The sequence below is a fragment of the Medicago truncatula genome, chromosome 1 (genome assembly GCF_003473485.1).
Source record: "Medicago truncatula cultivar Jemalong A17 chromosome 1, MtrunA17r5.0-ANR, whole genome shotgun sequence".
NCBI classification, from domain to species: Eukaryota; Viridiplantae; Streptophyta; class Magnoliopsida; order Fabales; family Fabaceae; genus Medicago; species Medicago truncatula.
Window position 1 is genome coordinate 16,821,192 of NC_053042.1, and position 72,089 is coordinate 16,893,280.

The following is a 72,089-nucleotide window of genomic DNA, read 5'->3' on the forward strand; positions in this document are numbered from 1 at the left end:
AACACCTTGTAGATGTCAACAAATCTAGAATGAGCTAGAGATCAAAGGCAAGATGCAACCACCAACACACGGTGGCATCGACAGCATGACAAACCCACCTTCTATACGACGAGGCCGAACTAGAGAAAAATCGATACCGAACTCGCGACACTGGACTTGCTCAGTAACAAAGTAGTCCAATGGCAAAAAGCCCACCGATGGATACTTACACGAACGATCAAATACAAAACGTGGTTGCAATGACTCGAAACAAAAATGATATTTTTTCCTCAATGTGTTAAAATGACATCTCCATAGCACTCCTCTTTTATTAAACCAAAAGACTAAAGATAATTAGTCAAGGAAAATTCTAAGGTGAAGTCATGAGAATGACTTTTCTGGTGAAGTTAACACTATAGCATCAAAAGTGTAGTGAGTAACACCCTAAATGTTTGTACAGTGGCATCAAAAGTTCAGCCATCATAGTATCATCAATTCATTAGATTAACAAGACTACACTTAATCTAATTTTATCCTACCTTGTTTTAAGTGTAATACCCCACATATTGTAATACTTAAGACTATCACATAATATCATCAACTCTGTTTGCATGTTAAAGATGCCAACGATAAAATAGTACATGTAAGTCCAAGATGTTGCAAGCATTATTAGATGAATTACTATTGATCATTAATCAGTAATCAACAATTTAAAAATGAATCAAACATTAAGATCAAAATTAATTTTTCTAAAAAAGTTAGTTATTTGACTGCGCCGTAGAAGCTCCCAATTATCAATCATATGATTTTGTCCAAATAATCAACTAGCTCATTGCTAAATTAAGGATTCATTGCATGAAAGACAAAGTAACATTAATTAGCTAAAAATTACCTGCATACAACTGGCAGGTCTTCTGGTTTAGGGGGAATAGGAGCCATGTTGCAAAGGAAAGAATCTTTCCAAGTAGCAGCTGGTGCGGTATATAGAGCAATATTACTATAATGCATAAAAGGTTTATGTTCACGTGTATAAAATTCCTTCTTGACCTCACTATCTTGCTCAAAAAAACTTTTCACCCCATCTTTCATTTCCTCCAAAGTACTCACTGGAATGCCATGATTTACAATCTGAAAAAACCCAAATGTCTCTGATGCATCTCTAATACTTTCAACAACCCTTTTTCGTGCGAATGGATCTTTTTCAATGTTAGCGAGATCTATCACAGGAACGATTGTTGTATGCCCTAACTCTGATGCCTTCTTGGTGCTATCACGGGGTTGATAGAAAATACGAGGGATCTTTGTAATCCCTGCATCGACAAGTCCTTTAACACCAAGTTTTGTTTCATCAAAAGCTTTTAGTTCTTTTACTCTTTCTAAATCTTCCATGCGTAGTGACCCTATAATTTCCTTTTCTTCTAGATTACCTTTTGAAGTTTTCTACACAGAATAGTTTTCTGCAATCTAAAAACAAAACATAGAATATTTTTCGGAAAGTGCATTACCAAGCAATGAAGAAATAGATACAGAGGGAAGAAGAGTTATATTTTAATATTCCGTGTTTTCTATATTCAAAATTTTATGCGAGGTTCTCGTGGGCTCATTAAAGATAAAAAAGAACTCTGCTTAAATAATGCGTACAGAAACATGATTTGAATACTTAATTCTTATAATAACTTGGTCAATTTTGTCGGGTATTTTAAAAATATTGTTGACACAAGAATCGAGCTACATAACAATGAAAGAGAAGCATATTAGTTAAGTTGGTGATTTTATGTTTTACACTTGCTGATTTGTAGTTAAGTTGGTGTATCACTTTGTGAAATTAAACCGCGGGATATCATTAACTTTTTAGTAAAACAAACATTTATTAACTAACATAACTCAAGAACATTTGGTGGGGGAGATAGGGTTCTGGGATAATACTTGGTGGAGATGGAATTTAACGTGAAGGCGAGCGCTTTTTTGTCTAGGAGTTGGAGCTTTTACATGAGCTCCTCAAGGTGCTTCCTTAAATAGGGTTTGAATGCATTGTTGTCAAAATCGCGACTTAAATCCTAATATCCATGATCTTGCAACTTTACTTGCGTTCAACTATTCAAATTCATTTCAAAATCCCAAAACAGACAAAGTTCTAGTAAAATCGCATCAAAATCGTGAAATTTGTGCAAAATCGCGTGATTTTACAGGATTTTGAAGGATTATGTGCAATTTCTAGTTGCAGGTCAATTTTGATCCGGTTTGTCAATTGACTCGGGTTGGACTCACGGGTTCTATAAATACATATAGATTAAAATTACTATTATACAGAAAAGGTCTATGTTCACGAGTGTAAAATTTCTTTTTTACCTCACTATCTTGCTCAAAGAAACTTTTTACCCCATCTTTAATTTTCTCCAAAGTACTCAGTGGGATGCCATGATTTACAATCTGAAAAAACCCAAATGTCTCTGATGCATCTCTAACACTTTCAACAACCCTTTTCCGTGCACATGGATCTTCAAGAATGTGAAACGAAAAAACTACTTTAAACTGCAACGTTTTTAGTAATAATATTCTATTTTTATCATGGATGCCACCATATGAATTTATATAAAATATCGGTTGTAATTTACACGCAAGAATTTATATAAAATATCAGTTGTTATTTACACCAAATTTCTATAAAATGTTGATAATCTACACACGCTAGCGCAATAAAAAGAGTAGATGTGCCCATGTTTTCGCTAGTTTTATGTTTTTGTCTTTGAAGGAGACTTTTCGCTAGTTCCTATAATTTTAATCAAAATCAAAATTTCATAAAAACTATGTTTGTAATGTATTAGGATCATCGTAACAAAAAGATAGGACAAACGGGCACGTAGTCAGTCTAAACGTTAGTAATAAGGCTAGTTCAACAATAAATCTGAAGTAACTCATGTATAATTCAATCCATATCCTTATTCTACTGACAAAGCCGCCACATTAGTTTTTTTTCGCACATATTATTTCTCAATCTGTCTGTAGTAATTTGGCCAGTAAGACTTCCTGAATTTGAGCAATTTCACATCGAAAATAAAAGGTTACATAGTCACTTTCACTTGCAATGTGCTAACTAGTTCATCAAATTCGGCCTAGGAGAAGTACTATTAATGCTTGTTATACAGCTGACTATAAATTCTTGAATTGATGTTTCTTTATATCTTGCAGAGTCGTCTACACATAATAGTTCTTCGATGGGACCAAAGGTATTACCTGGAAACCTAAAGCCTTGGCAAAACCCGCAGGAAACTGGTTTCCTGCGGTAAATTTAACAAAATCCGCAGGAAAATCGAGAGGTTCTAGTAGTGAGTGTGCCAAAAAAGCTTGCAATAGAGACTCTTGGACCTACAAGATTTGATGGTACTCTATGATGAACACTCTTTAATTCATCATTAGTGATTTGCTGAGTTTCAAAAATATATAAATTAGCCATATTATTTTAGACCAAGCTTATTGCAAGTTCTTGTTAAAATAAAAATTCGGTTAACCGACTCTGCATCAGCTAGAATGTGTATCTGATGCAGAGTAGCTTGATTTGAACGTAGTGTTTGATCCATCTAAATCAAACAGCTATGCAGTGCTACAAAATATCAAGGTAATGAACAAAAACTACGTGCAATAAGGAAAATAGTTATCGTTTGTAGAAAACGAAAGACCAAAACATGCCTGCAGAAGGTCACCAATGTTAACAATTAGAGCCGCGGATAGAGGAGGTACATCAATCCACATGTCCTTATGAAGAACCTGGAGGCCACCTATATGATCTTGTAGAAGCACACTGATGAAATTTACATCAGCATGCTTTATGGTTCCCAAAGTTAATTCTGTCTCAGAACAGGCTGGATAGTAATGCGCGAAAGCAGATAGGCGCTCGGAACAACCAATATCTATTAAATAGCTTGGATTTAGACCAAAAGCTTCAGATAGTAACTCGAGCAATATTGTCCCCAGTTTCATTACTTGGTTCATGTATTCCACCAGTATGTTTCTACAAACAAATGAAATAAGCAAGAAAAGGTCATCACAAGTATATATATTATTTTGTTTTTTCTAACACTATATGTGCTTCAAATTATAAATCTGAATTAGGTTCAGAAAATCTGAATTGTAAGGCTAATTGTTTGCTTCAGATAATTAAAAAATAGATTTTATTTGTAAATTCCTACTACATAGTTTTCTTTTACACATGTATTCAATCAAATCATGTCATGTCACGTAGACATTTATTTAATATTTTATAAACTAAGCTACAAAAGTAACACTTTATGTGATTTGATGCATTCGTAAAAAAGGTCTTACACCGTCTGGTACATTGAATGAATATCTTTCAGAAATTAAACCAAATATTCAACGGGGCATAAGAAAGACTCAACATGTTCATTAAAAAGTACCTGCATACAGCTGGCTGTAGATCTTCTTGGTGTGATCAGGTGGATGATAGAACATATGAGGGATCTTGGTAATCCCTGCATCAACAAGTCCTTTTACACCAAATTTTGTTTCATCAAAAGCTTTCAGTATTTTCACTCTCTCTGAATCTTCCATAGCTTTCTCTACTTCCTTTTTCCTTGTAGTGTACCAGTGACCCTATAATTTCCTTTTCTACACTGTATGTTTCTTTTTGAAATTTTACACACAGTAATGCAAATATGTACAATACATTACAACGAGGACTTGCAGTTTTAATTTTAATTATACATTATTAATTTTGACACAAAGGTCGAGCAATAAAACAAATAATATCAACTTACCCTAGAAAAAAAAAAAACAAATAATATCAACTTGACTATTGGTCGACTATCTTGTATATATAAATGAGTAAATAGTCAATTACCCCCTGAAATTGTAACTTTCGTTAAAAATCCCCCTGAATTTTGCAAAATATCAAAAACCCCCCTGAAATTGTAAAGCGTCTATCAATTACCCCCCTCCGTTAATTTCCTCCATCCAACATGCTGATGTGGCCGTTAACTGCCACGTGGCATTGGCACATGGTCAGAAAAGTCATGCCACGTGCGTCATAGGGGGGTAATTGACTATATTTTATTTTTTTTTGAAAAAAATCTGTTTTTTATTTTTTGAAATTACCCCCTGAAATTAAACATTTATGTGCAAATACCATCCTCAAATTTAAAATTTATGTAGCAAATATCCCCTCAAATTTATAACTTATATGCAAACATCCTCTCCAAATGTAAAACTTATATGCAAATTACACCTTGAATCATAAAACTTTAATGGTTAAGTAAAACTTATTCTTAATCTATAATTTACCATATCTCTAATAACAATAAAAAAGAAAAAAAATCACATCTTTAAAATAAAACAAAGGGGAAGAGGTTATTGGTGCATGAATTGATGGTTGTGTGTAGGTTCAGGTAGAATTGTTTTTTGGCCAAGAGCTTGGGAATATTTCTAGCTATGCTCCTTCAGGGGTTCCCACGGAACACACCACTAGTTCTCTATCTATTAATGCCTAAGGGTGTTGCTCGAAATGGTTCTCCCCCCGGTGAGATGATGACAAATTATTGTCATTACACTTTAACTTCCCGCTGTAATTACACTTTGCCATAACTACCAAATTTACCTTCATATATTATATAGGGTTAATAGTGTTTTACACCCTTGTAATATAGGTCATTTTCGGTTTTCCACCCTGTAAAATTTTTTGTTTGGTTTTCATCCTTGTAATTTGAAGATTTCTAGTTTTGGACCTTTATGAATTTTGACAGTACAAAATCGACGATATGGCAGGGGGCTAAACCAAAATTTGCTCAAATTAACAGGGGGTGAACCAAAATTTGCTCAAATGACAAGGGGGAAAATTTGCCATGAAGGTTCAAAACCAAAAAATCTTCAAATTACAAGGACGAAAACCAAACAAAAAATTTTACAGGGTGGAAAACCAGAAATGACCTATATTACAAGGGGGTAAAACACTATTAACCCTATTATATATATATGTCTTGGTCAGATCCTTGTTAATTTTTTTTCTGGAGGATCTGCAATTATTTTCTCTCAAAACACAACATTTTGATGCATATGCATCTCTGTTTCCATGTTAGTTTTAAGTTGTTAAATGCAGACTTAAGTTTATGTATTTAAATACATTAACTATGATGTATGAATATCATCATTGATGACCATTTTCATTTTAAACTTTTGTTGTAGACTTGTTTTCAGCATCATGTAATCAATGCATAATTTTTATGGTGTGATTGAAATTGTGATTTTTATAATTGTTTTATTTTAAAGATGTGATTTTTTTTTTCTTTTTTATTGTTATAGATTAAGAATAAGTTTCATTAAAGTTTTATGATTCAAGGTTTAATTTGCATATAAGTTTTACATTTGGAGAGGATGTTTGCATATAAGTTATAAATTTGAGGGGATATTTGCTACATAAATTTTAAATTTGAGGGTGGTATTTGCACATAAATGTTTAATTTCATGGGGTATTTGCATGTTCAGTGGGTGGCACAAATGTTAATTATGAAAAGAAAAAAAAAATCAGATTTTTTTCAAAAAATAAAATAAAATATAGTCAATTACCCCCCTATAACGTGGCATGACTTTTCTAACCATGTGTCAGTGCCACGTGGCAGTTAACGGCCACATCAGCATGTTGGATGGAGGAAATTAACGGAGGGGGGTAATTGACAGACGCTTGACAATTTCAGGGGAGTTTTTGACATTTTTCATAATTCAGGGGGGGGGGGTTTTGACGAAAGTTACAACTTCAGGGGGGTAATTGACTATTTACTCATATATAAATGATAGAAGCAACAGAGTAGCAAGTAAATGGCAATGATATGAGCAAGGTATTAAGAAACGGCCTGTTACTGCGAAACAGCCACGACAAACAGGTATAGTTGGTGGTCAGTACCATTTTTCTCCGTTTTAGTATAGTGAAAAAAAATCATGAATAAAGCCGCGACTAAACAATGTTATGCCATGAAGAAACTCCGTTGCAGTCTTTGAAAAAGGCAAAGAACAAATTTATTGCCTCGTTTGATTTTTTTTTATGCCCGTCTCTTCTTAAAACAGTAAACCGTAAATTTATTGTTAGAAGAAACCAATTCATTACGTTATATGATAGTATAAATAATTTTAATAAGATTCGTGCAATATTATATTTAATTCGCACTGTGAGGACCACAATCTGTAGTACAATATCCTTAATAACCAGAATTGCAAAACCCTTACCACAACCGCGACCTCAACCATTATTCGCAACCTCAATCTAAAAGTTAGAAAAACACAAGGAAAATTTTCTAAGTGTTTGTAAAACCAGTTTTGAAGCAAAACACAGTCCTTTTCATAGTCTGAAACAGAGTTATGCAGCCGATTAAAATCAAATAGAGAGAGATTCTATTTCCTCCCACAAACCGGGAGTTGTCCCGTCCCCTTACACTTCCAAAGTATTTTCACTACAATCTCACATATTACAATTTGCTCAAACACACAAGTAAGATAATTCATTTTCTTAATCAAACAGAAAAGAGACTTCTAGTGCTCAAATATTTTTTTGAAAAAAAATTGCAAATATTGTTTTGTGGAGGTGTTCCTATTTTAACTGAATTTAACATATTTTTATTTAATAATTTAAATAATAAATTAAAAGGGATAATTTTTTTTTGAAGGAAAGTGAATGGGATAAAATTGTAAATGTAATAGTTTAAATGAAAAATAAAATTGGAAGTGAAAAAACTACTCCAAAATCATGTATCTCTTTTATACAAAGATATTGAATATATTTATTTTTGGAGTTTTTTTTTTTTTAACAAATCAAAATAGGATATATTGCTCAAAATCAAAGCGATTCACCCCGCACAAGGTGTTTTAAACTGATGAAACACGTAATATCTGTTACAACACCACATCACCTAATAAAGATGCCACCGCCTAAAAATAAAGCACCAAACAAATTACATGACACCCATACAAAAAAGTGGATGTCTCCACCGATCGTGAAAATCAAAAGCAATAGGCTCAAAGTTCGAAGATAGCCGTAGGAAAGAATTTAACTTTACTTTTTCAACAATATGGAAATGATCAATAACCGTATCAGTGAAAACTCGGTTGTTTCGCACCTTCCATATTGCCCAAACACAAGCAAGCCAAATAACCTTAAGATACAAGTGAGTAGATCGTGGCAAACCCGCCAAATGAATAAACTGATAGTAATGATCCTTATTGGAACCTGGAGGAACAAAGGAAAACCCAAGCCTGTGACAAAGTAAAACCCAGACACTTCCAACAGATTCGCATCCTATGAAGAGATGACTCATCGTTTCTATTAGACCACATCCTCCAACACATAAATTTTCGTTTGGTTGAAGAGTTTGATGACGCACCAGGTTGACTCTTGTAGGAATTCTGTCTTGTAGGAGCCGCCAAACAAAAAGCGAAACTTTTGGCGGAACCAATTTGTGCCATACATCAATAAAAGCATTGTTACATATTAAAATTATCTTAATTATATTTTATAACATTGAGAAAATAAAAAATATGTATAAATTACAAACGATAAAAATAAGATTTTTTCTAATTACACCCCAAAAAAATTTAGTTGCATTGAAATTTTATTCAAATTTATTATCAACGCCAAAATTCCTATCATTTGTCAAAAAACCCTTTTTTATTAAAATTTACGTGAATCGAGTTTATAGTTGCACATGTAAACTGAGTTTATGGTAATGCACATAAATTAAGTTTGCAAACATATAAGAATTTCAATCATTTCACGTGGTGTTTGAACTCAATTTATGTAGCCTAAATATAACAAAACTCATTTCACATAGAACTTTAAAATTATCTATATTATGTATAACGAAAACAGCTCCTTTCAGCTCTTTTAGAATGACTTTTTCTTTTTTCAAAAATGCCCTCAATTTTAAATACAAATAACACATGTAACAAATATATAAGAATAAATTGAAATATTAAAAAAAAATGTAACAAGCACAATATGACTATATACATTTATGTTTTTTTCTTCCCATTTATCATTTAAAAGTGTAAGAAACTAGATGAGTATACTTATACTTACTTGTTCGTTATCACAATTATACCCTTAAACAACTTTTTCTATAATAAGGATTGTTGTTGGTGTCATTAAAAAAAAAGAATTTAAATAATAGATTTTTGTTATATTATTGTTGTCATTGAAATAGATAATCATGGTTAGTTTTGTTTGTTATAACTTGAAAAAAAATCATTAATATTTTTTAGTTTTAATGAAAATCAAAGTTTCATAAAAAAAACATTGTTCATAATTTTCAAACGTTAGCGCAATAAAAATAGCTGAAAGACGAACACGTGAGGCACGTCTTTTCGCTAGTAAACATAAACAACAAACATACGTGAATTCGTGAGAAAACACAAATGATAAAATGAAATCAAATAAAAATCAAGAAAACTCATAAAATTATCATTCAGTGATATAAGTTGTAGTCGAGGTCGTAGTTGCGTTAAGGATTTCTCATAATTTCATAATGAAATTATTTTCTTAATTTTGTAATGAATTTGTTTCTTCTAAGAACCAATTTAACCACTAATAAATTTATGCTTTAATGTATTTGGAAAAGATAAGAGAATGAAAAAACAAATGAGAATGAATTTGTTCTCTAATGTTTTCCGCACGTGGCCGTAAAGTTGTTTTATCGTGACATAACTATGTTTTGTCGCGGCCGTTTCAATGATTTTTGTTCACTATGTTAAATCAGAGAAAACAGTATTGGTTGTTACCTATACCATTTTGTCGCGACCGTTTTCACGATAACATATCATTGTTTAAACATTGAGTTCAGCAATAGAACATAATTAACTAAAGCTTGGAAATGTTTGAACTCAACCAAACCACCAAATTACCTTTTTCAACAAAAATTATTTTCCTTAAGCAAATAAAAGTTCAACGATTGGAGACATTGTACACCGAAAGCATAAGGTCACATGTTCATTTTCACTTGTATTGTGCTAGTCAAATCCTGATATGTAGCAGAGAAGAAGTACCACTCGAACATTTTTGTGTGTAGTGGACATGTAAATCTGAAATTGAAGTTTCTCTATATTTTGCAGGATTGTCTTCGGATAATAGTTCCTTGATGGGACCATAAATCCTTGTAGTTGGATGATGACGAGTGCTAAAAAAACATGCAATAGAGACTCTTGGACCTACGAGATTTGACAGTACTCTGTGTTGAGCACTCTTGAATTTGTCATTTGAGATAAACTGAGATTCAAGAATATTGCAAATTAGTCATATCATTAAAGGCCAAGAATATTATAAATTCTTGTTAAAATAGAAAATAGTTTCCTCTACAACGCTACAGAGCCGTTTGATTTGAATGTGGTGTTAGATCCATCCAGATCTAAGGCTCTGCAGCGTTGTAAAAGATTTGATTCTTGAAAATGAACAGAAAATGCTGCAATAAGAATAAATGGCCAATATTTGTAGAAAAAGAAAGACAAAAACATGCCTGCAAAAAATCACCGATGTTAACCACCAAAGCCTCTGGTATAGGAGGTACATCAACCCACATATCCTTATGAAGAACTTGGAGGCCACCTATATGATCTTGTAGAAGCACTGTGATGAAATCAATATCGGCGTGTTTTACTGTTCCTATAGTTAATTCTGGTTCAGGACATGATGGATAATAGTGGCCAAAAGCAGATAAGCCCTCAGCACAACCAATATCTATTAAATAGGTTGGGTTTAGACCAAGAGCTTCTGATAGTAACTCAAACACTAAAGTACCCACTTTCATTACATGGTTCAAGTATTCCAGCAGTATGTTCCTATAAATAAATGAAATGAAAAAAAAAAAAACATCACACATTTAGGTCATAATGAAGGTCATAATCAAGCTAGGAAGCACGGACTTTGACACGGACATCTGACACAACACTGACACGGACACGTCAACACCGTTAATGTAAAAAGCATAGGACACTGACACCGCTACCTATATATTAATTTATTTATAAAAGATATAAATTAAGAATCAAAATACATACATATGCATCTAACTTGAGCAATTTACTTCATTAAAACAAGTTCTATAACAAATTACAATAGTATTTGGCCTTTATTTATCTATCTATTATTGAAAAATTTAAATGCACTGTAATCAACTTTAATGTCTATAACTCCTCGTTGATCAACATTTCTCACACATCTTTAACCCCTTGAATCTACTATGTGTAGAAGCAAAGAAAAAAAATCCGTATATTTGTTTGAGTTGTCCAACACGCCTCATATAAGTGTTATATAAGGTGTCGAACACGGTCCAAAGAGTGTCAAAGTAAAGAAAAAAAAAACTTATTTATGACACTTGTTCGACACATGTCGTACGAGTTCATAGGAGTGTCGGACACCAACGCCTGTCAGACACCGCGACACGCCTAAATAGGAATCAAGTATATATATGAAAGATAAACCATCACAGTAGTAAAAAGTGTAGAATAACGTTAACAAGTACTCCCTCCGTTTCTAAATATAAGCAAAATTGACTTTTTAGATTCATTCATTTAATGATGTATGTGATTAATAATATGGACCACATTCATCATTAAATGAATGAATCTAAAAAATCAATTTTGCTTATATTTAAAAACGGAGGGAGTATACATTAGGGATTCATTACATTGTTGAAAAGTACCTGCATACAGCTGGAAGGTCTTCTGGTTTGGGGGGATTAGGAGCCCTGTTACAAAGGAAGGTATCTTTCCAAGTAATTGGATCAGATGTATATAGAAGATTATAATTACTATTATACACAAAGGGTTTTCTTTCACGAGTGTAATATTTCTTTTTGACCTCACTATCTTGCTCAAAAAAACTTACCACCCCATCTTTCATTTCATTCAACGTACTCACTGGGATGCCATGATTTACAATCTGGAAAAATCCAAATATCTCTGATGCATCTCTAACACTTTCGACGACCCTTTTGCGTGCACACGGATCTTCAAGAATGTTAGCAAGATCTATCACAGGAATAGTTGTTGTGTCCCCTGACTCTGATGCCTTCTTGGTGCTATCAGGTGGTTGATAGAAAATACGAGGGACCTTTGTAATCCCTGCATCAACAAGTCCTCTAACACCAAGTTTTGTTTCATCAAAAGCTTTTAGTTCTTTTACTCTTTCTAAATCTTCCATGCGTAGTGACCCTATAATTTCCTTTTCTTCTAGATTACCTTTTGAAGTTTTCTACACAGAATAGTTTTCTGCAATCTAAAAACAAAACATAGAATATTTTTCTGAAAGTGCGTTAGCAAGCAATGAAGAAAGAGATATAAAGGGAAGAAGAGTTACATTTTAATAATATATTCCCTACGTTTTTTATATTTAAAAATTTATGCAAGGTTCTCGAGGGCTCATTAAAGATAAAATAGAAAAACTCTATGCTTAAATATTGAGTACAGAAACATTAAAATAACATGATTTGAAAGCTCAGTTATACCGGGTATTTTAATAATATTTTTTATACAAGAGTCGAGGTAATCTTTATCTTTATCGTTATCTTTATCTTCGAATTCTCTAATGTGTTTGGGTATTGGCTGGCTCTGTTTTGTTGTTTATCATTGGATTGATTGGACTTTTATTAGTCTCTTTGACACATCTTGTGTTGAAGGGATTGTTGTGGTTTTGTTAATATAATTCATTTTCGCTTGTTCAAAAAAAATCTTTATCTTTATCCATATATAATACAAATGCCTTCCTTAAAATTGATAGTACATATGTGACATCTTTATATTCTCCATTTCATTTAATGTTTTTCTATGAATCAATTAAAATAGATTTTGAATCATTTATTTTTATATCAACACTAACGGAAAATTTTGTAGGGACTAAAAAGTGTGATTTATTTTTATAGGGACTAAAAACAAAACTGCAGATATTTATAGGGACCAAAAACTTAATTAACCCAAAATTTTATATTAAACAAAAATTTAAAACCATCTTGATATCTAAACAGTTTGATTTTGATCAAACGGTTTTAAGATGTTGATTGCAGCATACGGTTGTGGTAAACCTAATTTAATTTGTTATTTTTTATTGTTGTGAAAGTGACTCAAAATTGAAAAAATCGGTGGCTGAATTGTCGTGACAGCAAAAAAGGGAAAACGTATTTTCGAGCCAGATTTGTTCGAATTTTATAAGGGATACTTTTACTATAAATATAGGTTTTATATCAGAGCAAACCATTAGATAGAGGGGGCTGAAACAAGGGTTTAGAAAGGCAACAACAAAACTAGGGTTTGTATAGAGTTTGTCTCTTGACAACAAACACTAAGGTTTGAGGGTTGATTCACCTTGGAAAACACTATTAGGATTGAGTCTCTTGGTTACGGGAAGAGATTGGGACTTTGGGTAGAATTAGGTGGGAGACTTATTCTTGTAACCCATTGATATCTCTTTTGTAAGGTTACTCATCATTTTAGTGAAACGGAGGGCTGCTCTCTCCCCCAAACTAGGTCAATTTGGACCGAACTGAGTCAACAAATTCTTTTGTGTTCTCTCTTCTTTTCTCTCGATGTTTTCTACTTTTGGTTTGTGTTTATAACTTCTATACACTTTGTTTTGGTTGCCTGATTATCACTTGCTCCACACATTCAACTTGGGAAACACTATTAGGATTGAGTCTTTTGGTTACGGGAAGAGATTGGGAATTTGGGTAGAATTAGGCGGAAGACTTATTCTTGTAACCCATTGATATCTCTTTTGTAAGGTTACTCATCATTATAGCGAAACGGAGGGCTGCTCTCTCCCCCAGACTAGGTCAATTTGGACCGAATTGGGTCAACAAATTCTTTTGTGTTCTCTCTTCTTTTCTCTCGCTGTTTTCACTTTTGGTTTGTGTTTATAACTTCCATACACTTTGTTTTGGTTGCCTGATTATCACTTGCTCCACACATCAAGTTTGTTATTGGTGTGATTTTTCATCGAATTCACAACAATTGGCGCCCACCGTGGGGCAAGGGTCAAAGGATAATCAAGTATCATGGGTTCTAAGTGGGAGATTGAGAAGTTTACCGAAGATAACGATTTTGGATTATGGAAGGTAAAGATGGAAGTGGTGTTAATACAGCAAAAGTTTCAGAATGCTTTGAAGGGTGAAGGTGTGTTACTGGTCACCATGTCGTGAGAGGAGACGACCGAGATAGTGAACAAGGCCAGGAGTGCCATTGTCTTGTGCCTCGGGAACAATGTTTTGAGAGAAATAGCGAAGGAATCTACCGCGGCGTCGATGTGGTTAAAGTTCAAGTGTTTGTATATGACAAAGTCTTTGGCTCATCAGAAATTCCTAAAGTAACAACTTTACTCATTCAAGATGGTAGAGTCAAAGGCCATCATGGAGCAACTTGTGGAGTTCAACAAAACCCTTGATGATTTGGAGATTATTGAGGTGCATCTTGAGGATGCGGTGCTCTGGTGGTGTGGTGTTGTTTGGAGGATGAAAAAGGTGATGTGTCTCACCTTGGGAGTGATGCCTAGTGGAACGGTGGTCTTCTGGAGAGAAGTTAAACACTCAACATCAGCTTGGAGAGGCGGTGGTAAGAATACTCATGGTCAGTCTGGAGAGGCGGATGTAACAATACTCATGATCTACCTGTTGAGGTGGAGTTTCAAGGTTGAAGACATAGTGGTATGTACGCTTTTCTAGTTGAGAGGATGGAAGCTCAGCTTAAGGTGGAGTTGAACACACCAGTAATGGTACGGCTATGGAGGACCTTGGATGTTATGCTCTAGTGGTGAGCAAGGGATTTCTTCATGAAGACGGAAGGCATTCCGAAGGTTGGAGAATGTATAGCACGGCTTGCGGGATTACCCTAAAAAAAGGCCAAGGGTGATTGGATGCAAGGAGATCTTCAAGGAAGCGGGAGATGTCCTGTGTTGAAGAGGTTATGGTGAATGCTTGTGGAACTACCTAAAATTCCTAGCGTAGTTAGACTGCAAGGACCTTCGAGAAGGCGGAACACATTCTGATGGCTGAAGGGGTTAAGGTGTGTACTTGTGAATTACCCTAAAAGCCTAGGGTGATTGGGAACAAATAGATCTTCAAGGAAGAGGGAGATGTTCCGTATTAAAGAGGTTATGGTATAGTCTTGTAGAACTACCTGAAATTCCTAGTGTAATTTGGATACAAGGATCTTCGAGAAGGCGGAAGACATTCTGATGGCTGAAGAGGTTAAGGTGTGTACTTGTGGAGCTACCTAAAATTCCTAGCATAGTGGGAAGCAAGAATCTTCAAAGGGCGGAAGGAATTCCAATGGTTTAAGACGTAAGGAGTAAACTTGTGGAGCTACTTGGTGTAGTGGGAACCAAGGGAAAGAGCAGCAAGGTGTTGATGTTAAATTGGCATCATCACTAATTAGAGTCAAAGTGGAGATTGTTGTGAAAGTGACTCAAAATTGAATAAATTGGAGTTTCTGGAGGTGCCAATTCGATGGCTGAAAAGGAGGGCTGGATGGCCGATTTTTCAGTGTTTTTGCAGCCTGTGGTCACGTAAAAAATCGATGGCCAATTTATGCAATTTGGTGGCCGAATTGTCGTGACAGCAAAAAGGGAAAACGTGTTTTCGGGCCAGATTTGTTCCAATTTTATGAGGGATACTTTTACTATAAATATAGGTTTTGTATCAGAGCAAACCTTGAGATAGAGGGGTGATGAGTCAATAATTAGTTATTTTAATATAATATTAAAGTCCGTTTATTTATATTTGAGTTTATTTTATTTAAGTTTATTTCCTTTTTAGAACTCCTTTACTACAATTGCAAGTTATTATATTTCAGGAACAAATATTCTAAAGATTGGGTCTTGGAGCAAAAGAAAGGAGAATTGGAGCTGATTCGTGCCAAAAATATAAAAGATCTTATACAAAAATATATGGTGCAAGGATTGAGGACAAAAATATGAATATTTCATACAAAAATATCATGTGCAAAGAATTTGAAGATCTTGTACAAATATATACAAGAGGCGCGCCCTACTTTAGTCTTTTTGCTGCTTTTGCTTTCCAGACAAGCTACCTATTAGTTTATTTCTGACCTAAAAGCCATTGGTTTCTTGTGGAACATTCTAGTGATGTATTGCTTAGGTTTTAAGTCGATATAGACTATAAATAGAGTAGCTAGCTATCACAACATTTCATATTTTGTTCTTGGAATAAAAGTTCACCTTTATTTTATTGTTATTTACTTTCTTCTTCTTCTTCTTCTTCTCTTCTATGTCTACAATGAACGTTAGTGAGTAGACTCTTCTTGTCTTGGAATCGTTGGATAAGTCTAATGACATAATCCTAATCAAATCAAGCTTTAAACCCTAATTTTATGTAACCCTAATTTCTAATCTAAATTCACCGTTTTAACATGAATTAACCATTATCAAACTGTAGAAGCGAAAATGGAGGGTTTAATAATTGTTAATCCATCATCTCAAATATCAATTCATAAAACGAAAGTGGAGTTTTGATATTCGAACAAGTGAATTTAGACAAGGATTGCAAAGGCAGCGAAATAGTCTTTGCAATCCTTGAGACATATAAGTTTCGAACTTCAAGGATTCTAATAGTAATCAAGTCAGCGAAATAGGCTTGGTTGGTAGAGGAACCAAAATCTAATAGTGATCAAGTCAGCGAAATAGGCTTGATTGCTAGAGAAACATAAGAGAAACTTGTCTTTAGAAGTTAGGTCTAACATAAGGTTCTAGGTTTAATAGTTTGCTTTGTGAAGGGTTTGTGAAGGTTCTAGGTCTAACATAAGGTTCTAAGGTTCTAGGTCTAACATAAGGTTCTAGGGTTTAATAGAAACTTGCCTTTTTATTATTGTTATTTTCATTTAGTTAAAAATCAAAACTTTTTAACCTCAAATTCTCATCTAATCATTATTTAAAGTTAATTGAATTCATAACTCCTTGTCGGAACGATACACATCTTTTTACTACTTCGGTAGAACTATCTCATCAAGGGGGCAGAAACAAGGGTTTAGAAAGGCAACAACAAAACTAGGGTTTGTCTCTTGGCGACAAACACTAGGGTTTGAGGGTTGATTCACCTTGGGAAACATTATTAGGATTGAATCTCTTGGTTATGGGAAGAGATTGAAACTTTGGGTAGAATTATGCGGGACAATTATTCTTGTAACCCATTGATATCTCTTTTGTAATGTTACTCATCATTATAGTGAAACGGCGGACTGCTCTCTCCCCCAAGACTAGGTCAATTTGGACCGAACTTGGTCAACAAATTCTTTTGTGTTCTCTCTTCTTTTCTGTTTTTCTACTTTTGGTTTATGTTTATAACTTTCATACACTGTGTTTTGATTGCCTGATTATTACTTGCTCCACACATCAAATTTGTTATTGGTGTGATTTTTCATCGAATGGGTTGTAATCAGGTGGTTGATAGAAGATACGAGGGACCTTGGTAATCCCTACAAGTCCTTTAACACCAAGTTTTTTTTCATCAAAAGCTTTAAGTTCTTTTACTCTTTTCTAAATCTTCCATGCCTAGTGATCCTATAATTTCCTTTTCGGCTGGATTGCCCTTTCGAATTTTGTAGAATGAATAGTTTTTTGCAATCCAAAAACAGAACATTGGATATTTTTCTGAAAATACGTTACCAAGCAATGAAGAAAGAGATACAGAGGGAAGAAGAGTAGGCATGGCAATAAAACCTATATCCGTGGTTACCCATCCGAACCAAACTCAATTTGACGGATTTTCCCCATTTTGATTGGGTTTGAGTTTTCTCCGATTTCAAAACACGGGTATGGGACGGGTAACGGATATATAGGTACCCCCGAACCCATACCCAAACCCACCCCAAATGCAGAAAATTACTTTATGTTGATATGTCATGTTATTTTGTTTGATAATTGTATTATAAAAACTACCATTGATATTTAAAGGAGCAACTAAATCAATTGGTCTAACAAATATTAAAGTGAGCATATTACTAGATAATGCATTACAACATTTTTCTAGTGGTTGCAAAAAAACTTCTATAATTTATTAAAAAACAATATTCAATGCGGGGATAGGGATGGGGTGGGGATGCTCGAACTGGTCGGAGACGGGGATGAGGTTCAATTTCTCATCTCCGTTGGATATGGATAAGGTAACGGGTAAGTATAAGAGAATCGGATATAGGGACGGGGAAGATAAAACTCGTCCCTATCCCACCCCATTGTCATGCCTAAAGAAGAGTTTAATAATATATTCCGTATGTTTTTTATATTCAAAAGGATCTCGATGGCTCATTAAAAATAAAAAACACTCTATGCTTAAATAATGCGTACAGAATCATGATTTGAATACTTAGTTCTTATAACAACTTGGTCAATTTTGTCAGGTATTTTAATAATATTGTTGACACAAGAATCGAGCTACATAACAATTAAAAAGAAGGATATTATGGAAATTAAACCTCGGGATATTATGATTTACACTTTATGATTTAGTTAGTTAAGTTGGTGTATCAATTGTGGAAATTAAACCTCTTGATATCATTTTTTTTAATAAAAGAAACATTTATTAACTAACATAACTCAAGAACATTTGGTGGGGGAGATAGGGTTCTGGGATAGTACTTAATGGAGATGGAATTTACGTGGAGGCGAGCGCTTTTTTGTCTGGGAGTTGGAGCTTATACATGAGTTCCTCCAGGTGCTTCCTTAAATAGGGTCTAAATGTATTGTTGTCAAAATCGCGATTTAAATCTCAAAATTGAGGCTTGTGCAAAAAAAAATCTCAAAATTGAGGATTTAAGCAACTTTATTCGTGTTCAACGATTTAAATCTTAAATCTATTGCAAAATCCCAAAACAGGTAAAATTTTAGTAAACTCGCATCAAAATCATAAAATTCATGCAAAATCAAATGATTTTACAGGATTTTGAAGGATTATGTTCAATTTATAATTGCGGGTCAATTTTGATTCGGTTTGTCAATTCAGTCGGGTTGGACTCGTGACCCGGTTCTGTAAATACATAAAAGACCAAGTTTTATATTCTTTCACACCACACTGCCTCTCCATTGTACATCATGTTCAAAATGAACTATACCTAACTAGACTGTTTCTTCCTTTCTTTCCAAATCGTTTCCTTTAATCGATCAACCTTTCCTTTAATCCATCATTGTTTCATCTTCAACCCTTTATTATTACGACTACTAAAGAATATTTGACATCTAGGATTTGAATAATTTATGTATAAGTATTTTTGTGGACTTTAAACTTTGAGTCATTTATAACATATATTTATCATTAATTTTTGTTTTGGTAGAATCCATCGATTTTGATTGCGATTTTGTTATCTTATATCAATTCTACAAAAGTTGTCGAGTAAAATCCTTCGATTTTGATTGCAATTTTACGATTTTCGATTTTGCTATTCCCTTTTGACCTAGAGAAAAATCCTGATTTTGACAATCTTGATTGAATGTTTTGATGGTGGAAAGATGAGTGGGAGAATTCTATGATAAGTCTACTTTCGAGGCTCTTCCTAAAAGAGTGGTTGAGAAGGAGGCCTTTCCCTATAAGCTTATTGGCGGTGTTGTCTTTGCTGTGGAAATCGTGGGCTCCATCAATCAATGGTGATTGTGGTTTCTTGGCAGCTTCTTTAGAATAGGATACCTACCAGGGATTACTTCCTTAGGTGTAGAGTGGTCTCTCAAGAGAATTCTGGGTGTAGTTTTTGTGGTTGTTATAGGGATTTTGTGCCTCATCTATTTATGTTGTGTGACAGAGCCCTCCTAGTTTGGATTGGGATTTTCAAGTGGTTAGAGTGGTAGCGTGTCTCATAGAGATGTTCATCATTTTTTAATATAATTCTCTGGTGTGAGGAGTGGTAGAAAGGGGAGGTTAGGTTTCATTCTTATTTGGCATGCTGTTTTTTGGACTATATGAAGTACCCCCAATGATTTTATTTTTATTGGGGATCTATTTATGTTGAGACTTTGGTGGGTAAGGTCAAACTTTACCTATGAAAGTGGTTCCTAGGTAAGAACGTTGGTTGCCCTTGCTCCTTTTTCGAGCGAGAGACCAATCTCGTCATGTGCTAGTCTTGTTAGTGTTTTGTAGTAGTAGTGTTAGAGTCTTAGTGGGTTTTGTCTGGTTTCGTTGTTGGTTCTCGACCGATCCTTTTGTGGTTGTCCTTTGTTGTGGTCCTCTTGTTTGTAAGCTTTAAAGGCCAATAGTTTTATATTAAACTTTTGTTATTCATGACTTTTATTATTAAATAAAATGAGACATTCTTTATTATATTTTATATAAGATTAATAAAGTTCTTAGAATAGATATTTTAAGTAATGCGACATTAAATGAGACTTAATTGTGAGATTACATTCACATAAAAAAATATTATTTTGAAAAGTAACCATAGTCGAACTTTATTATAAATTGAGAAAATAATAATAAAGCGTAGAGACTAATATGTATGTAGACTGATAACCATGTCTCACAGGTCATAGATTTTCTTACAGGGACCAAAACCCAAACTCGATATTTTCATGTACAAAAATGCATATTTAAGCCTCGAGAAAGATAAGATACACCATGCTATTTGTTAACCTATTTCGACCCAAATTGACATATGCATGGGATAGGAGCAACTCTTAATCCATTATACTCCCTCCGTCCCAAATTGTATGTCACTTTAGAAGAAAAAAATTGTCACAAATTATATGTCGCTTTACAATACCAATAAAATATTAATATTACTTTTCTTATTATATCTTTAACTATTTATTACTCTCTATTCTTTCAATTCCTTCATCTATCTTTTCCATATCATTTATTAAGGATAATTTTATAAAACAGCTCATAATATCTCTTTCTCATACAATATTAATTACATTTCTTAATATGTGTGAAATGACCAAAACGTCATACAATTTGAAGGGAGTATATCATTGAATTTCTTACAAAGAGAAACAAGGATTTAAGAAATTAGCGTTCAACAATAATCCATAATTTCTACTTTTTTCCAATATGTTTCTTTGAACAAGAGACTCAGTGATTTCCATACTCAAGATTCTATCACAAAAGCACTCAATTTTGTGCTATACTTTGTTTGATATGTTAAGGTCCTGGACAAAATAATACAAATTTACTATAATACCCTTTCTAATTGTTATATTATTATTATTTTGAAACTTTTTTAACTATTATATCTATCATTATATTATTAACACACTTAAAAATTATTTAAGCAATATGAATTTATTAATTGTGTTTATATATATAAATTTGTTCATCATCCATTACCACTACGTGAAAAAACAATTATAAAAATTAAAGATAAGTAAAAAAATACTATATAAGAAAAATGAATTAAAGAATACATTTTCTACTTTCTTTTACATATGTATAGATCAGGAATAAAACAGATAATTAAGAAAATATTGTATCAAAGATGAACATGTCTATTGTGAGTACAAACAAAAAAACTATGGCTTTTATGGGATGACAAACACATGAATGAGTTGAAGGAAAACACAATACTGACATGAATGGAGACAAAAGATAAAGTAAGCAAACAATAACTGGAAGAAAAAAAAAATTAAATGGAATAAGAAAAAGCAACGGAAAAAATATAAAATAGCAAACACGAGAGATACAGCGAGAAACCGAAGGATGAAAACGTAAATTTAGAACAGTAGACCGTTGGACAAAAAGTTGTCCCCAACTAATGCATGAACAAAAAAGCGGATAGTTGTCCTGTCTTACTTCTTTTGTGCTGTCCTTTTTTGTTTTTATAAATCAAAGGCAGTACAGATATTTTTGTCCTGTCCAGTCCCTTATTTTTTAACAAATCAAATGAAGTGTCAGGTGTGTTTGGTTTGTAAAACAGCAAATACTGGACAGAACAGTATAAGATAGAACAGTACAGTACAGGACAAATTTTTATGGCATTGAGTAATTTTTTGTTTTATACGATTTTTGAAGGACAAAATGCTATTTTGATATTTTAGACAACTTGTACGTGGGACAAAAAGTTGTGTTGTGGTTTGGTGAGGGACAAAAATATGAGTTTTTGTCCTGTCCTTTGCCTCTAGTTTGTCCTGTAGCTGAAACAGTTTTACAAATCAAACATTGGACAACTAGAGTTGTTCTATTCTGTCCTTCATTTTTTAGCAAATCAAATGCATCCATAAACTTGTTGATGCTTGTAGTTTTCTTGTTGAGTTGGTCGATGTAGGCCATGTGCCTCAAGAGTATACTTATAAATTGGTTTGTGATGGACTTCGTTTGAAAGAAGAGGATGGGTTGATGAGTGGTGAAGTGCACCAGAGAATAAAATATTGCATGTTGGAAGGGTATAGGTAAATCATGAAAGTTATACAAGTTACGACTTGCATCGGTCGGTATCCTGAGTTTAAAGTACTTATTTGACCAAAAGGAGTTATGCATGAGGCAAACAAGATGGATGAATTTCATAAATGATTACAATTTTGCAGTACAATATCATTCCGAAAAGACAAAAATAGTTGCAAATGCTGAGTAGAAATATTACATATGACAACAATGCTTTGAATAGTTGCAAATACTCTATCTGTGAACAGAGCTTGGTCAATGTATTTTTGTCAAGTTGATATTATTTGTTTTATTGCTCGACCTTTGTGTCAAATTTTATATTAAAATGTGAGTCTTCCTCACTTAATTTGCTTTATTGCTCAACCTTTGTGTCCAAAAAACATTCAGTGTAGAAAAAGTCCATAAGGCTATTAGTGAAAAATAAGAGACAAGGCCATGACAAATTCAGAAAGAATAAAAACACTAAAAGCTTTTGATGAAACAAAATTGGGTGTTAAAGGACTTGTTGATGCAGGGATTACCAAGATCCCTCGTATGTTCTATCATCCACCTGATCACACCAACGAGTCCGGGGATGCAACAAATTATACTATTCCTTTTATAGATCTTGCTAACATTGATAAAGATCCATGTGTACGCAAAAGGGTTGTTGAAAGTGTTAGAGATGCATCGGAGACATTTGGGTTTTTTCAGATTGTAAATCATGGCATCCCAGTGAGTACTTTGAATGAAATGAAAGATGGGGTGGTAAGTTTTTTTGAGCAAGATAGTGAGGTAAAAAAGGAATTTTACACTCGCGAACAAAGACCCTTTATGTATAATAGTAACTTTAATCTATACACCTCAGCTCCAACCAGTTGGAAAGATACTTTCTTATGCAACATGGCTCCTAATCCACCTAAACCAGAAGACCTGCCAGCCGTAATCAGGTACTTTGCAGCTAATGAATCCGTAATTAATCGGCAGAGCATGTTGAATCTTTGGTTAAATTGCTATAATTTATAATTATCTGTAGATTTTATTGATGGATTCAGATTTATAGATATTTATCATCATCCTACACTTTTTTGTATCTGCAATATAATCATGTTTACCAGAACGAAGGTATATCATCCCAATAGAACTTCGCAGTTGTGTGTTCATATGCGATAGCAGTACTAGGATAGTTGACCGAATGAAACATCGTGTGCTGCAAATCTTTCACTACCAACCCCTAAACATTTTGTTCGCAATGGTTTATCTTTCGAAAATAATTGATTCTGACCTCCCTTATTTCATTCGTTTATAGAGACATCTTGGTGGAATACTTGAACCAAGTAATGAAACTAGGGACAATATTGCTCGAGTTACTATCAGAAGCTCTTGGTCTAAATCCAAGCTATTTAATAGATATTGGTTGTACGGAGAGCCTATCTGCTTTCGGCCATTACTATCTGGCCTGCCCTGAACCCGAGTTAACTTTGGGAACCATAAAACATGCAGATGTTGATTTCATCACGGTGCTTCTACAAGATCATACAGGTGGTCTCCAAGTTCTTCATAAAGATATGTGGATTGATGTACCTCCTCTACATGAGGCTCTTGTTGTTAATATCGGTGATTTATTGCAGGCATGTTTTTATCTTTTTTTTCCTACATGTGACTTTTTAATCTTATTATGGTTTTTCATCAATGTGGCTAATTTAGAATATTGTTGAATCTCAGCTTATGACTAATGACAAATTCAAGAGTGCTCAACACAGGGTAAAGGCAAATCTTGTAGGTCCAAGAGTCTCTATTGGGAGCTTTTTTAGCACTAGTCTTCATCCATCTACAAGGATTTATGGTCCCATAAAGGAACTATTATCTGAAGAGAACTCTGCAAAATATAGAGAAACTTTAATATCAGATTGTATAGTCTACTTCAAATCAAAAGGCATGAATGGTATTTCTCCTCTACAGCATTTCAAGATTTAAATAGCACTATGTCAGTTGAGAATGGTTAAGGTAGCATTTCAAGTTGGCAAGAAATACCATTCCCAACTTGGATAGCAAAATGTGAAATGGTTAAGGTAGCAAAGATTTGGTGAAAAAAATATCTGCCAATTGGTCCTTGGAAGATACTGGAAGTTGCTCGCGATCCCAGTTTGCAACTTTTCTCAAACAAAAATGTCAATTGTTTTCTTAGTGTTTGGTTCTTTCATGATAGACCTGGTTTTCTGCAATGTATAAAGTTATTTGATTGACACAATAAATGAGAAGTAGTCGTGTGCATTGAACTTGTAGGTTTCGTAAAAAAGTATAGCAACCATTGTAAAGAATCCAGAACTGGTTTCCGTGTTGATGATCTTTTAGGATTAGCTCCAATCGGTAGTCCCAGAAAACAAAAGGGGACTTCGTTCACATTACACAAAAGAAAATTTGGTGATGCTTCAACAAAAGACTCTTCCAAGTTCAAAGCCATAAAGTTCACTCTTGAAAAATATCCACTGTAAGGTCAAAAACTAATTCAAAACTCCTCACAATTATATAGATCTGAATGAAAGATCAGAAGCACTTACGAGTGGCTAGTTCAAAGAAGTTCAAAATCAGAGTTCAAGACCAATCTCATCTAAAAAGTCAAAGATCAAGTTTGAAGTTAGTTTGTTAATTTCTTTTTGAGGGAATGTGTTATTACATTAATTGTTATGTTGGTATTTATCTCTTGTAACATTCCAGACAACTTTAAATATTGCCGATTGACCACACAAACCAACACATGTTTTTTTAGCGTGTTTAATCCTCACTCGTACGCTTTCTAGGAAGTTTCTTAGAACCTTACTCATCCCAAAATTGCTTCGAGTCAATCACACTTAACTTTGAAGTTATTATAGAATGAGCTACCAAAAAGAATATGCATCTTGTTGTTATCGGTAGTAGCAAACAGTTCTTATAAGTCTTTCTTCAACCATGTATTCCCATACTTACGATCTCAAGATTTCTCTCATTGTGATGTGAATTTGGTTTGACTACCAACCCCTGAATATTTTGTTTGCAATGGTTTATCTTTCTTTAAAATTTACGTGAATCGAGTTTATAGTTACACACACAAACTGAGTTCATTGTACTGCACATAAATTGAGTTTGCAAACATATAAGAATTTTAATCATTTCACGTGGTGTTTGAAAACTCAAATTTATGTAGCCTACATATACTCAATTTACGTACGGTAATGTAAACTCAGTTTACATACATTACATAAATTCAGTTTATGTGTGCTACAATAAACTCAATTCATGTAGAACTTTGAAATTAGAAACATAAACAACACAACATACGTGAACTCCGAGAAAACACAAATGATAAAATGAAATTGAATAAAAATCATGAAAACTTGTAAAATCATCATTCAATGATATAAGTTGCAGTCGAGGTCATGGTTGCGTTAAGGATTTTGCATTATTTCATAACTGTAATTATTTTCTTAATTTTGTAATGAATTTGTTTCTTCTAAGAACCACTAATAAATTGATGTTTGAATGTATTTGGAAAAGATAAGAGAATAAAAAATAAAAAACAAATGTGATAATAAATTTGTTCTCTAATGTTTTCCGCAAGTGGCCGGAAAATCTTTTTATTTTGACGTAACTATGTTTTGTCGCGGCCGTTTCAATGATTTTTGTTCACTATGTTAAATCAGAGAAAACAGTATTGGTTGTTACCTATACCACTTTGTCGTGACCGTTTTCGCGATAACTGATCATTTTTTAAACATTGAATTCAGCAATAGAACATAATTAACTAAAGCATGGAGATGTTTGAACTCAAACAAAACCACCAAATTACCTTTTTCAACAAAAATTGTCTTCCTTATTCTTTATCAAGTAATTAAGCAAATAAAAGTTCAGCGATTGGAGACATTGTACACTGAAAGCATAAGGTGATCACATGGTCATTTTCACTTGTATTGTGCTTGTCAAATCCTGATATGTGGCAGAGGAGAAGTACCACTCGAGCATTTTTGTGTGCAGTGGACATGTAAATCTGAAATTGAAGTTTCTCTATATTTTGCAGGATTGTCTTCAGATAATAGTTCCTTGATGGGACCATAAATCCTTGTAGTTGGATGATGACGAGTGCTAAAAAAACATGCAATAGAGACTCTTGGACCTACGAGATTTGACAGTACTCTGTGTTGAGCACTCTTGAACTTGTCATTTGAGATAAACTGAGATTCAAGAATATTGCAAATTAGCCATATCATTAAAGGCCAAGAATATTATAAATTCATGTTAAAATAGAATATAGTTTCCTCTACAACACTGCAGAACTGTTTGATTTGAATGTGGTGTTAGATCCATCCAGATCTAAGGCTCTGCAGCGTTGTAAAAGATTTGATTCTTGAAAATGAACAGAAAATGCTGCAATAAGAATAAATGGCCAATATTTGTAGAAAAAAAAAAAAAAAAGACAAAAACATGCCTGCAAAAAATCACCGATGTTAACCACCAAAGCCTCTGGTATAGTAGGTACATCAACCCACATATCCTTATGAAGAACTTGGAGGCCACCTATATGATCTTGTAGAAGCACTGTGATGAAATCAATATCGACGTGTTTTACTGTTCCTAAAGTTAATTCTGGTTCAGGACAGGATGGATAATAGTGGCCAAAAGCAGATAAGCCCTCAGCACAACCAATATCTATTAAATAGGTTGGGTTTAGACCAAGAGCTTCTGATAGTAACTCAAACAATAAAGTCCCCACTTTCATTACATGGTTCAAGTATTCCAGCAGTATGTTCCTATAAACAAATGAAATAAAAAAAAAAAACATCAAACATTTAGGTCATAATGAAGGTCATAATCAAGCTATGAAGCACGGACTCTGACACGGGCATCTGACACAACACTGTTAATGTAAAAAGTGTAGAATTAAATTAACAAGTATACATTAGGGATTCATTACATTGTTGAAAAGTACCTGCATATAGCTGGAAGGTCTTCTGGTTTAGGGGGATTAGGAGCCAAGTTACAAAGGAAGGTATCTTTCCAAGTAATTGGATCAGATGTATGTAATAGATTATAATTACTATTATACACAAAGGGTTTTCTTTCACGAGTGTAATATTTCTTTTTGACCTCACTATCTTGCTCAAAAAACCTTACCACCCCATCTTTCATTTCATTCAACGTACTCACTGGGATGCCATGATTTACAATCTGGAAAAATCCAAATGTCTCTGATGCATCTCTAACACTCTCGACGACCCTTTTGCATGCACACGGATCTTCAAGAATGTTAGCAAGATCTATCACAGGAATAGTTGTTGTGTCCCCTGACTCTGATGCCTTCTTGATTTTATCAGGTAGATGATAAAATATATGAGGGATTTTGGTAATCCCTGCATCAACAAGTCCTTTAACACCAAGTTTTGTTTCATCAAAATCTTTTAGTTCTTTTATTCTTTCTAAATCTTCCATCCTTTTTGACTGGATTACTAAGCAATGAAGAAAGAGATACAAAGTGAAGAAAACTATAGTGGCTTATTTCAATAAAATAATAAGAATAAACGTAGTTGAGAGGTTCTTGCTAAAAGTGTTTCTTAATCTCATAAATTGTGATAGACGTGTTAGACTATAAGAATGAAAGAATAGAAAAAGACATGGTTGCATAATAATAATAGTTGTGGTGGGTTGAAGTTTGGACGCTAATGATAATGATAACTTGTAAGAGACGTGTTGGTTATTAATTCTGAGGGTTCCAAGATTAGATACTTTGCTTGTTTAAGCCACAACAAGCATTGAGACCCAAGAAACGTTCATATGCCCAAATGTCCAAATGTGCTTATTTTTACTCCTTATGACTTCCATCTCCCATACTGATGTGAGTTGTAGGGACCACGTAATAATCACTATTTCTCAAATTAGGTTTCTGTGCAATCGAAAATCGATGCAGTTGTGCAATCGGTATACTCGAAATCGTCTGTTTAAGACATGACAGTTCATAATTCTATATTAAACAAAAATTTAAAACCATCTTGATATCAACAGTTTGATTTTGATCAAACAGTTTTAGATGTTGATTGATGCATATAGTCGTGGTAAACCTAATTTAATTTCCTATTTCTTATTTTCGTATTATTCATGTCTTCGTAATAATCATGTGGTTGATAGAAGCAAGGTCGTTCCTATGAAATAGGAGGTTCGACTCTATTTAAAATAGACCCCATTAAATAAAAACGTAATTTTTTTTATAGCTAAGTTTCATTAAAAAAAATTAAGTAAAAGAGAGATAAAAAAGACTGCTCAAATAATGCGTATAGAAATATGATTTGAATACTTAGTTCTTATAACAACTTGATCAATTTTGTCAGGCATTTTAATGATATTTTTGACCACAAGAATCGAGCTATATAACAATGAAAGAGAAGGATATTATGGAAATTAAACCTCTGGATATTTTATCACGATGCAACTGTGTTTTGTCGAAGCAATTAATGTGATTTTTGTTCGCTATGTCAAAATAGAGAAAATCTGTATTGGATGTTACCAATATGCAGCCGTTTTCGCGGTAACAGATCATTTTTTAAACCTTGAGTTCAACCATAAAACAGAATGCATGGAAATATTTGAACTTAACAAAAGCAGCCAAGTTACTTTTTTCAACACAAAATATTTTCCTTATTTTTATCAAGAAATTTAGCAAATAAAAGTTCAAGAATTGGAGAGATTATACACCGAAAGTCAATCCTTGTTTGTTTACCGCAGTCACAGTAAGATCTATACCCTCCACCAATACTTGCCCGGTCACCGGTTAGAAGATCAACAGTATCTTGAGCCATATATGAAGAAAGAAGTTTAGGAGTGAATTCAGCCAAAGATAGGATTTGTGCTTTCTTTGTTTAGGTCTTGTTGCGGTGACGACAACGAGTGAAGGGAATTCCATGAGTGGTTCGGTTTCAACAACGTTGTTGCGGTGTTATGTTGTGGACGGTGGATTGAGTGTAATTTTTAATTTTTTTTTAATTTTGGGAACTAAAAATTATGAGGTTACTGTTGAATCTAACAAGTTGAACCGAGTCTTTTGTGAATTTTAAACGAGCCATGTTTGAGCTTAAAAAATGTGTATCACCAGCATGTGCAATGACCCAAGATATGTCATATACAATATAATAAGCCCAAGTTACATTATGTGATTAGTCGTGTTTTCTAAAAGGATCTAAAAAGATACATTATGATGAGTCATTGATTAAGTTTATAGAATACAATGCTATTGATAAGTGATTGGTGATTGTAATTATCATCAAGAATAAAATGAATGAAGTTAGTTATTTTACAATAGTGTAGTGGTATCTTTTAATCTCTTAGAATATTTTCTATTCCATTAATGAAAAACTGAAGAGCTTTTCATTAGAGCTTGTACTGTTCTTATTTTAGTATAAACGAAACGATTCAAAACACAGGTGAATAAACGAAATGTAACACAAAACTCTTCTGTAAAGAATAAACAAAACACTTCACAATCAATTGATATCGAGAATAGTTCCTTAAAGATTAAACAAAAAATGTTTAAAAGAGAAGAACCTCTTAGCAAATGTGAGGGTATGATCATATGATGGCGGTCTCGTTCAACATATCAGACTGGTACTTCCTGTTCGCAAGATATTAAGATGAAATAACAAGTGTATTAGCCACTAACTATTCGGTAATGGTTGCGCAAGTAATTCGCAATTCACTCTTTTAATTTCAAAGTACTTAAAATAATTGCAACCATAAATCGAAAAGAAAAATAAATCATCTATGCAGACATTGATTTTGATAAATAGAGGTGCAGAACAAATTACAATGGTGGGCTAATTGAGTAAATGGTGAAAAGTATATTTCTAAATCCATATTGGTTTCAAAGTCAATGTCCAAACATGCACCAGATTAATTCTGTGATCCTTGGTAATTATGTTGTAAATAGTGAGAATAAAATTTTCAAAACAATGACATTGTGTACCTTTTCAATGAACAATTCTTCAATAGTTGTATTAAGATCACCTTTCCATCGCATCTTTCCTTCATCTGTTTCAATTCTTGTCAGATATGGTGCTACAGTGACTCCTGATGAGAAAATCTTCATTTGAGGACATCCTTTAACGACAAAACGTAGCAAAGATGGGAATATGAATGCTTGTTTCTCATAGCAGAAGCTTCTCAAACTTGATAAAGAAATAAATTTCAAGTATTCCAAGTTTTCAAATATGATGTTTTCTTCTGCTTTTTCTTCATCAATCTTCACAACATCCAACATCTTCTCACAATTCTTTATTTTTAATGTTGTGAGTTGAATTAAGCTTTTAGCAGTTGAAGATGTTATCAAATAAATCATCTCTTTGCAATTGTCCACTGTCAAATTGATTAAATTTGTGAAAGATGTTGATGATGGTACCAAGCTTATCAAACATGGGCAATTCCGTACAGATAAGTCTTCCAGATATTGTAACATAGGATGATCCAATGGGAAGACTTCCTGCCAGATGTGCTTGAGATTTTCCAATTCAAAAAGCCACAAGTTTCTTATTTGCTTTGAAGTTTGCAAATTGAGATCACCAGGGTTGGGGAATAGTGTTTCAAATGAACTATTACGCACTTGAAATGTTTCAAGATTTGGAAATACTCTTTGAGCATATTCATTCAGAAAAGTAGCTGGAGTTTCATCCAAGCATTGCAAACGAAGAATTTGAACTTCATTATAGATATTTTCTTGATTCAATATCCCTAACACATCTGTGCCATTTATTGCCAACTCCTTCAGGTTGAGGCTCAACTAAAAAGTTAAACAAAGAAAAGGAAAGTAAATTTATGACCGAGACAACTAATAATAATAATAATAATAATAATAATCAATGTTGTCAAAATTGAGATTTTACTCCACTACTTTCGATATAAGATAGTAAAATTGAAAATCAAAAAATCCCGACCAACATTGATGGATTCTACAAAAACAAAATATAATACTAAATATATGTTATAAATTGCATATAATCATATATGACTCAGTTTCAAGCCCACAAACTCAACCTAAATGACAAGAACATGCGATTTTATGTGGACGGGCATAAAGAAGATTCCCGGAATCCTTCAAATTTTGTAAAAACATTTGATTTTACTAGGATTTTTTTTTGGTCATGTTAACCAGTGCCCATGGGGCACTCGTTAAGAAAATCGTAAAGAGAAAGTTTTAAATTGAAAAAGACACTTTATTGACTTTTAAGGGATTGACAACACAAATTTCAATGCAATACATACCCTAGTTAACATTACCCTTTTTTTTTTATTCTACAATGGATTTCGATAAATGAAGATGAGTAAAGCCACAAAACCTCTATTTTGAAACTTAATTGCAATGTTGACAACAATGATAATAATAATGGATTTTGAAACTTAATTGCGATTTTGACAACAATGATAATAATAATGATGATGATGATGATGATTGGATTTACCTTTTTTATAGAAAATAGAGCTTGTTGAAATTGCACATCACGAGTTTCATCCACAGGGTTAGGCTGTTGAAAGTCTAAATGGTTAAAGGAAAACATTTTTAATGCTTGACAACGATATACATTCAAAATCTTTAATGAAGGACACTCTAGAGTATATTTTCTTGGATAGAAACTCTTAAGGTTTGACAGAAGACGTAGTACCAATGTATTCAGTTGAGGAAAACAAAAGTTACTTTCCATTGATCTTTCTTCCATTGCAATAATTACCTCAACTCTGCAAGATACTACCTCAAGAATTTCTAGAAGTCGAAGATCTTGGCATAGTGAAAATGGAAAGATATATGACAAGCTTTGACACATGGAAACTTTCACTTTGCACAAGTTTTCAAAGTTAACAATTTCATAAGGATCCTCATTCCATATGTGTTTCAAGTTTGGTAAGCCGGACAAAGTCAAACTTTTCAATCGAGTTCTTTGTTTTATCAGTATTTCTTTTGTCTTCAAATCTCTCACATCAAACACAACTTCTAATGAATCACAATTTCTTACTTCTAGTTCCTCCAATCCATGTAACACTTGCACTACATTTGATGGAAAAAGTACTTGTGATAAAAAGTCACATCGTTCCACCACTAGATGTTTCAAATTGCAAAACACATTGTGATCAAGTCTGCCATACCAAATATCCTCTAGTTCAGAGTGGTCAGATAAGGCTAAATATTTGAATTCACGAAATGCAACCTAATCAATCAAATAAGTATATCAAGAGAAAAATCAAAAATGTGTTAAGCATTATTTAGAATATTTGAATTCACGAAATGCAATCTAATCAATCAAATAAGTATATCAAGAGACAAATATAAAATGTGTTAAGCATTATTTAGTAATGACTAATATTGTAGTTAATATTACTACTCACTCCGGTCTTATTTATAGGGGAATATTGGGTCAACAAAAGTTTATGTATCTGGTTCAAAATTCAGTCCAGATACATCAACTTTTGTTGACCCAACTTTCTCTTATAAATAGGACCGGAGGGAGTATAAAATTTCTACCTTCAAAATCATCATGATCTAGATAGTCTTAAACTAAACGAAAACAAAAATGATGAAGTTAGTATAGAGAAGAGTTAGTTAGTAAACTTGCAAATCAAATTAACCCCTTGCAACTGTTTCTTAATCTTAGTTAGTTAGAGAAGTAACTAGAGTTAGTTGACAGTTATAGGGTTACATGTTCTATATATACTCTTCATGTACTACTTGTAAGTTTCAGTTTTGTATGAAATAGTTGAATAAGAGTAAACCTTTCTTCTTCCTTAAGCTTTTTCTCTCCATTAATGGAATTTTACTTCCAGTTTTCACAAAAAAAAAAAATGGTGGATTGACACATACCTTGTCATCAAACAACTTCTTTACCGATCTATTGAGATCACCCTCCCAGTGATTTTCTTCATTGCTTTCTTCAATTTGTACAATTTGAAGATTTGGTGTGTTGGTCACTCCCAATGAAAGAAGTTCCATTCGAGGACATTCTTTGACGACTACAACTTCTAGCAACGGAAACGTAATTGGGCATGGGCATGAGCAGAATCGACAAACCCTTGGTAAAGAAATTAGTTCTAGAGATTGTAAACTGCAAAATTCAATTTCTTTTGTCTCATCTTCTTTACCATTCACTATATCCTCAAGCAAATTACACATTTTAATCTTCATTGTTGTGAGTTTGACAAGACTCTTTGCTGTTGAGTATGTTATCAAATTTATCAACCCATTGCAGCTTGTCACCTCCAAATAGGTCAGGTAAGTAAAGGTAACAGATGATGGAACCAACTTTATTAGACTGGAACAGTGATTAACATTAATGCTTTCAATAAAATGTAGAATGGGGTCCATTTTAAACCCTTCTTTGCATATATATTGAAGCCTGTGCAACTGCCCTAACTCCAGCTGTTTAAGTCGCGGGCTAATTTGAGTTTCCTTTTCCGTACTTATGAGTTGTTCGCCTTGAAATATCTCCGTGAATAGACTCCATTGGACTAACAAGCTTTCTAAACTAGGAACATTTTTCAAGAACCAGTATGGAAAAGTAGCTTCTTCAGTGTAGAATTCGCACACATCAATGTGTTTGACATTATTGAATTGAACCCCTGAATATTGGCTCTGCAATATGCCAAAGTCTTTGTTATTCAAGGCCAACCTCTCGACATTGGTAAGTACCTGTTGCGAAAAATAAATTAGAACTAAAGAAATCTGTTTTTTCCTTGGCAGTTTATGAAACAATTAAATACATTCTATCTTCTGCTAAGTAGAACAAAAAATAATATGGAAAGTTATGAATTAATTAGTCTCAAAAAAATATAATAAACATATTGAGTAATTTGTAATAAAATTAATAGAGATTCTATTCAAACACAAATATGGTGACACCATATAATACTGTTCATTTTTTGTAATTTATTTTTGCAAAAAGAGAAAACTTTTTTCCAAAAATAATATATACCATTAACCACATAAAATACATTTTTAACACCGAAAATGTAGGTCATTAATCATCTAAATGTAGGTCATTAATCATCTAGAGTACTTCATAGAGAAATGTTAAAACTTACACCTAAAATGTGTGTCATTAACGATTAAAAAAAAGTATTTTAAAAGGATAAAACTTACATTTTAGTTGTTAATGAAGTACTCCAAGTGGTCAATGAGAAATTTATGTACTTCTGGCATTTTATAACAATGTTAAATAAGTGGTTAACATTTTTAACAAATAAAACGCACAAGCTTGTAATGACTTACATTTTTTAACTAAATTAGAACTGAAGAAATTTGTATTTTCCTTGGCAGTTTTTGAAACAATTGAGTACATTCTATCTTCTTGCCAAGTAGTTTAATAAATTATATGGAAAATTATAAACTAATCAGCCGCAACCAATATAATAAACATATTGAGTAATTTGTACTCCCTCGGTTCCATAATAATTGATCCATTTGTAAAAAAAATATTGTCCCAAGAATCTTGACCCATTTCACTTTTCAATACAACATTAATTATTTTTTTCAATTATAACTTTAATTAATACTACTTTCACAACTCTCAATTCAATATATTTAACTTTACATTTATGATAAAGAATAATGCACTAATACTTGAAGAAGACTCTCAAAACCAGTTTTCTCTCTCTTTCCTTTATACGTTTTTCTTAATATGTATGAAATGGAAAATTGGCTCAGTTAAACTGAAGCGGAGGGAGTAATAAACACAAATATGGTGACACTTTACAACACCTATTGATTTTTTTTATAATTTATTTTTGCCAAAAAATAAAACTCTTTTCTAAAAATTTTATAAACGGCGGCTTGATGCGCAAAGCTCCCGCATACACAAGATTCAGGAAGGAGTCACGCCGTTTTTTGTGTAGTGTACACAATTTTACCCAGTTTTTTCACACAAGAGGTTGTTTGTAGGTAGGGGTGGGAATAGGCCAGGCCAGGCCAGGCTTTGATAGGCCTGAGCCTAGCCTATGAAATAAATCACAAGCTTGAGCCTGGCCTATGGCCTATCATAGGCCGTTTTTCTGAGCCTTGTGTGGCCTATTTAAAAGTTTGGACTGGCCTGAAAGCCTACTTACAGGCCTACTTCACATTAAGGTCATCAAATAGTTCATTTGGCCTACTAAATAGGTTAAACATGTCTTAAAGCCTACTTAAAAGCCTATTTCACTACAAGTAAATTTCAACTAGATTAAAGCCTACATAAAAGCCTATAACAACAAAGCCTATTAAGGGACTAATAGATAGAGAAAAAGATGTTTATATAGGCAATTATTTTAATATAAAAAATATATTTTTTAATAAATAAGTATTAATAGGCCGGCCTATTAGGCTTAACAGTCTTTTTTTGAGGCCTAAGCTTGGCCTATTTAACTAAACAGGCTTTCTAAAAAGCCTAAGCCTAGGCCTATCTACTAAACAGGCCAGGCCAAAACAGGTCAGGCCGTAGGCCGACCTGGCCTATTCCAAACCCTATTTGTAGGAATTGAACATGTGACTTTTCAGTCGTTGGGAGAGTTGCAACACAAAGACTTCCCAAAAGGTCACCAACCTAATACTACTCTAGTCCAAACACGTTTAATTGCTGAGTTCCGATAGAATCTAGTGCATTAATGATGATATCATCGCACCTCCATGATTATCTAAAATTTATATTTTCTAAAAGAATATAGACTTTACATAATTAAGGAGGATACTTTTGCAACACAAATACTGATTTATCTCATTAACCACTAAAATGTAAGTCAGTAACCGCTTATTTAACATAGTTATGAAGTATATCCCCTAAAAAAGTGACTTAAGTATATAGATAACTCATTAACCATTTAGAGTACTTCATTAACAAAATACAAATTATTAACAGCTTAGAGTGGGTCATTAAACATTAGATAATGTATTAAAACGTTAAAAAACTTATATTTTAGTGGTTAAAAGTGGTTAATGAGAAATTTATATGCTTTAGTTATTTTATAAAAGTTAAAAAATTGGTTGACACTTTAGTGGTGAATGAAGTATTTAAATTAATGAGATATAAGTTAAAGAACAAGTTTTTTTTAAGAAGTTAAATAACTAGTTAATGACTAACATTTTAGTGCTTAATGAATTACTCCAAGTGGTTAATGAGATAAATCTGTATCTGTGTAAGAAATAACTCTCTATCATTATCTAGAAAATGTTTATGCTAAATAAATAAAATAAAAATAAAAAACAAATTATGTAAAATTAATAACGCATTAAAAACAAATCAACATTTGTGCATGTAAATCAATATATATTAAGAGCAAGGATGATATATTTGTATGCTGAATTTACCTCTTCAATCACAAAAAGAGGTTGATACGTTGAGATATTGAGCACTTCACTTCTGGAACTTTCTTGGTGTCTTAGCTCTGTCTTAAATAGCTCTATTTTTGGACATCCAAACAAGTAAATTGTTTTCAACGATTTACATTGAAGTGAATGAACACCAACAAAGAATGCCTTCAGCTTAGGTAAAAGTTCAAGTCTAATGAATGTTAAATGAGAAAACACAAAGTTTACTATCTCATTTGTTCCTTCTTCCTTGGCAACAATTTCTTCAATCCCACAGTTACTTACTCGAAGACTTTGAAGTTGCATCATATCTCTAGCTACTGTGAGCGGAAAGATACTAATCAAACTTGTGCATTCCTCAACTGATACTTCACTTAAATTTTGAAACCTCATAGTGTCACGTGGATCCTCCTTCCATACATGCTTCAGTTTTGGAACATTAGATAGTTTTAGTTTCTTCAATTGACTAGAATTCTTCACAACAATTTCTTTTGCAAATTCATCTTTCAAATCAAAAACTGCTTCTAATGAATTACAATCTTTGATATCTAATTCTTCCAAGTTTGTTAGCACTTCTAGCAAATTTGGTCGAAAAAGCACCTCGGATAAAAACTCACACTTATGAACCACTAGACACTTCAAACTCCTAAATACATTATGCTCAAGTTTACCATACCATAATTCTTTTAACTCAGGATACTCAGATAGTTTTAAATGCTTGAAACTACCAAAGGCCACCTAGCAAAACAGTTGTGTCATGAGTTAGTTCAAACTAAAGTAGTAAAGGATAATGCACTTACAAAGTCTATGTACATAGTAAAATTATTTGCAAATTAAAAATATTATAACTTTCACATTGTTTTTAAATTCGTCCAATATATATATAACACAAAAATTGATATAGCAAGTTAATTATTTATTTGAAAATTAGATTTAATGCATATAATGATTATCATGTTGTTTGTTGAACAATAGTATTAAAAACTTAATTGAAAGAAGAAGCAAAAGTGAGTGGGAAAAGGACTCTTCTGATTCCTCATACCAACATCTTATGAACTAAGAATTCAATACAGATAACTTGAATTGAGAATCCATCTCTTTCTCTCTAATAATGAAAATTAAGATTACAAGTATACATTCAAGTTGAGAGTGAGCTTTGCTCACTGAAGTATACCGACTGTAACTAACTGTGCCAGTGTCTCTAGGCTTCATTGCTTCTATTGTGTATTAGGGTCCATTATATCCTCTTGCAAGGAAGAATCGAATATATTTTACTTTCTTTCTTTTGAAGAACAATAATGCAGCCCATTTCCTGCTGGCAATACATGATCGTGTAGATCTCAATATGATTTGGAGTTAACAGAAAGGTATTCTGATAGAAATATCCTTAAATTAGCAAAAAGTAAATAAAGCGGTTAATTCACACATGCTGTTGTATTTTGACTCAAAAATGAAGGTTCGGATACACATAGAATCGTGACACGATTTCTTACGCGTGACACGATTTCTTACGCGTGTCACGATTTTCGTAGTCGTGAGCATGGTTTCTCCTAGTGCTCAATCGTGATACGATTTTGAGCAATCGTGACATGATTTTTGGTATGTTTGGCACGTTTTCAGGATAAGTTTGCTCGTACCTTGGGTCGTACGCATCAACCGTGACACGATTTGGCCAATCGTGACACGTTTTTTGACAGTAGTAGGGCACTACTTAAGTGTTTCAGTTCATTTTTGAGAGATCTTCAAGAAAGAAAAAATTGAGAAATCAAAGGAGGTATCTTTAGAGTTGAGGGTCTTTGAATAGAGCTATACCTTGGGTGAGTGAAAATCATTGAGTGTCTTGTTCATTGGTGAGATTGGTAAAATGGTGAGAAATTAGATTTTTTCTAGTGAGCTTGTTGAAGCTAATTTCTTGTAACCCATTTGTATCTCTGTGTAAGAACTCATTGATAGTGGATTGGAGAGATCAATCTCTCTCCCATAGTCGGTCAAATTGGACCAAACTGTGTAAACATTTCTTGGTGTATTTGTTTCTCTTCTCTCTTTATCTTTTACTTGTGGTTTTGAGTTTTTCACTTTGATTACCAGATTAGATCTATATGTTGTTATTATTGTTGTTGCTTACGTTTACTTTGATATTGGTTACTACTTTCATTTGCTACACAAATCTTTGTTTTCATTGGTGTAATTTTGAGTCCGAATTCACAACAATTGGCGCGCACCGTGGGGCATACGAGTGAATTAGTTTAGTGAGTACTATGGGTTCAAAGTGGGTAACGATTTTGGGTTATGGAAGGTGAAGATGCAAGCGGTGTTGATACAACAAAAGTACGAGAAAGCTTTGAAGGGTGAAGGTGCGTTACCGGTCACCATGACACAAGCGGATAAGACCGACATGGTGGACATGGGTAGGAGTGCCATTGTCTTTGTGCCTCGGTGACAAAGTTTCGAGGGACGTCGCGAAGGAACGCGACCAACCGCGGCGTCAGTCTCCATGACACAAGCGGATAAGGCCGAGATGGTGGACAAGGCTAGGAGTGTCATTGTGTTTGTGCCTCGGTGACAAATTTTTGAGGGATGTCGCGAAGGAACCAACTGCGGCGTTGATGTGATCAAAGTTGGAGTCATTGTATATGACCAAGACTTTGGCTCATAGGCAAATCCTAAAGCAACAACTCTACTCATTCAAGATGATAGAGTCAAAGACAATGACAGAGCAATTAACGGAGTTTATTAAAATACTTAATGATTTGGAGAACATTGAGTTGCAATATGAGAATAAAGACAAAGATATACTCTTGTTATGTGCTTTACCGTGATCATTTGAATCATTCAAGGATACCATGCTCTATGGCAAATGTTACTCCCTCCGTCCCTAATTATAAGACCCTTCTGAGAAATTTTTCTGTCCCTTTTTATAAGACCCCTTTGCTATTTCTAACTACATTAATTATTTCTTTACATGCATGCTCCTATTTATTATACATAATTTTCTTCAATCAGCAATAAATATCATGTTGAAAACATAAACTAACCTTCTTTCTTAAAGGATAAAATTGTAAAAACAATAGTGATTACAAACAACTTTAATACAAATATCCACTATCTTAATTCCCGTGATTTTGGCAAAAGGGTCTTATATATAGGGACGGAGGGAGTAATATATAAATATATAGTAAATAATTATATTTATGCTCTAAATATATTTTAGCTTGCTCTCTAAGTTACTTAGGATATAATATTATGACGAATATTCATTCTATAAATATATCATAGCTTAGGCCCTAAGCTACCTACTTCTATATAATAAATCTTCTGTTGTGCTATTCAGACACACGGTATTCATCATATGTCTCTCTTTTCTCTCTTATTCAACATCATATGACACCCGCCCGCAAGCGCCTCCTTTCTCTCCGACGCAAACTCCCACGCGCCGCTCTTACCACCGCGCATGACGGCATGTCTGACCTCCGTTCAGGGTGCCCCTGCTCTCATCGGAGTCGGAATTCTTTGTTGATTACAGATCCGGTCTCTTTTTAGTGTTGATCCATGGAAATACGTGCTCTAGTTCTAGCAACCGTGAATCCTTTTGTTTTGCGCAATTTTTCACTCTCTCGACAGTTTCAACACTGCTTGTCATCCTTTCTTTATTGCATTGGGCTGTTTTGATTCTCGGATTGTGACCATCAGCCTGCTCCATGACTCGTCCCAAATGTAAGTATTGTCACCGTTTTGGACATTCCATTTTTCACTACAGGAAACTTCAAGGGCGCTCTTCACGTCCTTTGATTGCTCTATCCGACACCATTCAGACCGCTAATTCTCCTAAGGTTTCTATGCCAACTTATGAAGATTTTTTCCGATGGGTAAAATTTCGTCAAAACTCAGCTGTTTCGGGAGTACACACCGGTAAATCATTTAGTTGTAACTCTACGTCAACTTCTCTTAATCCATGGATTCTTGATTCAGGTGCAACTCATCATATTACCGGCAATAAAGATTTTTTTATCTCCTCTCTCACTACATCCGGTTAGTTACCGAGTATTACCACAGCAAATGGTTCCGAAACATGGTCCACAGGAAACAAAAATGATGAAGTTAGTATAGAGAAGAGTTAGTTAGTAAACTTGCACATCAAGTTAACCCCTTGCAACTGTTTCTTAATCTTAGTTAGTTAGAGAAGTAACTAGAGTTAGTTGACAGTTATAGGGTTACATGTTCTATATATACTCTTCATGTACTACTTGTAAGTTTCAGTTTTGTATGAAATAGTTCCATAAGAATAAACCTTTCTTCTTCCTTAAGTTTTTTCTCTCCATTAATGGAATTTTACTTCCAGTTTTCACAAAAAAATAAAAATGGTGGATTGACACATACCTTGTCATCAAACAACTTGTTTACCGATCTATTGAGATCACCCTCCCAGTGATTTTGTTCATCATTTTCTTCATTGCTTTCTTCAATTTGTACAATTTGAAGATTTGGTGTGTTGGTCACTCCAGATGAAAAAAGTTCCATTCGTGCACATTCTTTGACAACTACAACTTCTAGCAATGGAAACTTAATAGGGCATGGGCATGAGCAAAGTTGATGAAGCCGTGGTAAAGAATTTAATTCTAGAAATTGTAAACTTTGAAATTCAATTTCGTCCGTCTCATCTTCTTTACCATTCACTATATCCTCAAGCAAATTACACATTTTAATCTTCATTGTTGTGAGTTTGACAAGACTCTTTGCTGTTGAGTATGTTATCAAATTTATCAACCCATTGCAGTTTGCCACCTCCAAATAGGTCAGGTAAGTAAAGGTAACAGATGATGGAACCAACTTTATTAGACTGGAACACTGATGAACAATAATGATTTCAATAAAATGTAGAATGGGGTCCATTTTAAACCCTTCTTTGCATATATATTGAAGCTTGTGCAACTGCCATAATTTCAACAGTTTGAGTCGCGGGCTAATTTGAGTTTCCTTTTCTGTACTTATGAGTTGTTCGCCTTGAAATATCTCCGTGAAGATACTCCACTGTACTAACAAGCTTTCTAAACTAGGAACATTTTTCAAGAACCAGTATGGAAAAGCATCTTCTTCAGTGTAGAATTGGCACACATCAATGTGTTTGACATTATTGAATTGAACCCCTGAATATTGGCTCTGCAATATGCCAAGGTCTTTGTTATTCAAGGCCAACCTCTCGACATTGGTAAGTACCTGTTGCGAAAACTAAATTAGAACTAAAGAAATCTGTTTTTGCCTTGGCAGTTTATGAAACAATTAAATACATTCTATCTTCTGCTAAGTAGAACAAAAAATAATATGGAAAGTTATGAATTAATTAACCTCAAAAAAATGGTGGATTCTAGGGTGAGGGTTCAATTAAGTCCCTCACCGGTGAAGCACCACAATAACACCATTTGATTGAATCAATGGTCAAGATTGTTTAAGAAAAATATGAGAACATTTATTCCTTTCCACACACAATCCCACCTCTATTTCTTTCTCATTTGCATCCTTTTTCAATTCAACACAAATATGCGGAAGATGCTTGCTTAAAGTTAACTGAACTGGTGATGATAATCAGCCTAAATAAAAATCGGACATACCATGATGAAATTAAACGAAGATTATTTATGTTTTATGTTTTTTTATTGGGTTTAATAGCAAAGGTAGAATAGAGGTATAAAATTCACCAACCACTTAAAATTAAATTTCCATTTCCATTACACCATTGGCCAGGGAAGATTAAATCTATTTTATCGAAAAAATGTTGACGATTATACAACTATGCCAACAAAAATTAATTGATTAGCATATGAATCTCTGGCGTGAAGTGATGTGAGAAATCTTTAAATTGTTTTTTGAAATAGCAATCTTAAACCAAAATAATATCAAACTTAGGTACATATATCTATGTTATTAATCCCGTACAAGAATGAGTATAAAAACATTTGATTCTCAAAACCCGTTTCATTCTTTCCAAAATTCGTCAATACCCAAATCCAGTTTTTAGTTTTAAATTTTGAATAAAAAATTTCCATACAAATATCAAACAAAAATTATCAGATGTGAAGATGCAATTGAAGTAGAAATTGAGTAAACCAAACCATAATGGTTTAGACAAGAGTGTGAGGATGGAAACAGTTTCATGGCATAGATGCAGAAGTTGAAAGGAGAGAAATAAAGAAAGAAATTGGAAAGAGATGAGATTAGATCCGGTGTGGTAGTGACTAATGAGTGTAATTAATCTAATGGTTAAATTTAGTGGTACACCAGTGAGGGATTTAATTGAACCCTCACCCTAGAACATATTGAGTAATTTGTAATAAAATTAATAGAGATTCTATTCAAACACAAAAATAGACACAAATATGGTGACACCATATAGCACTGTTCATTTTTTGTAATTTATTTTTGCAAAAAGAGAAAACTTTTTTCCAAAAATAATATATACCATTAACCACATAAAATACATTTTTAACACCTAAAATGTAGGTCATTAATCATCTAAATGTAGGTCATTAATCATCTAGCGTACTTCATAGAGAAATGTTAAAACTTACACCTAAAATGTGTGTCATTAACGATTAAAAAAAGTATTTTAAAAGGTTAAAACTTACATTTTAGTTGTTAATGAAGTACTCCAAGTGGTCAATGAGAAATTTATGTACTTCTGGCATTTTATAACAATGTTAAATAAGTGGTTAACATTTTTAGTGATTAATAAAGTACTTAAATGATTAATGAGATATATGTTAAATAACTAGTTAATGACTTACATTTTAGTGCTTAATGAAGGAAGTAGTAAGTGTGTTTGGTTTGCAAAACAGTAAGTACTGGACAGAACAGTACAAGATAGAATAGTACAACACATGGCAGAATAGCACAGGACAAATTTTTTATGGCATTGAGTAATTTTTTGTTTTATACGATTTTTGAGGGACAAAATGCTATTTTGGTATTTTAGACAACTTGTATGTGGGACAAAAAGTTGTGTTGTGGTTTGGTGAGAGACAAAAATATGAGTTTTTGTCCTGTCCCTTGCCTCCAGTTTGTCCTGTACCTGAAACAGTTTTACAAATCAAACATTGGACAACTAGAGTTGTTATGTCCTGTCCTTCATTTTTTAACAAATCAAACGCACAAGCTTGTAATGACTTACATTTTTTAAACTAAATTAGAACCGAAGAAATTTGTATTTTCCTTGGCAGTTTTTGAAACAATTAAGTACATTCTATCTTCTTGCCAAGTAGTTTAATAAATTATATGGAAAATTATGAACTAATCAGCCGCAACCAATATAATAAACATATTGAGTAATTGGTACTCCCTCCGTTCCATAATAATTGATCCATTTGTAAAAAAAATATTGTCCTAAGAATCTTGACCCATTTCACTTTTCAATACAACATTAATTACTTTTTTCCAATTATAACTTTAATTAATACTACTTTCACAACTCTCAATTCAATATATTTAACTTTACACTCAAAACCATTTTTCTCTCTCTTTCCTTTATACATTTTTCTTAATATGTATGAAATGGAAAATTGGCTCAGTAACTGAAGCGGAGGGAGTAATAATGTAACATCCCAGACTGCTTTCAGGATTGCCGACTGACCCCACAAACCAACACGAGTCTTTTCAGCGTGTTTTGTCATCACGCGCACGCTTATTGGAAAACTTTCCGGTAGGTCACCCATCCCAAAATTGCTCCAAGTCAAGCACGCTTAACTGTGGAGTTCTTATGGAATGAACTACCGAAAAGAAGATGCATCTTGTTGATATAGGTAGTACCCAACAATTCTTATAAGCTTTCCTTCAACCATGTAGTCCCCTACCTACAAGGCCTCAGGATCCCTCTCATTCCGATGTGATTCGATTCCTCTAGAAGCTGTCGGGAGCCGCTCATTGTCGTGCCTTGTGCACCGGCGACCACTCCCCGCCCTCGTCAGCCTTGGGTGTTACAAATAAACACAAATATGGTGACACTTTACAACACCTATTGATTTTTTTTATAATTTATTTTTGCCAAAAAATAAAACTCTTTTCTAAATTTTTTTTATAAACGGCGGCTTGATGCGCAAAGCTCCCGCATACAGGATTCAGGAAGGAGTCACGCCATTTTTTGTGTAGTGTACACAATTTTACCCTGTTTTTTCACACAAGAGGTTGTTTTCAGGAATTGAACATGTGACTTTTCAGTCGTTGGGAGAGTTGCAACGCAAAGACTTCCCAAAAGGTCACCAACCTAATACTACTCTAGTCCAAACACGCTTAATTGCTGAGTTCCGATAGAATCTAGTGCATTAGTGATGGTATCATCGCACCTCCATGATTATCTAAAATTTATATTTTCTAAAAGAATATAGACTTTACATAATTAAGGAGGATACTTTTGCAACACAAATACTGATTTATCTCATTAACCACTAAAATGTAAGTCAGTAACCGCTTATTTAACATAGTTATGAAGTATATCCCCTAAAAAAGTGACTTAAGTATATAGATAACTCATTAACCATTTAGAGTACTTCATTAACAAAATACAAATTATTAACAGCTTAGAGTGGGTCATTAAACATTAGATAAAGTATTAAAACGTTAAAAAACCTATATTTTAGTGGTTAAAAGTGGTTAATGAGAAATTTATATGCTTTAGTTATTTTATAAAAGTTAAAAAATTGGTTGACACTTTAGTGGTGAATGAAGTATTTAAATTAATGAGATATAAGTTAAAGAACTAGTTTTTTTAAGAAGTTAAATAACTAGTTAATGACTAAAATTTTAGTGCTTAATGAATTACTCCAAGTGGTTAATGAGATAAATCTGTATCTGTGTAAGAAATAACTCTCTATCATTATCTAGAAAATGTTTATGCTAAATAAATAAAATAAAAATAAAAAACAAATTATGTAAAATTAATAACGCATTAAAAACAAATCAACATTTGTGCATGTAAATCAATATATATTAAGAGCAAGGATGATATATTTGTATGCTGAATTTACCTCTTCAATCACAAAAAGAGGTTGATACGTTGAGATATTGAGCACATCACTTCTGGAACTTTCTTGGTGTCTTAGCTCTGTCTTAAATAGCTCTATTTTTGGACATCCAAACAAGTAAATTGTTTTCAACGATTTACATTGAAGTGAATGAACACCAACAAAGAATGCCTTCAGCTTAGGTAAAAGTTCAAGTCTAATGAATGTTAAATGAGAAAACACAAAGTTTACTATCTCATTTGTTCCTTCTTCCTTGGCAACAATTTCTTCAATCCCACAGTTACTTACTCGAAGACTTTGAAGTTGCATCATATCTCTAGCTACTGTGAGCGGAAAGATACTAATCAAACTTGTGCATTCCTCAACTGACACTTCACTTAAATTTTGAAACCTCATAGTGTCATGTGGATCCTCCTTCCATACATGCTTCAGTTTTGGAACATTAGATAGTTTTAGTTTCTTCAATTGACTAGAATTCTTCACAACAATTTCTTTTGCAAATTCATCTTTCAAATCAAAAACTGCTTCTAATGAATTACAATCTTTGATATCTAATTCTTCCAAGTTTGTTAGCACTTCTAGTAAATTTGGTTGAAAGAGCACTTCCGATAAAAAATCACAGTTATGAACCACTAGATACTTCAAACTCCTAAATACATTATGCTCAAGTTTACCATACCATGATTCTTTTAACTCAGGATACTCAGATAGTTTTAAATGCTTGAAATAACCAAATGCAACCTGCAAAACACATTGCTATCAGGTGTGCCATATTACAAATCCCTTGGCTCATGGTAATAAGAAAAGGATAAATATTTGAATTCAAGAAATGCAACCTGATCAATGAAATTAATATATCAAATATGTATGAACTATGAAGAGACGAATCAAAATAATATTAATATATAATTGTGAATAAACATCAATGTTTAGTTGTTTACTGTTATCCAAAAAAAGACTTCAAACCCTATAAGTCTTTGTTTGTGTATATGGGGGCTCCATATTAAATCCTCTTGCAAGGAAGAAACCCATATTTTTCATTTCTTTTCTTTTGAATAGAAAGAAAACCATGTACGAAATCACCTCTGGTTGATGAAGCTACTCAGGCTAGATAATTTGGAATGTACGCCAGAGTTCTGGTTGATGTTGATATGTCTGGGAAGTTATTCGAATCTGTGCTAGTTGAAAGAGAAGGACATGCCTTCCCTATCACTGTCCAATATGAAAAACAACCCTCATATTGCGCTCATTGCAGAATGCTGGGTCATAGTATCCAAAATTGCTTGAAGTTAAGCTCTAGTACTCATCATGAAGGGTTAGATAAGGTAACTAGGAAGGGTCAATCTGCAATGCAACACCATAAGCACAAGACTAAAGATAGCATGGTTGATAAGCAACCTGAATTAACTACTGAACATCACATTGAAGAAGTTGCACCTGAACCAGTTCACAAATCTGATCTACTTACAGCACAACATTTCTCTAAGGTTATGGAAGAGTCACCTGTGCAAAGAAATATTGAAAAGAAAGGTGACAAGCATGATGAGACGGTTAAATCAGTGACCACAAAGGAGAAAGCTTCATCTCCCACTTTGGCTACTCACAACTCATGTTTTGCTTACTGATGAGTGTGACATTCCCACTGGGGAGGCTTTATTTGTTGAAAAGGATCATACTGTTAGTTCAAAAAATATGCAGGAAGATATCTACGAATCTGACAAGAATGAGCCTTGGGAGATTTCTAGTTTAAAGCAAAATGTCAGCTTAGAGGCACCTACTTCAATAGAAAAAAGGCCCTCCAAGTTTGTCCCTTTTGTTTCTAATCAGCAGGTGTTGAAGTCTGGTTCACAGGGCTCTGCCTCTAAGACTTTATATTCAGTTTCTTTTGCTACTCTCATTACCACAGTGGATGAAGAGTTAGGTCCTGATAAAAGCAAGGTGCAGGTGAATCCTGGCATCAAAACTCACACTGCTGCTAGCTTAAAGAGCATTCGGATTTTAAGCAAATTTTGGGGAGATGAGGTTGAGGATGAACCTGCTACAGACCGCACCATGGAGATAGACACAGACTCTGAGCAGTACTTGGCTAAACACACTCATATAACTGTCCAGGCTAGGTCAGGCAGGAAATCTAAAAAGCGAAAGTGTCCCAAGATTCAAGCTAGTAATGGCTCTGTGTTATGAGCAAAGCCCAAAAGAAGTCCACATCAGGCCCAATTGCAGAGGACACATCCAACATTAAGGACTTGGCAAAAGAGTAGTGAACAAGCCAAAGAAATGGGATGACTTCATTCCCATTTAGTGACTCACAGTTTCAGATAATTCTAGAAGATAGGAGTGGACAGCTAGCACTATTTACACGTCACTATTGTATTCTGTTAGAATTGTTTGTTAGCAAGGATCCTATACCTTATATAGCCTTGTATTCATGAACTGAGTTTTTATCAATGAAATAAATCCATTCCTTATCTCTTGCATTCTTAGGAGGGTACTCTCTGTCCTTATAATTCAGAGAGAGTTTTATCTTAAAACTCTGACACTCCAAACACTATCTTGGTCTCCAAACAGCAGAAAAGACATATCACACAAGCGAATCAGGCGGATTCAGAGGGCATCATCACTCGTTCCAAAAAGGGTATTTCAAAACCAAAAGTTTTAGAACCTTAGTTGGCTAGTAAATGTCCTCTTTTGTTCTTGTATAAAAGGGTTTCAGCAGGAAAACACCAAGTATTTTGGGAGTATGTTCAGTATTCATGGTTTTCTCATTGCCTTTGGGATTGCTCTTTGTTTTTGCTAGCTTAGGTTCTGTTTTGATAGCTGGCCAGCTGTGGCTGCTACTTGTCTCTCTTTCTTTTGTGTTTTTTCTGCACTCTGGCTGTATAAGGGTTCAAGCCCTCTTTTGAATTTTAATACTTTCTTTTGCCTTATCAAAAAAAAAAGAATACCAATAATGCAGCCCACTTGCTGCTGGCACAACATGATTTGAAGTGTGAATCTATAAAAAGTTATTCTTATGAAGATAATATCTTTAAATTACAGAAAAGCAAATAAAACGGTTGGTTTACACATGCCTTGTCATACAAATAAAAGTGATGCATTTATCATATTTAATTTAAATTTGATAACTCTAGCATTTTGAATTAGATTATGGTATAATGAGGATTTGTGTCATGTTTCTCTTTTGCAATATACTTATATATAAAATCTAAAAAATAGTTGTTTTTCGGCAAATTTTTTAACATTGTCCATTCAAAATCAGCTATCATGCAACTACAGAAAAAATAACATAAAAGCACAAATCAGGATATTGTTGCACAAGAAATAAATTGGTACGTCGATCATACCTTATCCTCAAACATGTTGTTTATTGTATCATTTAGGTTTTCCTTCCAATGCCATTCTTCATCATTTTCAGCAATTTTAATTTTTCGAAGAATCGGTGTACTTATATTTCCCTCTGAAAATTTCTTCATGCGAGGACATTCCCGTACAATTACTTCCTTCAACAATGGAAACTTCAAGAAGCCATTACTAGAGCAAAATTTGTTGAGGCTTGGCAAACATTCCAGCTTCAATGTTTCTAAAGTAATAAATGTAATGCCAACATTTTCTTCTCCCTTAATTACTTCTTCAAGTGAATTGCAATCTTTTACTTCCAATGTTGTGAGCTTATCCAAACTTCGTGCCGTAAAAGATGTAATTAAATATTTTAGCCCATTGCAATTTTCAATCTTCAAATATTCCAGATTATTAAGGGTGACAGAGGAAGGAAACAAATTTGTTAGACTAGAACAGCCATTAACTATGAACTCTTCAAGGAACTCAAGAACTGGGTCAATTCGAGATCCCTCCTTACATAACTGTTGAAGTTTAGGTAACTTGGTCAACACCAATGCTTTGATCTTTGTATGAGTTTCCTCGCTTATTTGTTCCTCATCTTGAAATATCTTCTTGAAACAACTACATTCAACAGATAGTACCTCAAGAGTACGCACATTTTGAAGAAACCAATAAGGAAATGTAGCCTCTTCATTCTTAAAATCAGACAAAACAAGAAGTGTCATTTTGCTGAACAGGGCATTTGAGTTTTGGGCTTGCAATATTATGTTAGCCTCCTTTTGGTCTATTCCCAACTCCTTCAAGTTTGGAATCACCTAAAACATATTTATACACCAATATTAAAGAATTCAACATTTAATAGACTCGGAAACTTTTCCAAAAATTAAAAAAAAAATATATTGACTCAGAAAATAATCCCATCTATTGATATATATATATATATATATATATATATATATATATATATATATATATATATATATATATATAAAATCTCCGACGGAGAGAACCCGCCTTTTATGCCCCAGATTCTCCCGACGGAGATAAGTCATAGTTAAGCAGAAGTGAAAACTTGGTATCAATATCATGGTAACCATAAAAACAAAAATTAATTGCTCCAAAGATTTTCCTATCAATTTTTTCCCTTAAAATATTTTCCTGTAGCAAATATGTTTATGGCATTTCATTAATAATAAGAGTAATAATACAAGAGGTATATCAAAATAAGTGGTGACTAGTTGATAATGTGGTAACCCCTGGTAGAGCATGAACAACACATTTGCCTGTCACCGATTAAACTCAACTTGATCATGTGAATTTGTTATTATCATGTTTTTGCACATATAAGCAAATTTTCTCTTTTAGGAATTCTCAATTTTGCTTTTATCTATTGTTTAAATTACCAGATGTTTTAAAATAACGAACAGTAAATAATGGATTTCAACAACAAAAGACAAGATATAATGATGTTTTACGCCATCCTATTCATTTTTAGACTCTTTTAAACAGTTCAAAATAATTATACAAAGTCCTACATATATATTTTTTCATACAAATTGTTATATGTAAATTCACATGATACATACCTCTTCGACAATGAAAAGTGGCTGCTGTATTAAATCTAAGAGTTTGCCATCTTGATGATTACTTTTGGAGCTGCTTGTAGATAGAGTTCTATACACATTCAACTTTGCACAATTGAAAACATGAATGTCCCTCAAAGATGGACATACTAGAGTATAATTTCCAGCATAGAAACCTTTGAGTTTACCTAAGTTATAAAACATTAATCTACTTAGTTTATTAAACTCAAATATCGGATCCGCAAACACACTATTTTCTTTCTCTTTTGCAACAATTTCCTTCATGCTCGCACAGTTTTTTATACCAAGTTCCTTGAGATGGGAACAACGAGTTGCTATAGAAAGTGGTAATAGATACTCCAATCTTGAACAATTATTTAGTTCTACATGTATTAGATTTCCAAAATTTGGAATTCCTTGAGGATCCCTACTCCATATCTTTTTCAGTTTCGGCAATTCACCTATTGTAAATTCTTTCAATTGTGATGTATCCTCTACACTGGTATTTCCATTGAAAGTCAATTCAAATATCTCTTCCACAAAAGCACAATTTGTAACCACCAAAATCTCTAACATATTATATGTTTTTTGCATTGAAGAAGGAAAAACCACCACAATTTGCTTACAATTGTTCACTTCCAACATCTTCACTGTTTCAAATTGACGGTACCAAATTGTCTTCAAGTTATCCATGTCCTTCAGTATGATTTTCTCCAATTTGAAAAAATTATCCTATGAATTCATGTATAAACAGTATCATTATATTTAATTATTTAAATGCAAATATAGAATTGATCGGATTGTTCCCAGTGGTAGAATTACCATACCTCTTTCAATGCATCGCTTATCTCTTCTTTAGCAATTATCTCTTCCATCAACGGACAATTACTAATTTCAAGGTGTTGAAGGTTCTTAAAACTTCCAACCACAGTAGACGAGAATAAGTACTTCAACGCACCACACTTCTCCACAATCAAGGTAGTCAAGTTGTACATAGAATAATGACTGTCATCCCAAATTTTATTCAAATTGCGGAGTGAGCTCAATTTAAGGGTCTCTAAATTACAAAATGCAACCTACATAGTAAACATAAATCATAATTGAAGGCTTATAACGAGGACAATAATGATAAGCCTTATATATTTATATATTTGGAAATGCATTACAAATTCAAAAATTTATACATGCGATTCTTGACATTTAACAATGTTTGGTTAAGTGTTTTATTTATTGTGCAATATGTCCCATTATCGTTATTCTGTTTGTACATATTACGAAATAAAAGATATTATCAGTTGCATCAAAAGAAGGTTAAAACAAGACGGAAGGGTAGTTCAACTGATTTGAGTTAAGGGTTGAGGAGTTGAATTTTCATGGTTCAAGTCTTGGCAATGAGAAAAAAAAACTAACATAACAATTAACCTACTAATATTTGTCATTCAAAAAAAAAGTTAAAACAAAATAACATACCTGAGCACCGAAAAATGGTGTAGAAACATAAGGCTCTAAACCTTGATACTTTTGCATGTTTCCGGAATGCGTCAAATAATAAGAGAAGAAATTATCAAGTGTCTCCAAATGTTCTAAAGTCAAAGATCGCAATTGAAGAAACTCAATTTTTTCATCATTATTTGCACTTAAATTGTTGTCTTTGAGCACTATCTCCTTCATAGAATTGCAGTCACAAACTTCGATATTAGAAAGGTGGGAAAGTCCTTTAGCCATTGTAAAGGAGAAAAGATATTTTAACTGGGAGCATTTTTTTACTTTGATAGCACTAAGATTTTCAAAAGAAGTAATTAAAAGTGGACCATCACATATATGCTCCAAATTTTTAAGATTATGTAGTACTAGTGTTTCCAAGATGGGAAATGACACATGGAATTGATTCCTCTCTTTAGAGTCAACAATGTGCTTCATGTTTACATTATTTTGGATGTGGAGATGCTTCAGCAGTGGAAATCCCACTCCATTTAGTTGATAAAGCACATTTTGAATTCCATCTACTTCATCCAGGTACAAATTCTCAACACCTTTAACCAATGCCTTAATTCCGTGCTCCAAATGTATGTTGGTACCAAGTTTAAGCATCAATGTTTTTGAAGTTCCATCCTCGATCTGAGACCATTCCCATACATCTCCAATAGCTATTTTATATCTTTCTAGCTTCTCAAACATCAATTGCAAGTCCCTTGGCAACATCCAAGTCTTGCGTATTTGTAACTCTAGCGCTATCAAGTTGGGTAGTTTTTGAAGCTCGACAATGCTAGCATTTTCACTTTGACCTGTTGGATTCACATCTTCCCAATTAAAAGAGGTATTTCCCATGTACAACTCTTCCAATTTGGTCAAACTTGATATGATGTTGGGTGGAACTACTTCTATTCCTGAATTGCTCAAATCAAGCATCCTCAATTTAGTCAATCTCCCTATCTCGCTTGGCAACTTGATAATTGAAGAACTAGAGAGGTCAAGAATTTTTAAATTTTGTAAAGCTTCTATTGCATCTATATTTTCCAAAATGCAAAGATTTAAACACAACGTTTGAAGTTCGGTTAGGAACTGAAAGGAACTGGGTAATGAAGGCAAGTTGAAGTTCATTAAATCTAGAACTTTAAGGCTTCTCATACCCTCGAAAAAAGTATCGGGGATTTCTAAAGAACGATTTTCACTTAACAAAAAGAAAAGCTTAATGTTTGGACAATCAATCGTTTGAGGGAGCCCATTCATAGGACACCTAAATAGAACAATTTGCGTGCACCTTTCTAAAAAATCCTTGGTTGACCATTCCTCTTGTGGTTTTCTTAGAAACATACGTTTTTTCGTATGAGCTTTGGAGATACAAAAATTACGAACAAAATCATGCATTTGGATACATCTACTTGTTTTAACTTCAAGCAAAAGACAAGTCGCCTCCAAAGATTTGATTATTGTGTAAAGTTTGTTTCTTGCATCATCCATGGTATTAATATGCTTTAAAATGTCCAAACCTACTGCAACTTTCAGAACATACTCTATCTCTTTGATTGGCAGTAATGCAAAAAGCAAGAAGAGATCCCTCGTTTCATTACTCTCCAATGCGTTGTAACTCAATTCCAAAGCAGAATTAGTTAATTTGTCCATTTCAGTATGATCATTACTTTGTAATTTCCTTAATGCATCTTTCCATGATTGGACATCCCACTTATTTTTCATTGCACGCGCTATTGTCACCACCCTTAGTGGCAAACCTGCACATTTTTGGGCAACTTGAATTGCTACATCTTTCACATTGTTATCTTTAACCACATCCCCAGCCATAAATTGAAACAAGCTCCATGTCTCATTTTCTCTCATAAGTTCAAGTTTGAAAGTGAAATCCTTTGGAACATCCATTTGCAGCAACACATCTTGATTTCTAGATGTCATCAACAATTTGCAACCATTATGTTCTTTACCAAATGGAATTCCCACTTTCTTCAAATCAAGTATGCTCCATATATCATCTAGAATGACAATGATACTTTTCTCCATCTTGATTCTCTGTCTTAGGCGATGTGCTCTTCCAGCAATAGTCTCCTCAACGAATTGCAAACTCAGCAAATCTGCAATCTCCCCTTGAATTGTTTTAAAGTCTTGATGTTTGGATACATGTGTTATAACCACTTTATCGAACAACTTATTTTGAATGGCTGTTTTAGCAACTTCCTCCACCATAGTGGTCTTGCCCACGCCACCTAACCCATAGACCCCAATGTTACATGAATTAAGGTCTGTTAAAGCCTTCAAAATGTCCTCCTTAAATGACTTCCTTGTCTCATAATTTTCACCGCCTCTTGTTGACGAGGAGGAGGCTACTCCTTCTAGTGTCGGAAGGTAACCAACTCGATCAAACATCCCTTTTCCTTGAACTTGAACAATATCTTTTGCAACTTTTGTGGCTTTCCTACTTAGTTCATGACACAAAATCAAATTGGGGAACGACCATGTTGAGCACCTAACATTTGCACGACGAGGATCTCTTTGAAGCTGATTCGCCTTTTCAATGACCTCATTCACCATATCTAACCAGTTCACAACATCTCTTTCGATTTCTTTACCATTTCTCCTTTCTTCTTCAACCGAATGAATTATTCTTTCCCTTGCGACCTCAAGGTCTTTAACGTGAACTGCTAACATCTTGAAATTGGCTTTGTAGAATATCAAGTAACTTGCTTGACGTCCAACAGAAACAACAGTATAATCTGCTACTTTTCCAACAACAGAAGATAAAATTTCCATTGTTTCTCTTTTCTTTTCTTCCTTCTGATTGAGTCAGTCTGAAAGTGAAAGTAAAGAATAAAATGTTTGGATGGGTTACAAAGAAACAAGGGAAACATTTGGAAAGGTGAGGACATAATCACATTACTCTAACCTTCGAGGAAATTGTATACGAAAAAGAGAATATATGCTTTGATTAAAATTAAATAAATGTAATGTGTAGCCAAAATTGAAGAAAAACTACAGCTATGAATAAGAATCTATGCTTAGAAATAAACAATGTAATATGTAATCAAAATTAAGTTCAATAGTTAATGTAGACTGTGCATATTGAACTTCATTACAATCCTCTGTAACCAATTGATTTTTCTTTTTTAAAGATGAGTAGCATACATTTTTCTTTTTTAAAGATGAGTAGCATACATATGTCTTTTTACTAACAGTACCCAGCCTTTCACATTTTTTCACTTCGTTAAACAATTTTATTAAACTAAACCTATTATTTTCCGCACCTAAAATTTTAATACGGTAGGGAGCAAATTGGGAAACAAAAACAAAACTAAGTTTTACTGTTCTTTTTCTATCTTTTGTCACTCCCTCCATGTCATAGTAAGAGCCTTATAAGGTAATGCATCATGGATAGAAAGTTGGGGAAAATGAGGTTTTATTGGTATTGTGCATGATATATATGCCTGCTGTGACAAAACATTTATTATGTGGGATTTACTTCAAATCGTGTGGGTATTATTGGTGGGAAGAAAGTTTGTATAACTGAAGTTGAAGGAAAAGATATGAGTAATTGTTTTAATGATGATATTGAATTCTTTAGTGAATTGTTTGAGCATTTTAGAGGGGATTTGAAAGGGAGTTTGGTATGGAAAGTGGTAAAAATAAGTGAACTGTTAAAAATGAAAGAAAAAAATATCTCTCGAGTGTGTTGGAGAGTCAAACGGGTCAGGTTGAAAAATGAGTGTAACAGGGGGTGTTAATGTGTTAGAACCAACAAATTGATCAAATGGTAAGAGATTTGGACCCACTTAACAAGAAGTTAGGAGTTTGATTCCTACATCTTGTATATGGAGAAAGAATTTACCATATTTGTTCAACAGGTTCTCCGGTAAAGAGCTTACAGAGATTAGTGGGGTTGACGATGTTGGTAGTAATATTGAAGGTTGTGAGTGAGGCAACTAAGGAGGAGGGTCATATAATCAAATCAATTATAAATTTGTAATTTTTATTTTTGGGCTTGTAGAGTTTTATCCTTATAGAGGGAGCTTTTGTATGTTTGTATTTTTTGTCTTGTGGATCCGATTATAGAGGGAGTTTTTAGTGCATGTTTGGTATAACCTTTGCAAAACCGATTTTAATGGAAATCACGTTACCAAAGAAGCTGATATTTGTAACTCCTAAAATCACGGAAAAAACACATTGAGAAGCGTGCAAACGTGCTTTTGTATGTTGCAGATGGGAAACCAAACACATGCTAAGAGAAGTTCTAAGATTCGTTCGTTTATGCACCCAAATCCAAACAGGTTTTAGCACCCAAATCCGAAAGGGTTTCAAAAACCAAAACAAACCCAAACATTCCGACGCAGTGGAAGTTGCGATTCCAGCAAAAGTGCACGTCGGCGAGGACAGAGGACAGTGGAGGAAGGAACAGCACGTGCTTGAACCGTCGTCGGAAAGGAGAGACACATGCGGTGGTGCGGAGGACAGATGTCACTCGTCGCACCACATTTTTTTTAGGAAAACAGAATAAACTAAAATACATCTAACCACATATTTGTGTCTTGAAATCATATATAACTATTTGCTTTGGATGTTATGGTGCATTTGATAAAAAATAAAACAAATGTAGTAATTCAGAAAATAAACTAAAATACATCTAACCATATTTTTGTGTCTTGAAATCGCATTTAAAATAAGTGTAGTAATTCAGAAAATCCAAAACAAATAGTTAAACCCGGTCGCCACAAAAAAGAGTTAAATGTATTTTAGTTTATTCTTATTTACCTTAAGAAAGGGTTTAAGGCTTTTATTGGTAACGAATAACTAATAAGCTAGCTTATAACTTATAGTTGATGACGACTAATAGCTTATATATGATGGCTAATGGTTAATGATTGATAGCTTATATGCTAATTGAAGTGTTTGGTAAAGTTAGCGGTTTAACTAGATTATAAATGTAAAATGACTTAAAATTATGTTATTAATTCATTATATAAATGTTATTGATAATTAATAACATTTATATAATGAATTAATAACATAATTTTCCCCCGTAAAATTTTCTTTTTGGTTTCCGTCCTTGTAATTTGAAGTTTATTTGTTTTGGACCTTCATGAATGTACAAAATCGATGATATGGCAGGGGGTAAACCGATTTTTTCTCAAATTAACAGGGGGTAAACCGAAATTTGCTCAAATTGCGGAGGGGTAAACCGAATTTTCCTTAAATTATAGGGGGCAAAAATTTTCATTAAGGTCTAAAACCAAAAAAAGTTCAAATTACAAGGACGGAATCCAAAAAAAATATTTTTCAGAGGAAAAAACCGGAAATGACCTATAATACAAAAAAATAAGCTAGAGAATTGTGGTGAAAAGACCGTTGCAAAACATATTTTTTTATACAGGTTTATAAGTTATTCGCTATAAACTAATTTCTTGATCTTGCCAAACAGAAATAATTATAAACAGTAAAACTGAGAGTTCAAAAATAAGCAAAACAGTGAAAAGCATAGACTTCTTACCTGTACTGTGAATCAACCGAACAACTGGTGCTGTTGAGTGTTGTTGGTGCGTTCTACAGAACTGATGCAAAATGAATTCTGAAAGCACAAACTAAACAAAAATTAAAAAAGTCAAAAAAAAATCCATAAATAAACTGCATGCAATCACAAATACCAAAACTCATAAGGATTTACTCTCTATTAGTGAAGGTTATAAAACTAATGCTTACCTTTAAGGACTTGTTCAAGAAACTCCAAGCTTTGAAATTAAAAGAATGAGTACCAAATTAAGCTGAAGTCAACAATCTAAAAGGCATATTAAGACATAACTATAATTTTTTGTTTTTAATTTTTTTTTTCTTTTTGATGCATGAAATGGAAGAGGTTGAAGACACAAATCTGAAAGACAATTAGCAAAGCTCTTTTGTGTGGTTTTGGTTTTTTGTTTTTTTTTTTTGTGAAATGGAAAATTACAACAATCTGAAACAGAAATACGAGAAGACTCAATTTGTTTAATGGAATATAAAGACAATTAGCAAAGCTCTTTTGTGTTGTTTTGTTTCAATTCAAAAGCAATAAACTCTAAGGTGAAATGTAAGGAAGGAATTCGGATGGGTTTAATATTAAATTTTGAGATGGGTTTCAGGAAACGAGGAGACTCTCTAGAGAGGGAGTGTAAATGACAAAATGTAAGGGAGTGTATGAGATGGGATTAATTGTTGAGATTGACAAAATGTAATATATGTAAATGACTTTGAAAAGTAAAAAAAACATATTTTTTTGGTTGATTCATTTATATTTTTAATGGACTTCATAAAAAAACATATTTTTGGTAGTGGCTGGAATTTGAACCCCGAACTTACATATTTTATGCATTGTCCTAATCAACTGAGGTAAGCTCACTAACTAAAAATTCTATAGTTTAAAAATCTTCTTATTTTTGTTCTTATAATATATGCATATTTCAAAAAAAATGACTTAAGAGATTGAATTTATTCATGACTTTTTTCAAGCAAGCTAGTTTTGAACGTTAAATTATGGTTTTAGACAACCAAAAAAAAAGATTTTTCTGTGTTTTTTTTTTTTTTTTGGTGGTTGGGGTTTGAACCTTGGACCTTACATATATTATGTATTGTTCCTACCAACTAAGTTAAACTCACGAGAACTAAAAATTGTGTGTCTGAATAGCATCAGGAATACTTATTACATAAGAGTTAATTAAGTAGCTTAAAGACTAAGCTATGATATATTTACATAATGAATATTCAACATAACATTATATATTAAGTAATTTAGGGTGTGTTTGATTTGCTAAAAAATGAAGGAGAGGAGAGGACAATTTTAGTTGTCCAGTGTTTGATTTGTAAAACTGTTTCAGGTACAGGACAAACTAGATGCAAGGGACAGGATAAAAACTCATATTTTTGTCCCTCACCAAACCACGGCACAACTTTTTGTCCCACGTACAAGTTGTCTAAAATACCAAAATAGCATTTTGTCCCCCAAAAATTGTATAAAACATAAAATTATTCAATGCCATACAAATTTGTCATGTGGTGTTATGCCTTATGTCGTGTTGTTCTATCTTATATTGTTATGTCCAGTACTTACTGTTTTGCAAACCAAACACACCCTTAGAGAGTAAGTTAAAATATATTTACAACGTAAATATAATTATTTACTATTTATTTAAATATCAACACTCCCTCTCAAGCTAAAGCATATAAGCCAAATGTGCCAGGCTTGGCACATATATAACTTATTACAGGACCTCGCAGGGATTTTATAAAAACATCTGCCAACTGATCATTTGAATTGACAAAGCTTATGATGATGTCCCCTTATTCAATATTCTCTCCAACAAAGTGACGGTCTATCTCAATATGTCTGGTCCTCGTTTGAATCACTGGATTTTAGGCAATATGCAACACGACTTGATTATCACATATAAGTGTCATTGGTCGTGCTTCTTCGAATCGAAGTTCCTTGAGTAACTACTTCAACCAAATGAGTTCACATGTTACTAGGGACATGGCCCTATATTATGCTTCAGCGCTTGATCTTGCAAATACATTTTGTTTCTTACTCTTCCATGATATCAGGTTTCCTCCAAAAAGTACGCAATACCCTGAAGTGGATCGTCTATCAATGGGTGAACCTGCCCAATCAACATTTGAGTAACCAACTATCTGATTATGTCTATTATCCTCGTAAATGAGACCTTTTCCTGAAGCACCTTTGATGTATTTAAGATTCAAATTAAAGCATTCATGTGTTTTTGGCAAGGAGAGTTTATGAATTGGTCTACCACACTAACTGCAAAGGAAATGTATGAACGAGTGATTGTGAGATAATTTAATCTTCCAACCAATCTCCTATATCTTCCTGATCTGATAGAGGATCCCCCTGATTAGGTAGAAGATTGACATTTACATCCGCATGAGTATCAATTGGCTTGGCATTCAATTTATATGTTTCTTCAAGAATATACATACAACATTTCCTTTGTGAAATTACAATATCATCTTTGGATTAGACTACCTCAATACCCAAAATGTAACAGAATTTACCAAGGTTCTTAGTTTGAAACACAATAGAAAAATGTTGTTTTAATTGGAGTATTCCATGTTGATCACTACAAGTTATGTTTTAACTGGAGTATTCCATGTTGATCACTACAAGTTATGACAATATCGTCTAGATAAACAATAAGATAAATGCACCCTTGGGATTAGTGACGATAAAAAAGAGAATGATCAGCTTGACTACGAATCACACCAAATTTTTGCACTATTGTGTTGAATCTTCTAAACCAAGCTCGAGGAGATTGTTTAAGACCATAAAGGGATCTATGCAGCCGACAAACCATGGTAGATCACTCCCCCTGAGCAACAAACTCAGGTGGTTGCAACATTTATACTTCTTCTTCAAGATCACCATCCAAAAAAGCATTTTTACAGTTAGGTTGATGAAGTGGTCAATGACGAATAGCCACAATAGAGAGAGAGAGTCCAACATATGCCATTTTGGCAACAAGTGAGAATTTGTCACTATAATCTAACCCAAAAATCAGAGTATATCCTTTGGTCACCAAGTGAGCCTTAAATCGATCAATTTTACCATCATGGCCAACTCACCGTTTAAAGCCAACGACAATCTACTACCAACTTTTCAGGAGGTAAAGAAACTAGTTACCATATCCACTACTTTGGAGAGCACATATCTCATCAATCATTGCTTGCCTCCACTCAGGGTGAGATAATGCTTCTCCTGGAGATTTAGGAATAGAAACAGAAGACAAAGAAGACAAGCAAGTATAATGCAAAGTGGAAAGAAGACGATAACACAAGTCAATGTAATGAGAAGATGGATTTTGAGTAGGACGTATACCTTTACGAATAGAAATAGGAATATACGTTGTTGTATCTAGTAAAGGAGGTGACGACGAAGGAGAATATGGAATGACCTCAGTATTTGGAACAAGTGTCAGAACATGCACAATAGATGGTCGTTGACGACGGTGGTAAGTTTGTGTTGGAACAAAATGTGTTTAACATTGCCACCTTAAGCTTAGATGATAACAAGGTATTAAAAGTTCAATTGGATATGCTAATATTTGTTCAAGTGTGCAAGACCATAGACAAAAATTTATAAGTCCTTAAACAAGGTATTGGTTCTGGAAGAACAAATGAGAGCAAATGAATTTACAAAGGAGGCTTGTTGCAAGTCTGAAGACCATCAGAGCATGAAGATCATCAAAAGTTGTCTGCCAGAATCTGAAGTCATTCAAAGTCTAAAGTTTATCAAAGTCTGAAGTCAAGAACCTGGAGTTAGTTATATTTATTGAAGACACAAGATTGCAGAAGAAATATAAACCTGGAGCAACGACTATTTCAGAGAAATTAGAAGGCATTGGATGCTTATCTACTGAAGGAGCGCAAAGAAAGGATAGTCAATTACTATAAATTTTGCCTTTTTTATTTTTATTTACGTTCATTTACTACGATTTTGGAATATCTAGTAGCGCAATTTTGGCTATTTTTAGTTTTGGGACATTTCATATTTGCAGTAAAATTTATACTACAAATATAAAATGTAATAATACAACTCAAATTAAAATAATAGATATTGTAGTATATTTTACGTAACTTCAATTGTATTATTAATAAATATTTAATTATTGTGATGATTTTTTTTTGACACATTTAAGTTCTAAAAAGAGTGAAAAAACTGAACAAATTGTCCAATTTATAGAAATAAAGCTTCTTATTAATTGATGGGTAATGTTTGAATATATTAAGTTTTTTATAAAAAAGAAAAAATCTCCCAGATATATTGCTTTGAATTTGAACAGAATTAGATGTTAAATTTTTTATTTAGATTTGCTACGAAATTGCTATGATAAATAATAATTATGTTGCAACGGAAAATATATTTTAAATACTTATCTGGTATTGATTCCATGTAATAATCCTAGTAAAACGAGTTTGCTAGGTTTTTTTTCCACTATCTGCGGATTTATTAGGAATTAATTCCCTAGCAAAATTGTCTCTCAACATGTGTTAATGTTGATTCAATTGTTATTTTGTAGTTTGTAGCAATCACATGATTTTTGTAGTATGATACAAGAGGTATTCTTCCAGATATTCATACGATTAAATCTAATAGAAAATACCAACGTACTCATCTTAACGTTAGGTTACATTATTATTTTATTTTTACAAAATGACCTGTAATTTGGATGGATGGAGTATTCAAATATATACTTCCACAATCAAGTCCACAGAAGAGTTAAAGAAAAATAATAGATTAATTTAGCCGGTGGCTTATACTGGGTCGGATGACACATACTTTGAGATAAATAATATAACAATTGCTGTCAAAAATATATATAACAATTGAAATATCTACTTCCATAACACAAGTCTACAGAAAATTAATAAACTAATTTCATCGTCGAGAGATTTTGAATTTTTTATTTCGATAAATTGCTTTAATTTAAAAAAAATCTCAACTACCCTTCCTCAATTATAAGAGAAATGCTGTCCTATACTACTTTGTTTGTATGGGATTAGGTAGAAGTGGAATATTTGGAGCACCTTAAATCAAAGATAAATGATATTTGTATAATCATTATGTGATAATTTTTGGACAACTTTCTCTCTTATAATTATATGAGATTTTTATTCTCTCTCTTCCTTTTTCTCTCTCCATTATGTTGATCAATAAAAAAAAAAAAAAAACAAGGTTGTTACCAAAGTTGTCAACAATTGAATGTACAAATATCACTACTCTAAATCAAAACGCTATTGAAATAAATTGAGTTATGAAGCAGAGACACCACAGACACCCATCACATGTGTGTCTCGGTATTATTACATGAGCAGTTAGACTTATTGTTCTTGTGTGAACTTGGGAGGTGGATCACCTAGGTGATGTTTTCTTTGCACCAAGTGTCGGTTATTGACACCTCTAGTTGTACTCTCCTCCAACTAGGAGAAAGGTATACCTACAAAAGACATTCTGATGTTAAAGTAAGACAACATGTTAGCAGGTAGATGTTTACAAATATGTTAAGCATGTGATCATATATGGCGTGTGAACCTCCGATTTATAGTATCGCTAATTACAACGCCATGAAAGGGCTTGGACATTTTTTTTTCTTTCCCTTAGACAACATTTTATATAAGCAAAAAGTAGTTTCTCAGGGTGGCTTTAGATAACTCTTTAACCATAAAGTGTTATAACAAGGTCGATTATGACAGCGTTTTATACTTATATAAGTACTATTAGAAGTTAGCTTATTATTTTTTAGTTTCAATCAGTTCTTTTTTTAAAGATCATTTTATTTTTTCAAAGATACAAATTTAACACTAATATGCACATCCATGATATAACAGAAATATCAGTAATATTAGACAGGAAATAGTCTCTAGAAAAAGTAAAAAAGAATTTAAAAAATAATATAAGGAATAGAAATAGTAAAATAAAATAAAAATATAGGAATGTTGTACAATATATCTTGTTCTTAGTTTGATGTAGTGATCTAGTCATTTTAAAATACTAAGTTTTAGGATGTACAGAAGTAGTAAACTAATAACAACTTAAAAGCAAGTAAACTAGTAACACGTTAAAGTAAAGAGTCAATAGAAAAGATCAATGTTAGCCTTGAATTGAAAGAGTCAATAGGTGTACGCTATATTATTTGACAACATGCTGTAATATGTGTGCAACTTTTACAGTCACAAGAGAGAGATGGTGCAAACCTTATTTTCTAGGAGGTTCATGATAGAAAAACACTTGATAATTGGTAATAAATTAAAGGGATGAGGGGGTTCAGCTGCATCCCCTAGATACAAGCTGGCTCCGCCCCTGGAGGTGGATCACCTAGGTGATGTTTTCTTTGCACCAAGTGTCGGTTATTGACACCTCTAGTTGTACTCTACTCCAACAGTATACCTACAAAAGACATTCTCATGTCAAAGTAAGACAACGTGCTAGCTGGTAGATATTAACAAATATGTTAAGCATGTGATCATATATGCCGTGTGAACCTCCGATTTATAGTATCGCTAATTACAACGCCATGAAAGGGCTTGGACATTTTTTTTTCTTTCCCTTAGACAACATTTTATATAAGCAAAAAGTAGTGTCTAAGGGTGGCTTTAGATAACTCTTTAACCATAAAGTGCTATAACAAGGTCGATTATGACAGCGTTTTATACTTATAAGTACTATTAGAAGTTAGCTTATTATAGGGTTGTGTATATAAGCACTTTTATAGCTGGATGAGTTATGATAGCGCTATCTTACGTAAGAACCGTAAAAAATATTTGGATGACTTATGATAGCACTTTTTTTGTATGTTACAATCTATTTAGTTTATACGTAATATTTGTTTTGAAAGAAAATATATATTTTTTTTTGGCAAGTTCTAATAGAGAATGTGTTTTTTATCCAATAATTAATCTATATGAGATTTTTGACGAATATTTTAATAATTATGAACGACATATAATTGCAATAGCATAGTAGTTACAAATGTTGAATTTTATGGATTAATTTTTTACGATAGTTTATCATAGTGTTTTTAGCACCATTTAAGAGTCTTTTTAGTAAGTTTCACTTATGTTTTAGTTGAGTTTTATAAATAGTTCAATGGATTAGCAAGTATGAGCACAATGCCTTGAACCATATCAAACCAAACAACTATGCATAGTGCTATACTTTTTACTAGAGTATCAATTGATTTTTCTTGGGGTATAGATCATCACAAATGTTTCAATGCGTAGAAATGAGTTAAGAGATGAAGAAAAATGATTGGACAATGCGTGCTATGAGCTTCCCATCGCTCAACCGCAATGAAAAACAGAGTATTCACATACTTCCTAATGCACGAGGTTGTGCGTGTCGCTCACAGGTTGTTGCGGAAATATTGAAAATTATCGCACTATATATAGAGAGGCCCTGCCTCACTGATACCCTGCCTCACTGGAAGATCATTCTCTAACGACAAGAAACAGGCACAATTGCGATGCAAAACTGCTTGAATATATAGCTGTGCAACAATAGATTGGGGGGGGGGGGGGGGGGGGGGGTAAGAGATCTAATAGAATGTCGACATGAAATGTTGCTTTTGAGAAAAGTATTAAGACTATTTGATTTGCAATGATAAATCGAAGTGATACCAAATCAAACAATGTGACACGAAACTTATTCAAGTTTGAACAAGATGTTCACTATTGAATCTAGCTTAAGAAGGCAAATTCTATGGTACACCCAATAATTTAAGTGTATTGGTACACCAAATCCTTAAATTAATAGTTAAATGAGTTATTTTTTGTAGGAAAAAATTATTTTCTATCACCTATGATTATAATAACTAAATCTTATTCACCAAAATCGTCAACGCAATAAAATTTTATTTTTCTGAATTCTTATTACTCATAATAGAGAATTTTGATTATTTTTTACAATAAAATGTAAAAAAAATTAGTATGATTTTTATAAAAAATGAAATGATATTTTTTCTTATAAAATGATATTTTCTAAAATCTATATGTCAACAAACACCTATTTTCTTCATAAAAAATTATAGTTAATTTATAAAATAAAAATTGTAAGCGTAATAATTCCCGCTTAACAATCTTAATTTACAACATAAATTACAAACTCAAATTAAACCTAATAATTTTGTACAATAAATCACTACTCAAGAAAATAGACAATTTTATTGAATCAATGAATTGATATTTTTATGAAAAGTTATTGCAAACTTTATCCATCAATTGATCACCATAAATTATGTAAATAACTGCTTGAAAAATAAGATTATTATATGTTTGATCAATCAATTTAACAAAGAGTCTAACCTAGTTTAATATTGTCAATCAAGACCATTGAGAGAAACTAATTGTTACAAAACCAATAGCATTCTCTCAAACTAGATCTAATCCCTACTATAATCCTTGAAAAAATGTTTAATCAAAAGTTAGTAGCGAGAGCAAAAGCTCTGAGATAGTGTTTGTAAAGTTGATCGAATGAGTTGCAAAATTAGTAGTGATAGGCATTTATAACTGGGTTTAGAACAAGTTAACGCACAAATTAAAGTATGATGAAAAACTTTGAATGCTAAATTTATAACGAGTCTAGTTATACTATAATTTCTCAAGACTCAAACTAATTATGTAGAAAACCAACTTATTATTAAAATCTGATGTCCTTCCATTTGATTATATTTGTGGCCTTGCAAAATAAACAAATTAAGAAAGAATAACTCAAACACAGAATGAACATAAATATATTTATCTGTAGGACAAGTAGGACCATAAAAAAAAAAAAAAAAAAAAAAAAAAAAAAAAACATGGACAAAATAAGACTTAACACACCCAAATTTTACACCAATTTGTAACTTTCTGTGTAAGTGTGCATTGGTTGCGAAACCTCATTCTCATCCATTTTCAAGAACAAGGGAAGCCATAATTGACAAGTGAATACGAAATCTCTTTGTTTTACAAAATCTAAATGAAAAATATTTGATAAGAACAAATATATGGAACATTACAGTAGGGGAAAAAAAGTGAAGTAGAGAATAATATATTTGAGAGGAATAGAGAACATTACAATGATAAAATAAAGATAGGGGTAAAATGGGTAATATTTAATTATGTTATCATTCCATTGCATATTTGATAATATTTGATAAGAACAAAGCTTTTTTATTTACGCACATTCTTAATGCTTCACAATGATATACATTCAAAATCTTTAATGAAGGGCAATCTTAACTATCGTACATTATATTAATATCGAATTTCTATTTTTAAAATGATTATGATCTAGATAATCTTAAATAACCCAAAACAAATAAATTGTAGGATTACCACCATGTACCTTTTCATCAAACAACTTCTATACTGATCTATTGAGATCACCATGCCATTGGTTTTCTTCATCATTTTCTTCAATTTGTACATTTTGAAGATTTGGTGAGTTGGTCACTCTAATGAAAAAAGTTCCATTTGATAGGGCATGGGCATGGGCAAAATTGGCAAAGTTCTAGCAATGGAAACTTAATAGGGCATGGGCATGAGCAATCGGCAAAGCCTTGGTAAAGAAATTGGTTCTAGAGATTGTAAACTGAAAAATTCAATCTCGTTCGTCTCATCTTCACCGTTCACTATATCCTCAAGCAAATTACACATTTTAATCTTCATTGTTGTGAGTTTGACAAGACTCTTTGCTGTTGAGTATGTTATCAAATTCATCAATCCATTGCAGTGTGTCACCTCTAAATAGGTCAGGTAACTGACGATGGAACCAACATTATCAGATTGGAACAATGCTCAACATTTATGCTTTCAATAAAATGAAGAATGGGGTCCATTTAAATTCTTCTTTGCATATATATTGAAGCTTGTCCAGATGCGCTAATGTCAACTCTCTGAGTTGCGGGCTAATTTGAGTTTCCTTTTCCGTACTTCATTTTTTTTTTTTTGAACAACACCTTTTTCCGTACTTATGAGTTGTTCAACTTGAAATGTCTCCGTGAAGCTACTCCATTGGAAAACTGATGAGTCATTTATTATCTATTTTAATATGTTATTTAGTTTAGTTTTAATTAGATTTAAGTTTATTTTATATTAATATTATTTCCTTTCTTGAACTATTTTACTACAATTGCATATTGTTATATTTCAGGAACGAATATTTGATGGATTGAGTCTTGGAGCAAAAGAAAGGGGTTTTGGAACTGATTTGGTACGAAAATACGAAGATTCGGAGACAAAAATATATCTCCCTCAAGTCAGAAACTTGGCACGGCCCGTGCTAGGCTTGGCACGGCCGTGCCACACTCCAGAACTATTTTTGCTGCTTTTGCTTAGATTTTAAGCTACTATATTTTTAGCCCGAATGTAATTGCTTAGATTTTAAGTCGAATGTATGCTATAAATAGAGTAGCCATCCATCACAAATATGCATCTTTTCTTGGAATACAATAGGTGACAATTGTCTTTCTAATAAAAGTTCATTTTACTTTCTTGTTATTTATCTTTATGCTTTCTCTCTTCTTCTCCTTGTCTACGATGAACGTCAGTGAGTAGACTTCTCTTGTCTTGGGATTGTTGGATAAGTCTAATGACATAATCCTAATCAAACCAAGCTTTAAACCTTAATCTTATGTAACCCTAATTCCTTATCTAAATTCACCGCTTTAACATGGATCAACCATTATCAAACTGTGGAAACGAAAGTGGAGGGTTTGATAATTGTTTATCCATCATCTCAAATATCAATTCATAAAACGAAAGTGGAGCTTTGATATTCGAACAAGTGAATTTAGACAAAGATTGTAAAGGCAGCGAAATAGTCTTTACAATCTTTGAGACATATAGTTTCGATCTTCAAGGGAACTAATAATGATCAAGTTAGCGAAATAGGCTTGGTTGTTAGAGGAACCAAAATCTAATAGTAATCAAGTCAGCGAAATAGGCTTGGTTGCTAGAGGAACAAAAGAGAAACTGTCTTGAGAAATTAGGTCTAACATAAGGTTATAAGTTTAATAGTTTGGTTTGTGAAGGACTTGTCATTAGGATGAACCAATAATTCCAAGACTTTTATCTTTTCTTTTATTATTTACTTTTAATTAAAAAAACCCAAACTTTTCTATCTTATAAACCTTTAGTCTAATCATTATCTAAAGTTGATTGAATTCATAACTCCCTGTCGGAACGATACTCTTTTATACTACTTCGGTAAGACTGTGCACTTGCGGTTTTATCTCATCAAAAACCAAGCTTTCTAAACCTAGAACATTTTTCAAGAACCAATATGGAAAAGTATCTTTTTCAGGGTAGAATTCAGACAGGTTAATGTCTTTGGCTTGGTTTAACTGAACCCTTGAAAATTCAGCCTGCAATATCATGCCAAGGTCTTTCTTATTGAATGTTAAACTCTCCACTCCACAATGGGAAGTACCTGTTACAAAAACTAAATTAGAACTAAAGAAATCTATTTTTTTTTCTTCACAGATTTTGAAACAATTGAAAACATTCAATCTCGTGTTAGCAGAATAGTAAAGAACACAATGAATTAATTAGCATCAGCCAGTATAATAAGCATGTTGAATAATTTGTGATAAATTAAAATAAATGTTATTCAAACATAAAAGTTAACACACCCACAGAAAGAAAACACAAAACAAAGCCATCACCTCTAAATCAAACTACAAAACCAGATCAAAGGTTTATAACCATAAACCTTCCAAATGAAATTTCTATATTGGAATATAAGGGGATTTGCCAATGCCCCTTCAAGATTGGCCCTGAAAAATCTCATTGTTAATAACAAACCTAGTTTTGTCTTTATCTCTGAACCTATGATGAATATAGATGATGTCCCTAGAAACTGGTTCTCTAGATTAAACCTCAAACCTTTTGCCTTAAACAGCAGAAACAACCTCCTACCTAATTTATGGTGTTTTTGTGATTCCAACCTTAACCCTAATGTCCTGAACCTGAATGACCAAAGTGTTTCTTTTTCTTTATCTGAGAATGGGAAACTATTTGCTGTCACTGCAGTGTATGCCTCAATCTCCAATATAAAAAGGAAACAGTTATGGGAAACCTTAAATAACCTCCAAACACAACACAATCTGCCTTGGAATTTTATTGGTGACTTCAACACTGTCCTTGGAGCACATGAACACCAGGGTCATTTCACTCATGCCAGGCCACCTATGCATGATTTTGTTGATTGGACTGACACTTTTGACCTCATTCACCTTCCAACCAGAGGAGCCTATTACACTTGGAGCAATGGCAGAAGAGGTAGAGCTCACACTCAAAGGAGACTTGATAGATCAATTTGTAATCAAGCTTGGCTTGATATCTGTCACGCTACTTCATGTTCCACCTTAATCAAAACCTCTTCAGATCATTATCCTTTGCTTTTAACTTTTGACACCACTGACAACTCTTTTGCATCTAGTTTCAAGTTTTTGAAGATGTGGGCTCTTCATGATGATTGTAAAGAGTTTATTGCATCTTCATGCCAAACTCCTGTCATTGGATGCCCTATGTACATATTAACAAAGAAGCTGAAAACTCTTAAAGAGAAGCTCAAAGTCTGGAACAAGGATACTTTTGGTAATGTCCATGATTATGTCAAGAAGGCTGAATCCAAACTATCCCTTCTCCAACACCAAATCAACACTGATGGCCCTTCTGATAATCTTTTAAACCTAGAGAAACAAGCTCAAACAGACCTGAACCAAGCCCTAGCTAGACAAGAGTGCTTCTGGCAAGAGAAAGCAAGAACAAATTGGCACTTGAATGGAGATAGAAACACTGCTTATTTTCACAGACTCTCTAAAATCAAAAACAAAACTAAACTTATTTCTAGTATGAGAGTGGGAGAGAATATTCTTACTGAACAACAACAAATTTCTGATCATGTTGTCAATTATTATAAGAATTTATTTTGTACTAACCCTTTATTGCAGGACCACTTGCTTGCAGAAGAAGTTATTCCCAAACTTGTTGAAGACAACACCAACCAGATGCTCACTATGCTACCTACACATGATGAAATCAAAGCAGCAGTTTTCAATCTCAATAAAGATGGGGCCCTTGGACCCGATGGGTTTGGGGCATTCTTCTTTCAAACTTATTGGGAAATTATCCATAAAGAGCTAATTGACGCAGTCATGCAGTTTTTTGTTTCAGGGTGGATACTTCCTAATTACAATGCTAACAATTTAATTCTCATCCCAAAACACTCAAATGCTGATAGTGTGGAGCATTACAGACCCATTGCCATGGCCAACTTCAAATTCAAGGTTATTTCCAAGATTATTGCTGACAGACTTGCAAGTATTCTTCCAACTATTATCTCAAGCAATCAAAAAGGTTTCATTAAAGGAAGAAATATTAAGGATTGTCTTTGTCTTGCTTCTGAAGCAATCAACATTCTGGACAAGAAAGCTTTTGGTGGCAACTTAGCTCTCAAGATTGATATCACAAAAGCTTTTGACACTCTTGATTGGAAGTTTCTCTTGAAGGTGCTCAATTGTTTTGGCTTCAATCAGACTTTCTGTAATTGGATTGCTTCCATTTTATCCTCAGCCACTCTTTCAATCTCAATTAATGGCAAACAACAGGGTTATTTTAAGTGTACAAGGGGAGTTAGACAGGGCGATCCACTGTCCCCTCTTCTATTTTGTTTGGCAGAAGAAGTACTGAGTAGGGGAATCACAAAGCTGGTGGAGGAAGGCAAAGTCAAGTTAATTACTGGTGCAAGAAATATTCAAATACCTTCACATTGCTTATATGCGGATGATATTATGATATATTGCAGAGGAAATTTTGATTGTCTTGAAGCTTTACACAATCTCTTCTCTAGGTATGCTAATAGTGCTGGCCAGGTTATTAGTGCAAGAAAATCTACCATATTTGCAGGTGGTATTTCTCAGGCCAGACTGAACAATATTGTTAACCTTTTAGGCTTTGAAATTGGTTCATTACCATTCATATACCTTGGAGTTCCCATTTTCAAAGGTAGGCCAAAGGCAATTCATCTTCAACCCATAGTTGACAAAATCAAATCAAAACTCTCAGCATGGAAGGCTTCTTTGCTTTCTATAGCTGGAAGGCTGCAGTTGGTAAAATATGTTATCTATAGTATGCTCACTCACTCAATGTCAATTTATTCTTGGCCAGTTTCCCTCTTAAAGGACATTGAGAAATGGATTAAAAATTTTATATGGAGTGGAGATACAACAAAAAGAAAGCTTGTGACAGTTGCATGGAAAAAAATCTGCAAACCTTACCTAGAGGGTGGTTTGGGATTGAGATCTCTCATTTCGTTAAATGAAGCTTTTAACCTAAAACTTTGCTGGGACATGTTGCAATCCACAGAAGATTGGGAAAAAATATTGAAGCACAAGGCTATTAGAGGTAACAACATTATCAAGTACCACATCTTTTCTTCCCTCTGGTCTGGCATAAAATCAGAATTTTCAAAAGTCATTGAGAATTCTTACTGGCTTGTTGG

General features: G+C 33.3%; 6 protein-coding genes across 7 annotated transcripts in view; 1 reads left to right on the forward strand and 5 right to left on the reverse strand.

The window, feature by feature from the left end:
* Positions 1 to 1,532, reverse strand: part of LOC11419853 (1-aminocyclopropane-1-carboxylate oxidase homolog 1) — a 2,914-nt gene extending 1,382 nt beyond the window's left edge. Inside the window, exon 1 of the mRNA XM_003590033.4 lies at positions 872 to 1,532. Coding sequence (XP_003590081.2) covers positions 872 to 1,368 — 497 coding nt within the window. The 5' untranslated portion in view covers positions 1,369 to 1,532. The remainder of the gene's footprint in view (positions 1 to 871) is intronic.
* A 6,396-nt stretch (positions 1,533 to 7,928) lies between these two features.
* LOC112418505 (uncharacterized) lies at positions 7,929 to 8,291 on the reverse strand. The gene has a single exon (XM_024774900.1). The coding sequence runs from the start codon at positions 8,289 to 8,291 to the stop codon at positions 7,929 to 7,931; it is 363 nt and encodes a 120-aa protein (XP_024630668.1).
* A 2,082-nt stretch (positions 8,292 to 10,373) lies between these two features.
* LOC11434967 (1-aminocyclopropane-1-carboxylate oxidase homolog 1) lies at positions 10,374 to 12,166 on the reverse strand. Its single transcript, XM_039830205.1, has 3 exons — positions 11,667 to 12,166; positions 10,482 to 10,803; positions 10,374 to 10,427 (listed from the first exon to the last, which is right to left on the reverse strand). Exons 1-3 carry the CDS (start codon positions 12,164 to 12,166, stop codon positions 10,374 to 10,376), a joined length of 876 nt encoding a protein of 291 aa, XP_039686139.1.
* On the reverse strand, positions 10,671 to 58,250 carry LOC11428573 (uncharacterized). Of its 2 annotated transcripts, none has more exons than XM_039834607.1 (14): positions 57,767 to 58,250; positions 57,558 to 57,635; positions 52,040 to 54,867; positions 51,397 to 51,645; positions 50,573 to 51,301; positions 48,992 to 49,801; positions 45,651 to 46,388; positions 41,017 to 41,853; positions 36,640 to 37,377; positions 33,169 to 33,993; positions 31,778 to 32,518; positions 30,289 to 31,098; positions 29,871 to 29,937; positions 10,671 to 10,803 (listed from the first exon to the last, which is right to left on the reverse strand). In XM_039834607.1, exons 3-13 carry the CDS (start codon positions 54,827 to 54,829, stop codon positions 29,923 to 29,925), a joined length of 9,282 nt encoding a protein of 3,093 aa, XP_039690541.1. In that variant the 5' UTR covers positions 54,830 to 54,867; positions 57,558 to 57,635; positions 57,767 to 58,250; the 3' UTR covers positions 10,671 to 10,803; positions 29,871 to 29,922. The 2 variants fall into 2 exon arrangements, with proteins under 2 accessions (XP_039690541.1, XP_024630730.2); XM_024774962.2 differs by having other exon boundaries at positions 57,558 to 57,648.
* On the forward strand, positions 22,351 to 25,059 carry LOC11424282 (1-aminocyclopropane-1-carboxylate oxidase homolog 1). The gene is made up of 3 exons (XM_003590034.4): positions 22,351 to 23,254; positions 23,614 to 23,935; positions 24,030 to 25,059. The coding sequence occupies exons 1-3, from the start codon at positions 22,761 to 22,763 to the stop codon at positions 24,279 to 24,281; spliced, it is 1,068 nt and encodes a 355-aa protein (XP_003590082.2). The 5' UTR covers positions 22,351 to 22,760; the 3' UTR covers positions 24,282 to 25,059.
* LOC25483008 (1-aminocyclopropane-1-carboxylate oxidase homolog 12) lies at positions 26,064 to 29,518 on the reverse strand. The gene is made up of 3 exons (XM_013611648.3): positions 27,268 to 29,518; positions 26,767 to 27,088; positions 26,064 to 26,512 (listed from the first exon to the last, which is right to left on the reverse strand). The coding sequence occupies exons 1-3, from the start codon at positions 27,765 to 27,767 to the stop codon at positions 26,261 to 26,263; spliced, it is 1,074 nt and encodes a 357-aa protein (XP_013467102.2). The 5' UTR covers positions 27,768 to 29,518; the 3' UTR covers positions 26,064 to 26,260.
* Positions 58,251 to 72,089: the final 13,839 nt, after the last annotated feature.

Bases quoted from the DNA above. Each gene is read 5' to 3' on its own strand.
- LOC112418505 (XM_024774900.1), bottom strand. From the start codon at position 8,291: ATGAGTCATCTCTTCATAGGATGCGAATCTGTTGGAAGTGTCTGGGTT.
- LOC11428573 (XM_039834607.1), bottom strand. From the start codon at position 54,829: ATGGAAATTTTATCTTCTGTTGTTGGAAAAGTAGCAGATTATACTGTT. The intron at 46,389-48,991 runs GTATGATCGACG...TGTGTTTTGCAG, and splicing joins ACAACATGTTTGAGGATAAG to GTTGCATTTGGTTATTTCAA. The intron at 33,994-36,639 runs GTAAATTCAGCA...TTTTCGCAACAG, and splicing joins CTCTTTTTGTGATTGAAGAG to GTACTTACCAATGTCGAGAG.
- LOC25483008 (XM_013611648.3), bottom strand. From the start codon at position 27,767: ATGGAAGATTTAGAAAGAATAAAAGAACTAAAAGATTTTGATGAAACA. The intron at 27,089-27,267 runs GTACTTTTCAAC...ATTTGTTTATAG, and splicing joins GACCTTCCAGCTATATGCAG to GAACATACTGCTGGAATACT. The intron at 26,513-26,766 runs GCATGTTTTTGT...CTTGAATCTCAG, and splicing joins ACATCGGTGATTTTTTGCAG to TTTATCTCAAATGACAAGTT.
- LOC11434967 (XM_039830205.1), bottom strand. From the start codon at position 12,166: ATGGAAGATTTAGAAAGAGTAAAAGAACTAAAAGCTTTTGATGAAACA. The intron at 10,804-11,666 runs GTACTTTTCAAC...ATTTATTTATAG, and splicing joins GACCTTCCAGCTGTATGCAG to GAACATACTGCTGGAATACT. The intron at 10,428-10,481 runs GCATGTTTTTGT...TTCTTATTGCAG, and splicing joins ACATCGGTGATTTTTTGCAG to CATTTTCTGTTCATTTTCAA.
- LOC11424282 (XM_003590034.4), top strand. From the start codon at position 22,761: ATGACAAATTCAGAAAGAATAAAAACACTAAAAGCTTTTGATGAAACA. The intron at 23,255-23,613 runs GTACTTTGCAGC...ATTCGTTTATAG, and splicing joins GACCTGCCAGCCGTAATCAG to AGACATCTTGGTGGAATACT. The intron at 23,936-24,029 runs GCATGTTTTTAT...GTTGAATCTCAG, and splicing joins ATATCGGTGATTTATTGCAG to CTTATGACTAATGACAAATT.